The following is a 72,089-nucleotide window of genomic DNA, read 5'->3' on the forward strand; positions in this document are numbered from 1 at the left end:
AACACTATCCTGTACCAACGCGTACAATATGTTTGACACTATTTGTCACCAAAATACACGCATAAACATTCACACACCAAACACAACACCAACTGAATTCATCGTCGTGTGAAAAGGGGAAGAAGTTTCCACAACATGCACCGAAAGTTTTTTTCCTCACTACATTTCAATGCGCTTGCCGAAGCAAGCACGGAGTGAAGGGAAAAATCTAACACCACACGTTAATGGCATGAAAAGGCACATCAACTCTACATAAATCACAACACTGGTCATCATATTGCACTGCACAAAGCAATCGCGCATACTTGCAAACTTCCGCGCATCATTACGAACAGATATAAAATTTTCTAAGTCCCACAACACGTCCGCCCTGGACTTAGCGCACAGCAAACTGAGCTCGTCACAATGTGGGATGAACGCTAGAGTAAGGACGCAGGATGAACAATATAGGTCAGAAGAAGATGGAAACAATTCTAGCTTCAACAAACTCTGTCGGCTCACAGCGATCGTACACACACAACGCCCACGCCCTGGCCACGTCCACAAGTATCTTCGTAGAAAGCCGAAACAAACCCTCTATGCTTACTGCACGCTTAGGCAAAACAACGCTTTACCGATTGCTACCCCGAATGCAGCGCACGTGGTATTCTAATGCGGATCGCAGGTATAATTTCCGAATCCTTTTTTACTTCGAGAAGATCCCAGGTATAATTCCCGAACCCTCTTTCGCTTCGCGATTTGTGGACGCGTCCAGGACAGGACCCAATTTTTTTGAAATTTTGTAAGACTTCGGCTTTTTTGGACGTCTCATGAGCCGTCATGTGTACGCAACCACACACACAATCAAAGGTTTCATGCTTTTTTCCGGGTTTCACCGTCGTTTTCCATGTTCTTCTTGATCTTTTACCGTAATTCTCTCAAATTTGAGGTCTCTTTGTCGGTAGGGTATCGATGGGGCGGCCCGCTGGTGCATGTGATAAACGGCGCCGGTCCACACGGCAGGACCGGGTTCAAATTCCATCCGGACCGTCTCCCCGTAGCATGGACTGACTATCCTGCTACGTAGTAAAATAGGTCTTCATACGGCCAGGCCGTTCTCACCGAGCAAAACAAAACTTCCTAACTTAACCTAACTATAAATATATTAATGAATTATTTTATGTAGATGATATATAACAGACTGAATTCTAATAAAATTGATTAATTCAAACTTTTTAATTTTTTTCGGCATTGGTGGCTGCTGACGCTGCGGAGCTGTGGGTTTTGGAATTATAAGCTATGGTGATTGCTAGCATTTCGGGTTTAGATGTTTATATCAGGCGAACAACAAAAGCATTAGGAAAACTAGTGCAATTTGTATCAAAAATGTTAGAGCCCACGCAGCTTAATAACTCCGACGAGGTTTATGTTGATATTCAATTATGGGATTAAATTGAAGCTTGAAATGGAACAGGTAATGAGGGGAAAAACCAGGACACACACGAGCATGTTTTAATTATTTATTATTATTTCCGTATTCTTTTTCTTTTAAATAATTGTTAAAGGCTTCCAGCATTGCAAGCCTTGCCCCCATTTGCTACTCTTGTGGCAGTTTGTCCAACGGCTCTGCAAAACTAGAAGCGAACAAGTAATTGCTACTTTGCTTGTTCAGGTGTTGTAGTTTCTCCTTCTCCGTTCGCAATATTTGCAAAGCAATGTTGGAAAGATCGCTTTGCTTCGACAGTTTTGACTTGTCTTGCCGGTTTGCTGTTATCGAGTTTGGAGTGGACGTATTTGCAAAACCGGACACTGAAGCTGGTGGCACATCTTCGTTGTCCGACAAATCAAGGTATTCTGTCAAAACAATAGTAAATGTAATATTACTACTCAGACGATACACAAATATTTAAAATAAGAAAAAAATCTCACCTTCCGTCATCTCTATGGATGGCATGTTTCCTACCATGTTCCTCGAAGTAAAGACATCCGAAAGAAAAGATAATTGATGGAAATGTTTCCATTTACTAAGACTAGCAGCGGCTGAGCCGGTTGGTTGATTTAACCTTGCCAGCTCACGGTGGTACTGGCTGCGCAATATGGTCCACTTTTTTTTAATAGTGTTACCTAAAATTAAAAAAAAATTAGTACTTTAAGATGAGTAAATTTTAATAGCGATGCCATATAACTATACAATAACAATTTACGAAAGTGTATAAAACAGTCTTCTTCTTCTTGGCTTAACGACCTTACAGGTCACGCCGGCCATTTCTGGCTTACTAGACTTATTTTACCACGTAGCCGGATAGTCAGTCCTTGCTACGGGGGGACGGTCCGGATGGGATTTGAACCCGGTCCGGCCGTGTGGACTGGCGCCGTTTATCACATGCACCACCGAGCCGCCCCAAAGGTATAAAACAGTCATTTATTATTTTATTTTTGCTTTTTCCAGGTTTTTATCAACGGGCATATCTTTTAGAGCCCTTGCATTTTCATTCCGAATTTCGCATCAAACGATAGGTTCCATAGTCTATGAAACATCACAGGCAATATGGTGTTCACTACAAGCAATACATATGCCCGTTCCCACTATTGAAACATTACGAAATGTAGCTGCTGAATTCGAAACTAAATGCAATTTTCCACATTGTATCGGAACCATCGACGGAAAACATATTCGCATAAAGCGGCCTCCTAACACTGGTTCACAATACTTCAACTATAAACATTTTTTTCTGTCCACCTACAAGCAGTTGCAGATGCAAATTGTAAATTCATAACCATCGATGTTGGTTATTATGGCAGAAGGAACGATAGTGGAGTGTTCGCAAATACTCCGGTATATTACCACCTTGAGAACAACACTTTCAACACTCCTCCGCCAGAATCATTACCAGGAACAAATTGCAACAAGCCTTACGTTTTACTTGGGGATCAAGGATATCCGTTAAAACCCTATTTGATGAGGCCTTACAGCAGCAACATGGATGCTGCTAAAGAAAACTTTAATTACCGTTTGAGTAGTGCTAGAATGACGGTAGAACGAGCATTCGGGATTTTAGTAACGAAATGGAGATGCTTGAAAACCGAACTGCAAGTAAAACCGGAAAACATTGACATCGTAGTGAAAACGGCATGTTTATTGCACAATATCTGCATGGATACAAAAGACAGCAACGGGGTAAATTGTGCACCTACCGAAGCGAACACATCGTTTGTAAATCAAACAAATTCAAGAAGCAATAATCGGTCCAGCCAACCAGCTTACAAAATTAGGGATAATTTTAAGAACTATATGTATAACGGTGAAGTTGAACTGTAAAAGTTTTAGTAAATTTAACTATAATATGTAAATAAACAACTCGTGTACTCACCATTCACTCCAAACGCATCGCTGATGTGGTCCCATGCTTCTTTCTCCATCCTACGGTTGTGGTAATTGGGGTCTTGCACATTCCATAGGAGAGGAATGTTCTCGACCATGTCGATCAGCTGTTCCTCGTCAATTTGAGTATTTTCCATTGTGGCTGAAACAATCAATGGTACTCATCGCGAAGCAATCTTTCCACCAGTGGAATAACATAGCGACCAATAACTTGACTGTCATGGCGGATTGCTATCGCAACGCATAACCTTTTTCAACCTACCGTTTTACGTAGGAACAATAGTCATGGCAACCGTACAAATCGTAAGGAAAACCTCGAGCAGTAGATAAAAAAATGACGAATTTGTATCGGGAAAGACATATTTTTTCCACTGCGATCGAAATAATTATCTACTGCTTCGACCCAGTAGATAAACAGTGGAAAGCTCATTTCACGTGGAGATTCGAGAGCTGAATTGGTTTTAAGAGAATTATTTATGTCCCATGCTATTGGAAGCATGGAAACTTGTGTGTTTTTTTTTAAATGGATCATCCTATCCATTGAATTTGCGTATAAAAACAGGAGCGGTTCCCAGTACAGTCCAGTTACAACTCAACAGTTAGAGAAGAAGGTTAAGAGAAAAGAGAAAAAAGAGGTTAAGAGAAGAAGTTTTAGTATTATAACTATGAAGGGGCTTAAAGAAGGAAAAGAGTAAGTAAAAGCTTATATGCAATTGTTTTACCATGTGAAATTAATGTTTATTGCATTTCAGGAAAGTTCGGTATTCTAAGTGCCAACAAGAAAAACTTGTGGATATAATGGAGAAAAATCCAGAACTGGCTAAGGGCGCGGGCTCCAACCCATCATCTTTTTGGAAAAATGTGGCCATGGAGCTAAATTCAATGGGGCCAGCTGTGAAGGAAGGAGCAGCGTGGAAAAGGGTATGTAACAGATCATCCAATCATTTTGTAATTTTTATTTTATCCTTAATTTTTTAACTTTATTTATAGACATGGATTGAAAAAAAATCTTTTGTAAAAAAGAAACTAAGTCAGAACAAGAGGGAGATCAATAAAACAGGAGGGGGCAAGCCGGCGCTAAGCGAATTAAACGCACTAGAAGAACGCATAGCCGCGATTACTAACATGCGAGCGTTCAATGCTAGGATTGAAGGAAGCCAATGCGTCGGTTTAGTCCAGCCCCTTGAAGACGATCGCGTAGTACTCACCGCCGGATCATCCAACCACATCCACACCACCGAATCGAGCAACGACGAGAACAAGGAAAACCCAGGACCAACGGACCACGACCACGCTACTGAATCGCACCACGACGAGAACAAAGAAATACCAGGACCATCCGCCGACAGCCACACCACCGAATCGCACCACGACAAGGAAAAACCAGGACAAACGCACAACGACCATAATACCGAACAACCAGGACCATCGGACCAAGGGAAGAAGACTAAGAAAACAGCGCAGGTCAAATTAGAAGATTTTCAGACCATAATTTTAAAACAAAATGACGAAACAATTAGACATTTGACCGACATTTCGAATAATTTGAAAATTTTAACTGAGGGTACTATTGGCATTTATAACGAAATGCTAAATTTTATGAAAAATAAAAAATAATAAATAATTTTCATTTTTTGTATTTGTATTTTTTAAGTAGCGGAATAAACATGAATAAATCACAGATTCCTATTCACAGAAGTTAAAAATTTGATTAAAACAGTTCATTTATCTCGTCAGTTACATCATTCATAATGAGCAGATTGTGCAGCATGCAGCATACATTTATAATTCGTACGCATTTGTTTGGTGCATAATGCAGCTGCCGTTCACCATTTATGCATCGAAATCGACCTTTAAGCATGCCGAAAGTTCTTTCGATTATGGCACGAGCTTTTGCATGCTGTTCATTAAATAGTGCTTCAGGACTTCCGGCTTGAGGATTTCTGTGCGGCTTTATCAACCACGGTTTCGTAGGATAAGCTGAGTCACCTAAAATATTATTAAAACAGCCATTAATATGTGACCTAACACATTATATGTAAATATACAAAACCCAAGAGTTTAGAGCTTCGGTCTCCGCTTCTCCATTTTTCTTCAAAGTATGCAGAAATTGGGCTGGAATTATAAATTAAAGAATCGTGATCGGAGCCGCTGAACCTGGCGTCTACAAACCGGATCATTTGCCTGTGGTCACATATCTAGATAATAAATTTACTACATTAAAACATGAGATTAAATAACGTCAGTTTCAATATCTACCATCAAAGCGTTTAGACTGTAAAACCCTTTTCTATTGTAGTATTGAATTGGGTTGTCGTGAGGCGCAACAATTCTAATATGCGTTCCATCAACGCACATCACTACACCAGGCACTGGTAATTTAGCGTAAAAATATCTCCTGGCGTCTGCCTTCTCGTCATTGGTCAGATCTATTTTTACGGCATAGGCTAGTTTACGCTCTAGGACTTCCAAGGTTTGATCCAACGTTTCAGAAAACGTGGATTGTCCAATTGGCATAATGAAATCGTTGCCAACTCCCTGTTGATAGGATCCTTGAGCCAAAAACCGTGATGTGATCGCCAGTTTTTCTTTTGCCGATAAGCCACGGTTATGTTTGGGGGCAATTAATGGTTCTATTTTATTGAGAATTTCATTGAATAGCGTCTTCGGAATGCGAAAATTTTGAATAAATCTGAAAAAGCAACATGTTAGCAGGAGGAGCAGGAGTTTCGTATCATTTTAGCTCCAAGATACATAACGTCAATGGCTGTTGAACTAACAAGCAGGAGCGGCTTGCTTTTACTTACGCTTTATCTGATAATTCAAGCGGATCTAACTGTTTCCGCATTTGCCTACGGTGTGCTGCCAGATTTCTCTCACCATTATCACTATGATTCATGAAAAATAGAGGATTTAACATGATTAAAATTATTTACGGAACTCGCGAAACTTTTTCGTTAGAAAATTCTCTAACCGTGCAAATAGACCTGGAGCGATATTTCTCAGTGAGATATTTCGCAAAGTAGCTCAATTTAGCAAACAAAGGAAAATCGCTGGGCGAGACATTTCTTTGGCTACTGTGATGATATAATTCTATGTGTTTCTATGGCAACGACGTTTAGATGCTGTTTTTTATATATGAACTTTTCATCGCATTTCATCGCATCGCAACGAGAGATCTCTCACTGAGAAATATCGCTGCAGGTCTATTTGCACGGTAAGAGGTAAACACACGGAATGACAAAGAAATTTAGCGCCTACTAGCATCATAAAAATTAAACAAACTCTAAATTTCATAGCCAATTGGTAGATGGTGAAGCTACTCGATGCATATACAGATATCGGTTGCTTTAATTTTATCGACCCAAAAGTGAAAAGCGTTCGCGATGCCATTTCGAGTAGATAAAGTTATTGGTCGATATAATAAAACCATTGGAATTGATTCCACTGTTTTTAACGACTGCTTTGCCGATACCAGCCTTTACCAGGCCTGCTTTCTTCTTCGTACTTCCAGCACAAATGCAAAGTGTCTGAAAAGATATGTTCTTCCATCAAAGTAACCGTTTCTTATCGAAGATTACAAGCGAAAGATTCGAGGCATCCACCAAAGTTGGTTAATCTTTTCAGGCAAAAAAGATTGCCCAGCTCTGCTCGAATACACCAATACATACAAAAAAGATTCGCAGAATGTGAAAAATCGAGCAGGAATCGTATCGTGTAGACGCGCCTAATGAAAGACATGCTGGTTAGTTTGTTTAGTACATGTAAATTAATTACTGAGTTGATGTTTTTCTTAAACTGTTTTAGATGATTCATCGGAATCAGATGATATCCAGGAACGACAACAGATCGAAGAAGTTTTGTTTAACGGTGATGGTAATACTAATCTCATAATGGTTAGCAATATTGATAAAGATCATGTGAACACCGATTGCGATAGTGGTGATGACATCACAGCAGGTGGGGAGGGTGCTTATAATTTTTTGGACAAATTGTCGCTAAACGAAGCTATAAGATATTGCGCAATTATTGGTAACATGCCGCGATCGTCGTTGAACATGCTTCTGGCGATCTTAAGGAAGAAATTGAACCTAGACCTTCCAAACGATGCGCGGACTTTCTTAAAAAAACCACACTCGAATCGGATTAGAAGTACAACACATCTCGGGTGGAGACTTTTTGTATCAAGGGGTTGAGCACGGCCGATCGAACTATTGGTCGCGTAACACGTAACCGGAGGAAGGAATGGTTTGATGATGAGTGCAGGCGAGCACTGTCCGAGAAGAACGCAGCGCGTACTCGCATGCTCCAGCGCGAGACCAGGCAGAACGTGGAAGACTACAGACGACTGAGAAGGCAGCAGACCCGACTCTTCCAGGACAAGAAGCGCAGCTTCGAAGAGTCGGATGAGCAACTTATGCAGCAGCTATCCCAGTCGGGGGAAACTCGTAAGTTCTACAGGATGCTGAATGCGGCACGAGGCGGTTTTACTCCCATAACCGCTATGTGCCGCAACGAGGAGGGAGATATCCTGTCGGACGAGTGAGAGGTGATCGAAAGGTGGAAGTGCTACTTCGACAGGCACCTGAACGGAGCAGATGCAGGGGAGACCTCTGCAGGAAGCAGAGGAGAGCAGTATTGCGACAGCCAGCAGGATGACGAAGTGCCCCCGCCATCCTTGGACGAAGTCATCAGTGCCATCAAACAGCTGAAACGTAACAAGTCAGCTGGCAGCGATGGGCTGGTGGCAGAGTTGTTCAAGATGGGCCCGGAGAGGCTTGCCGCACTTATGCATCGGCTGATCGTAAGGATTTGGGACCAGGAAGAACTACCGGACGAGTGGAAGCTGGGTGTCATACACCCAGTGTACAAAAAGGGCGACAGACTGGACTGTGCTAACTTCCGAGCCATCACAGTCCTGAATGCTGCCTACAAGATCCTGTCCCGAATACTCTTCTGCAGACTTGCGCCCCTTGCCACAGATTTCGTCGGAAGCTACCAAGCTGGATTTGTTGGAGGCAAATCGACCACCGACCAAATCTTTACTCTACGGCAGACCCTCCAGAAATGCCGAGAGCATCAGATCCCCACGCACCACCTGCTCATTGACTTTAAGGCGGCCTACGATACCATAGATCGGACCGAACTATGGAACACCATGCAGCAGTACGGATTCCCTGGGAAGCTGGTACGGCTGTTGAAGGCCACGATGGATGGGGTGCAGTGCAAGGTGAGAGTATCGAACATTCTGTCGGAATCGTTCGAATCTCACCGGGGTCTGAGGCAAGGGGACGGACTCTCCTGTTTGCTGTTTAACATCGCTCTGGAAGGTGTCATGAGAAGCGCGGGCTTCGACATCCGGGGCACGATTTTCACCCGTTCTCTCCAATTTCTCGGCTTCGCGGATGACATCGACATCATTGGACGGACATCTGCGGCGGTGTGCGACGCGTACACCCGACTGAAACGCGAGGCCGACAGAATTGGATTGAGGATCAATGCGACGAAGACAAAGTACCTGCTTGCCGGAGGCTCTGACCGTGATAGAGCCCGACTCGGGAGCAGAGTATCAGTTGACGGCGACGATCTCGAGGTGGTAGAGGAGTTCTGCTACCTTGGTACGATCGTAACTTCGGACAACAACATGAGCAGCGAAATCCGAAGGCGCATTGTTCAGGGAAATCGTGCCTACTACGGGCTCCACAAACTCCTGCGATCCAGAAGGCTCCAGCAACACACGAAATGCACGATATATCGCACACTGATACGTCCGGTAGTCCTCTACGGGTACGAGTCCTGGACTCTGCTAACGGAGGATGCCAATGCACTCGCTATTTTCGAACGGCGGGTGCTAAGGACTATCTTTGGCGGTGTGTGCGAGCAGGGCGTGTGGAGAAGGAGAATGAACCACGAGCTAGCTGAGCTGTTTGGCGGTGCAGATATCCTGACGGTGGTCAAAGCCGGAAGGACACGATGGCTGGAGCACGTGATGAGGATGCCGGACTCATGCCCCACCAGGAAGGTGCTCGTCAGCGATCCGTTCGGCACGAGGCGGAGAGGAGCACAGCGAGCTCGTTGGCTGGATCAGGTGGAGTCAAACCTGTCGGAGATCGGATGCAGCCGTGGATGGAGCACTGGACCGAGTTTCCTGGAAACGGATTGGCGACCAGGCCATGTCTACGCGACGTGCTCGACCATGAGCAGGCCAGAAAAGAAGAAGAAGGGTTGAGACGGTCCTACGTAGGTATTTTCGGAGAGTTTTTAATATACAGTTATTTATAATTAATATGACAACATATGACATTTATGATTCTTGGATTTACTTTTAGTTTTTACAGAAATGTCGTTCCCGAAGTAGACATTTTTTTCTCAACAAGTGTCGATCGCCGGGTTTCCACTGTTAAGAACTTCCTCGCGGCAGCTGTGGCCGATTTTAATAAAAGTGGAAGAATTGCCAGACGCACCGGTAATGCTTGTCGTCGTGTTTTGCAGACTTACAAAACCGGAGCTTGTGGAGGAATTTTTAAGACCACTAGTGCTGGAGGTCAACGATCTCCAACAAAGAGGCATGCTGTTCGGAGACAAACAAGTGCGAATAAAGCTTCCCGGCATATTTGCTGATGCTCCAGCGCGGTCATTCGCTAAAGGTTAGGCGTAGAAGATACTAATTGATTTTAATAAAAAACTTACATATATTTTATTTTATTTCAGCAATCATCAGCTGCACTGGAAGGCATGGATGCTTAAAGTGTACCTGAGTTGGGGTACGCTTCGAATCAGAAAACAAAATAATCTTTGATTCCGTGCATGCCGAATTGCGTACGGACGCTGGCTTCCGAAACAAAGTAGACAAGGACCATCATAAAGAATAGCGGACACCTATTGAAGACATAGCTAATTTTGATACGATACGCGGTGTCCCTCTTGGCGAGTGTCTCCATCTAATTGAGTATGGGGTGACCAAGCTTGTTGTGAATGGTTGCGGCCACAGAGAGGAAATAGAAAATGTAGATCCTATTTATACGGGATAGATCACAAATTAGTTTGTATTTCTCTGCTAACCCGCTTAAAAGAGACCGAAAGCGCATCCTTCGGTCCTATTTATCAGGTTTTCCTTCATCGCCAACCGCTGCTATAATGATGGTTGATCGTACCGAAATTTGTACCACGAATCAGTCAATTTCGTGCAAACAACAGGATTTTCAACAGGAGATCGAGCATGATTTTTGCTCGATTTTATTTGAGAGATTTGAAATTTGATGAAACATGCTGCTAATGGCGAGCAAAAAGCTCAAATTTAAATTTAAAGCTCAAATTCAAATTTAAAAGCACAAAAAGCACAAAAAAAAGAGAAAGGAGAAAAAAATTGATTTATTCGTTATATCCTTCGGTCTTGCTTGCTCTTGCTTATGCTAGGACCGGCCTCGGTTGGTTCGATAGCATTGGTTATGTACTTGTTTGGTGGTGTTGTAAACAAACGGTGTTTACACCGACCGCTGCTGTCACTGTCGGACATTATGTCGAACTTCGTATTTACGAAGTTGTCGGAAGAAAGCTTCGCGATCGGGAGAACTGAGTACCGCGGTGAGTGAAGGACCAGGACGAGAAAAATGTAGATAAAAGGGCCAAACAACGCGTGAGCGGCTCTTATTACCGCTAGAAAACGTGAACCAATAAAACAAACTAATTTTTTGGTTCGCTCCAGTAAAATAGCGTTCCTAATTAATTCTAAACTTTTATGCGTTTTCTATAGTGGTATTGAATTATTGTATTTGCTTTGGGGCTTTGGGTGGTGTTTCGCTTTTCTCTTTTTGTCTAGCTGCACATAGCATTGCATCTAGTTTTGCATCGCATTCGTTCCGGTTGTCGCGGTACTGTTGCATCCGGACTTATTAGCCGTTTATCAGTGCGAGTCGGTTTCAGCTAATGTTTTCTTTTTCTTAGGGCGGCGGCTTTTGGTGTATCAGCACACCTTCGCCACACGTTGGTGATTACTATTGGATGTACCGGTAGTAGTGTATTTTTAAGGAAAGTATAGTTTGTTTACTGTAGAACGTTGTAATGATGTGCAAAGCAGCAAGTGAAAGTGATAATCGTCATGAATCGTCATCACTTCGGATAGTGCATCAAGCCGTGCCAGGTGTGTATTTCTTTGCTGTGAATATAGTAAAGTGGGTTTGGGATTTGAACCTCAAATGAGGAGTAGTTCTTATGTACTAACTATTTACCGCGGTGTTGGAAGTGTCCGCAATCGGATAGTGCAATGGATTTAGCGCCAAAATACGTAGCTTAAGGCTAAGGTTTTTTTTTTACGTTTAGTGTGTTGATCGCGACGCCGGTCTGTGACGTCATTGGCTGTTGTGTTGTGGGTGGTCATGATGTTTAAATGGCATCTTTTAATAGTGTTTTCTTTTTTCATTATGTTTCTGTTTCAGAACGAATAAACAAAAAAAAATTCAAACAACGAAGCTGCCCAGCAGGCCATCGCAAAGCTGAAGCGAAGTAAGTAAAGTGTACTGCAGCGTTTTATTTTATATTTTATTTACATTTCTTTATTCTAAACCGTTTTTTTTTGCAGCGCCGTGTTTGACCATCCAAAGCAATAAAACTAAGGCTACGACGGTACTGGCTGCATCGTCCAGCGGCAGCAATAATAATATCACGCAGCCCGTTGCATTAGCTGCTGGTAAGTATAGATCACTTGTTGCATCTATAAAGTTTACATGTCCTTATGTAATGGTTTGTATTTTTCAGCAAGCGTCTATGCTGCCGGCTCGAATGCAACGGAGCAATATGTTATGTTCCCGCTGGACGTAGATATTATCGAAGAGGACGCATCGGAGAACGGTAAGCAAAAAGCAAAGCTTGTCACCAAGAACTTTTTTTTAATAGTTTGTTTATACATTTTTTTAGCTTACGAAAACCCCATAACATCGCCACCGACACCGACGCCGATGGCCCGACCGACGCCGATGGCCCGACCGACGCCGATGGCCCGACCGACGCCGATGGCCCGATCGACGCCGATGGCCCGACCAACAGCAACGATCGGAATGTCGAGGTCAGTCCGCTCGACACCGACGGCCGGAACGTTGGTCCGTTCGACACCGACGGTCCAACCAACACCGACGGCCGGAACGTCGACGTCGGTCCGAGCGACACCTACGGAAATCTCCGAATTGTCCGACCAGCTGCGCAAAACTCAATCGGAGCTGCAGAAAGTAACGGAAGCGTCGAAGGAGATGCAAGCCCAGCTAAGTATGTTAGTTAGCAGCTCTGCTCGGCAAAGGCAAGCATTAGAAGAATGCTTGGCAGCAAACCGGCCGCGGGCAGGGCTTCTCCCTCGGTCGGACTTTGAGTTAGTACCGCTGAAGGATGAAGAAGAGCTAGCTACTCTAGAATTGGCATTAGGGACAGATCCAGAGTATAAGGGAAAAGTAGAGGAATATTTGCTGCGGCAAATATATCGCGCGGATGTTGATAATCGCTTGCATCAGGCAATCGATTTGATTTTCGCCAAACCTTTTTTTGCCCAAATTAATTGGACTGGTGTCAGTAGAACCGAGGTACGCAAAGTACCGTTAAACAAAAATAAAAACGTTTTAGAGTTATTTAGAACCGTAGGAGGCAACGAATCGCTTTTGCCGACAGCGAAATATGTGGCAGATTTTTTAAAGCGAACGATAAAGCACGCCAAAGAGCGCGTGCATATACCGGCAACAAGGGTGACTTCCAGTCATAAGAAAGCTAGATTTACCTAGCTCGCCCTTGTTGCTGGTATTTCGCTTAAAAAATTTGCCACATATTTTGCTGCACACGAAACACGTTCCGTGCTTTCTACCGTTTTAGATAGCTCGAAGACAGTTTTGCATTTGTTCAACTGTGCTTATCGTTCCAGAGTGCTGCTGACACCAGCCATTTGATTTGTGGTGAAAGAAGATTTATATGAAGTAATAAATTGACTGTTTCATTCTAGAATTCATTTCTGACGAAGATACTGAAGTGTATCCAGTCAATACAGATAGTGACGAAGAAAATGTGGAAGATGCGGCAAATGATACTATGACCGGGAAAAAGGACCACAATTGCGATAAACACATTAACATCAGAGGTTGCTTGATATACCTTGTCATATCTTGAAATTTGCCACGTGACACAGTTAACGAATTGTTGGAAATATTAAGAAGCAATACCAACATGGACCATCCGAAATATTGTTGAACCTTGCTAAAATTTTGTACCTCTATAAGCCAGCAATATGAGCAATATGTTATGTTGCCGCTGGACGTAGATATTATCGAAGAGGACGCATCGGAGAACGGTAAGCAAAAAGCAAAGCTTGTCACCAAGAATTTTATTTTAATAGTTTGTTTATACATTTTTTTAGCTTACGAAAACCCCACAACATCGCCACCGACACCGACGCCGATGGCCCGAGCGACGCCGATGGCCCGACCAACAGCAACGATCGGAATGTCGAGGTCGGTCCGCTCGACACCGACGGCCGGAACGTTGGTCCGCTCGACACCGATGGCCGGAACGTTGGTCCGTTCGACACCGACGGTCCAACCAACACCGACGACCGGAACATCGACGTCGGTCCGAGCGACACCAACGGAAATCTCTGAATTGTCCGACCAGCTGCGCAAAACCCAATCGGAGCTGCAGAAAGTAACGGAAGCGTCGAAGGAGATGCAAGCCCAGCTAAGTATGTTAGTTAGCAGCTCTGCTCGGCAAAGGCAAGCATTAGAAGAATGCTTGGCAGCAAACCGGCCGCGGGCAGGGCTTCTCCCTCGGTCGGACTTTGAGTTAGTACCGCTGAAGGATGAAGAAGAGCTAGCTACTCTAGAATTGGCATTATGGACAGATCCAGAGTATAAGGGAAAAGTAGAGGAATATTTGCTGCGGCAAATATATCGCGCGGATGTTGATAATCGCTTGCATCAGGCAATCGATTTGATTTTATCCAAACCTTTTTTTGCCCAAATCAATTGGACTGGTGTCAGTAGGACCGAGGTACGCAAAGTACCGTTAATATATAAATACATATAAGTTATGTAATTCGTGGTCGATTACTAACAAAAAAATAATTTTTATTTTATTTTTCTTTTTAATTTATTTGGGAGACACCTTTGCCTGCGACTGTTGCCTAAAGACTAAAGCTTGGTTCCTATCTGGCCCTAATTTATAATAGATTTCCTACGCACTCAGCGTTTTACCACTCAGCCAATCACGGTCCCTCGATGTCGTCATCCGTAGATCTCGCCATCGACTTCCTGGTGGTTCCTTCGTTCATTCCTGAGGGCTGTCTTCCGGTTGTGGGGTTGTGCTATCACTTGCTACGATGGCGACCCCACGCTGTACCGTTGAACGTTGCTACCGTGGTGGCGACCTCACGATCGTTGATACCATGGTGGCGACCCTTCGTTGTAGATCAGGCTGGTAACACGAGTATCCTGTGTCTGCCTGACTTCCGAGGTGGAGCGAATGAGTCGACCGTTGGAATGTGTGACCAACGTCGGTGTTGCATCATCATGTTAGAACATGTCTGGCTGTGGTATCTGCGTAACGCCTCCCCCCTAAGATTCGTCATTCGTCCTCGATTGACCGATGTGCATTGCGAATCTCGGAAGTTGTACTGTCTTTTTCTTCGGGGTGATTTTGGCTGGAGTGTTGGATGTCATCTCGATTGGTCGTTCTTCGATTCTTATGATCTGCGGTAATACCCTTGTTGGATTTTTCCTTTTTAGTATGAATATTTTGTATGCAAAGCATATTCCCAACAGAAGGATGATTGTGCCGATGATGATTGCGTATTCATCGTGATGTAGGTACTTGCTCATCTCTTGCAGTTTTGTTATCTTCCGCATGTTATCGATTTCGATACGATCGAACTCGTTGTTCGTTATGGGTTGCTTAATCGTGTGCATCGCTTTTCCATACATGGGTGCTAGGTATTCTCCGACATATGATCGTTGTGGCTTCTTCGTAAACGTGACGTTTTTAATCGTTATTGAACAGTCTTCTAACTCGATGATTGTTGGTTCGCTTACTGTTCGATTTTGTCCACAAGAATCAGTTATGAGAACGTTGTCGTTAGTGTCAACCAAGATTATGCCCCTGATTACTTCTTTAAAACGGACAGTTTTCTCTCGTCGTGTAGTTCGACATTTGGGAGTACGGTGCGTCAGCATGTTGAAAATGCATTCATCTGTGATCGGTAGGTTGTTGTCACAAATATTACAAGCTGATGTTTGTGCATAGATGTCATCGCCGAATTTCGTCACCAGGTTGAAAGGGATGTCCACTGTTGAGCCGTTCATGTTAACTGCTTCCAGGTTGATAAGGTCGTAGACATTTTCTGTTAACTTGGGAACTTTTATCAGGATGATGATGTTGTTGCCGTCTAGTGAAACGCTGCTTTTTACGTATTGAAATATCTCATCTAAATAGCTGATTTCTACTTTTTGTTTCCTGAGTTGTTCAAAAATGAATATTTTTTCCTCGCTAGAGATAATGTTTTTGTTTAAAAGGTTGTTCTTGGCGAAAGCGATTTGTTCTTCTATATCCTCGATTATCTCAATTATTTGATCAGTTACGAATATGAGGTTAATGATTTCAAGATCGTTCTTATTTTCCTGCATTGCTTCCTGTATTTCATTGCTTTGATTTTTAATTTTGTTGATTGCGATTGATGCATTGTTTATCCTATCTTGTAGAATTGTATTAATTTTGATTTGTCTTTCTTGATTATCAATTATATTATTATTTGTGCTTTCTATTGCCTTTATGCTTTGTTCAATCATTGTAAGATCCTCACTATCTGGATTTCCTGCAATGAATTTAATTGCTGTTCCTAACATATTGATAAGTGCTCGCTTTTGTCTTTTGCTTGTTAGGGCGTTCAACTTTTCCTTGGCTTTTCCTATTTTTGCCATAAGAGTGTCCATAATATGATCTGTTACTTCAAATGATTTAGAGCATTTTTCTATGTTACCGATTTCTTTGTCAATCTGCTTCATGTTGATGTGGTGTATTATTCTGTTGTATCCTACTTGAATCCTTGCCGTTCCAATTTTGAAAGCTATTATTCCATTATTGCCTGTTACTTCCTTATACGTGTTGGCTTTTACTTGGGTGATCACGTACAGTCTGTAATTGGAATTTAGAACGTTTTAGTGTTTAATTCGATCTTTGTGAATTTTAACATTATTTGTATCTTCAAATGTCAATCTATTGTTTTTGTTGACGGTTATTGTTTTGAATGGATGCTTGTCCTTAGTTTGTCTTTGAGCTATTTTTACATATTTTGTTTCGCCAGGTATGAGAGTAATAGGTGTTTCATTATTTTTGTTTCGTTCCTCATATTTATGTTTTCTCTTATTTAGCTCTATTCGGACTGCTGATTGAAGTTGTTTGCTCTTTTCTAAGATTTCTTCTGTGTCAGTAGTGTTAGTGGTATTAAAGATTAAATCTCTAGGTTTCTTTTTAGTTGATTCATGAAATGTATTGTTATAGATATCAATTGCAATGTTAATATGATCGATTAGGGTTAAGTTAGTGAATTTTGATTTGGTGGTTCGAAAGATTTCTATGAGTGTTGAGTGAAAGCGTTCGACAATGCCATTAGTGTTTGAGCTACTTGCGAAATGCATTTCAATCCCTAATTCATTTAGGAATCCCGTGATATCAATGGATCTAAAGGTGGGTTCTTGGTCGCAAATGATCATTGATGGTCTACCGAATTGTCGAATATGTTCCGAAATTGCGATTTTTACGTCAACGATAGTTCTTGTTGCAAGGGGTATCGCATTGGCAAATTTTGAAAATGAATCGACAATTGTTAGCCATTTTTGTCCTTTTAGAAAGAAAACGTCCATGTGGATGCGATCAAATGGTTTCTGTCCAAAGGTACTCTTATGGATCAACTTGGGTGGTTTCCTGTTGTACTTGGCTCTTTTGCAGGTGTCGCATGCATTACAGAAAATTTTAACTTTGCGATCTATCTGTGGGAAAAAATATTTCTGCAAAATTTGGATCTTATTTTCTTTAGGTCCTCTGTGGCCAAAATTGTGTGTTTCTCTCACAATCTCGTCTTGTTCAACCTCCATTCGAACATCTTCCAACAATGTTTCTGAAAAGAAGACTTTAAATATTCGATTAGATGAAAAATATTTTTTAAATGTTTCCTGTATCAGCTGGATCAGCGAAATAGGTGCTTTGAGGCAATTAATTCCTCTTGGATTTAATTTCTGTTTGAAGATTTCGACGATGTTGCTTTCGTTGTATTGACTTCTTACTACCGTGTGCCTGTGGAATTTTGGAAATATTTGTTCGTATGCGGCCATTTCCATATCTGCAATACTGAAAATAATTTGATTTCTAAACATATTAATTGGTTTCTCAGTGTGTCGTATGAAATAGTCGTCGCTTGTGTCGGCGGAATGTACCGTCGTACCATCGCTTTCAGGTGTATTATCTTCATCTGAATGTGAGTTTACATTTATTTCTTCCGGTCTAATTCTTGATAGAGCGTCTGCCACTATGTTTTGTTTACCAGGCTTATAAATTATTTCGTAGTCAAATTCTTCAAGAGCTAGCCTCCATCTAATTATTTTGTTATTTGCATTTGATAGGCTATAAGTAAGGGGTTGATGATCGGTATACAGTTTGAATTTTCTACCGTAAAGGTAAGGTCTGAAGTGTTTAACCGCCCATACTATTGCTAAAAGTTCTTTTTCTATAGTTGAATATCTTTCTTCTGTTTTGTTTAAAGTTCTCGAGGCGTATGCCACTGGTCGATCTTTACTTATTGGTCCTTGTGAAAGTACTGCTCCGATTGCAAAATCGCTAGCGTCTGTTGTCAAAATGAAATCTTTTGTGAAATCTGGATATATTAAAATGGGGTCCAATGTTAAAATCTTTTTACATTTTTCGAAACATTCTTTGACTTCCGGTGATATAATGATTTCTGTATCTTTTCTTAACAAATTTGTCAAAGGTTTAACCAATTTAGCAAAATCTTTTATAAATCTTCTATAGTATCCTAGGATACCTAAAAATTGTCTTAAATCTTTTTCTGTTCGAGGTACCGGCCATGTGCTTATCGCGTCTATTTTATCACGATTGGGCTTTACTCCCTCTTTTGTAACGGTGTGTCCTAAAAATTGTACTTCTTTCCTAAGAAATTCGCATTTGTTAAGTTGTATTTTAAGGTTGGCTTCTTTTAGTTTTTCGAAAATTTTTCCCAAATCTATTGTGTGTTGTTGAAGTGATGGTGAAAAAATTATCACATCATCCATGTATACGAAACAACATTTTCCGATTTGATCCCTAAGGATACAATCCATTACTCGTTGGAAGGTTGCCGGGGCGTTTTTTAATCCGAACGGCATCCTGGTGAACTCATATTTTCCGCAGCTCACTGAAAAAGCCGTTTTTTCAACATCTTCCTCGTCGAGTTGAATCTGATGGAATCCTGATGCTAAATCAATAGTAGAAAAATAGCATGCCCTACCTAGTTTGTCTAGGATGTCTGTTATTTCTGGAATTGGGTATTTATCATTAATTGTCTTTTCGTTAAGTTTCCTATAGTCAATTACCAAACGAAATTTCTTTTCGCCCGATGCGTCGACTTTCTTCGGAACAACCCAAACAGGTGAGGTGTAAGGTGATATTGATTCTCTGATGATGCCGTCATTTAACATTTTTCTCACTTGCTTCTGGACTTCCTCTTCGAAAATTTGTGGGTATCTGTATGATTTGGTATGGATTGGGATATTGTCTGCTGTTCGAATTTTGTGTTTAATTTTATGCGTGAAAGACAGTTTTGTATCTTCAGCATATAGGATATTTTTATATTTTCTTATTATTTTTGACAGTGCTTCCTTCTCTTCCGAATTCATATGGTCACTTCTTAGGTTTATATTGGGAAAACATTTCTGTTCATTATTCTGCTGTTCAAAAATATCGCATTCTTTTATTGTATTTTCAATTATTTCACTATTGTTTATCAGGCAGGATGGTGAATCCGATTCCTTTCTGATTGCAATAACAGAAGATCCGTTTCTAGCTCGGTACAACCCTGGGAGAATCGTAAAGTGTTTAAGTTTCCGTTCCTCTTCTACTAGGAAGTCCCTATCGCCTGTTGTTTTTATTTTTATGAATTGGTATTTTTCGTCATTGAAGTTGATTATCTGATTACTTGGAAATTTCTTTTTAAGAGAGAATGTTTTTCGTCCAATTTTAAGTGAATTTTCTTTTATATTTAATTTTGCATTTAAGTCTCGAAGTGTTTCATATCCTATGAGTCCATCAAAGAAGTTGTGAAATTTATATACGAAAAATTTTACGTTTTTCTTTATCGCAAAAATGTCAAAAGATGCAGATTTCGTTATATTGTGTGTACCATTTATGTTTGTAACCGTGTTATTTTCGTTTTTGCAATTTTCTATTTTTACATGCTGTGGTGCAATATAATTTTTATTGGCACCAGTATCAATTAGGAATTTTAAAGTTCCTTTGGTTGTAACCAGTTCTAAAAATGGTAAAAAATTGTTGTTTATTATTTTCTTTTTTTTCCTATTTGATCCATCTGAAAATTTATTTCTTCAGATAGAAGGTATTCATTTTCGTCCGAGTCAATTTCGAGATATTGGTTATTGTTCGGTGGTTCGTCATCCAAATCGTCTTCTATATCGGATCTAACCTCATTGCTGTTTATTTGTCCCTTTGATCGGTGTGTTTTCATCGACACATCTTCGCTTATCGGATTGGTTTTGAATTTTCCTGAGTCTGGTTTAGAATCCTTATTTGGTTTGTATTCCTTGCTTGTTTTATATTCTGGTTTCTTATGTAAGCCAGATGTAGAAGGCTGATTTAAGATTTTCTTCGTATCCAACGGTTTGAAATTTTGCTTTTCCAACCGTTGACGGTAAGCCGCGTTTGAGTACTGCATTGCGTACGTATACGCTTCCTCTAACGATTCGGGCTTGTGGCTTCTGACAATCATAGATAGATTATCACTAAGTCCGTCCACGTACCTTGTAGTAGAAATAAGTTCCACTAACGCGTTGATTTGTTTTGTGGCACCCTTCAACTCTTCGGTTGCGTTTGCCGTGCTCTTTATAGCAGTGTCGATCTCCTTTATTTTTCCATAATATTCTGAGATTGACTTTTTTCCCATCGTTATGTAGAATAACGACTGGATATGGGATGCAAGGTCCCGTTTATCCCCATAGGAATGGAGTAGAACGTCCTTGATTTCCTCCCATTTTTTTGGATTTCCGGCTGCGATCAAGATCTCTCGCGCCTCTCCAATTATTTTGCTTTTAATAGTTCGTACCAGTTGCGGATACATTGGTTCATTTTCGAACCCTTCGAATAGTTTCAGGGAGTCTTCCACCTCCTGAATCCATGCTAATGTTTCTCTCTTTTTCCCACTGAAAGTTGAGAGATGTTTTATTGGGTCTGGTGTTTTGTAGTAGGTAAATGGATCTACTACTGGTCTTGCTGATAATCTCGCAATCTCGTCTCTGAGTGCGTTCTGATTTTGCGTCAGCTGCGCGATGTGAGCGACTAGCTCTTCATCGGCCATGATTCCTCTATTCTCTAGGAATAGGTCTTGTCTGTTAGATCGCTTCGTTTTGAGAAGATTTTCCGATCTTCGACTTGTGTGGTTGCGTGCACCTGGTTACACCTCTTCTTGAACTCTTATTCACAGAATCAAGAAGCAAAAGGGGTATCCTTTAGGTTTATTTTACGCGTTGTTTTGTCCAATACACTTGCCTAAATTTCCCTCGCGTTCTTATGCACAGAATCGATGGAAATGTTACAACAAGTTACGTTGTATTGTCCGGTTTTGTCTCGTTTGTAGTTTACACGATTCCCTCACTTACACTCTTATGCGCAGAAGTAAGAAAGTTGAATTCACTTTTCACCACTTAACGATGTATTTTTACCTTTAGATAAGGGTTTTTACTTACAGGATGATCGCCTTGAAGTGATTCATACCCGGAGTCTTAGGTTGCGTCTATTGCTTCGGTGGGGGTTGTCGGTTTTCTTCGTTGGACGTTGCGGGTACTCCCGGTGTTTTGTCAGCAAGCGGGGGGGTCCTCAAATCTCGTACAGGTTGACGGATGCGTGTATAGCGGGAACCACTTTATTACTTTTCTTAATCGGTAATGTCCACTTTTGTTCACTCACTAACTTTTTCACTCCAACTTTTATTCCGGACGACTGCGCCAGTTATGTAATTCGTGGTCGATTACTAACAAAAAAATAATTTTTATTTTATTTTTCTTTTTAATTTATTTGGGAGACACCTTTGCCTGCGACTGTTGCCTAAAGACTAAAGCTTGGTTCCTATCTGGCCCTAATTTATAATAGATTTCCTACGCACTCAGCGTTTTACCACTCAGCCAATCACGGTCCCTCGATGTCGTCATCCGTAGATCTCGCCATCGACTTCCTGGTGGTTCCTTCGTTCATTCCTGAGGGCTGTCTTCCGGTTGTGGGGTTGTGCTATCACTTGCTACGATGGCGACCCCACGCTGTACCGTTGAACGTTGCTACCGTGGTGGCGACCTCACGATCGTTGATACCATGGTGGCGACCCTTCGTTGTAGATCAGGCTGGTAACACGAGTATCCTGTGTCTGCCTGACTTCCGAGGTGGAGCGAATGAGTCGACCGTTGGAATGTGTGACCAACGTCGGTGTTGCATCATCATGTTAGAACATGTCTGGCTGTGGTATCTGCGTAACGTATATATGGATATTCCGCCAGGGGGAAGCAATGGACACGAGTCAAAGGATTTATCTTTTTTTTGTCTTTTTTTATTTTTCGCCAGTCTTAACCGCTTACGCTACTATGCAGTGCAGGTAACGCCAGCAGATACGTTAGGTGGTCTCGTCTAGTCATCCCTGACGTGACGGCGTGGCAGTCGAGGAAACATGGAGTCGTGGATTTTCACCTGACCCAGGTCCTATCAGAGCACGAAGTGTTTGACCATCCAAAGCAATAAAACTAAGGCTACGACGGTACTGGCTGCATCGTCCAGCGGCAGCAATAATAATATCACGCAGCCCGTTGCATTAGCTGCTGGTAAGTATAGATCACTTGTTGCATCTATAAAGTTTACATGTCCTTATATGTGGTTTGTATTTTTCAGCAAGCGTCTATGCTGCCGGCTCGAATGCAACGGAGCAATATGTTATGTTGCCGCTGTACGTAGATATTATCGAAGAGGACGCATCGGAGAACGGTAAGCAAAAAGCAAAGCTTGTCACCAAGAACTTTTTTTTAATAGTTTGCTTATACATTTTTTTAGCTTACGAAAACCCCACAACATCGCCACCGACACCGACGCCGATGGCCCGACCGACGCCGATGGCCCGACCGACGCCGATGGCCCGATCGACGCCGATGGCCCGACCAACAGCAACGATCGGAATGTCGAGGTCAGTCCGCTCGACACCGACGGCCGGAACGTTGGTCCGTTCGACACCGACGGTCCAACCAACACCGACGGCCGGAACGTCGACGTCGGTCCAAGCGACACCTACGGAAATCTCCGAATTGTCCGACCAGCTGCGCAAAACTCAATCGGAGCTGCAGAAAGTAACGGAAGCGTCGAAGGAGATGCAAGCCCAGCTAAGTATGTTAGTTAGCAGCTCTGCTCGGCAAAGGCAAGCATTAGAAGAATGCTTGGCAGCAAACCGGCCGCGGGCAGGGCTTCTCCCTCGGTCGGACTTTGAGTTAGTACCGCTGAAGGATGAAGAAGAGCTAGCTACTCTAGAATTGGCATTAGGGACAGATCCAGAGTATAAGGGAAAAGTAGAGGAATATTTGCTGCGGCAAATATATCGCGCGGATGTTGATAATCGCTTGCATCAGGCAATCGATTTGATTTTCTCCAAACCTTTTTTTGCCCAAATCAATTGGACTGGTGTCAGTAGGACCGAGGTACGCAAAGTACCGTTAATATATAAATACATATATATGGATATTCCGCCAGGGGGAAGCAATGGACACGAGTCAAAGGATTTATCTTTTTTTTGTCTTTTTTTATTTTTCGCCAGTCTTAACCGCTTACGCTACTATGCAGTGCAGGTAACGCCAGCAGATACGTTAGGTGGTCTCGTCTAGTCATCCCTGACGTGACGGCATGGCAGTCGAGGAAACATGGAGTCGTGGATTTTCACCTGACCCAGGTCCTATCAGAGCACGAAGTGTTTGACCATCCAAAGCAATAAAACTAAGGCTACGACGATACTGGCTGCATCGTCCAGCGGCAGCAATAATAATATCACGCAGCCCGTTGCATTAGCTGCTGGTAAGTATAGATCACTTGTTGCATCTATAAAGTTTACATGTCCTTATATGTGGTTTGTATTTTTCAGCAAGCGTCTATGCTGCCGGCTCGAATGCAACGTAACAATATGTTGTGTTGCCGCTGGACGTAGATATTATCGAAGAGGACGCATCGGAGAACGGTAAGCAAAAAGAAAGCTTGTCACCAAGAACTTTTTTTAATAGTTTGTTTATACATTTTTTTAGCTTACGAAAACCCCACAACATCGCCACCGACACCGACGCCGATGGCCCGACCGACGCCGATGGCCCGACCAACAGCAACGATCGGAATGTCGAGGTCGATCCTCTCGACACCGACGGCCGGAACGTTGGTCCGTTCGACACCGACGGTCCAACCAACACCGACGGCCGGAACGTCGACGTCGGTCCGAGCGACACCAACGGTGCAACCAACACCGACGGCCAGAACGTCGACGTCGGTCCGAGCGACACCTACGGAAATCTCCGAATTGTCCGACCAGCTGCGCAAAACTCAATCGGAGCTGCAGAAAGTAACGGAAGCGTCGAAGGAGATGCAAGCCCAGCTAAGTATGTTAGTTAGCAGCTCTGCTCGGCAAAGGCAAGTATTAGAAGAATGCTTGGCAGCAAACCGGCCGCGGGCAGGGCTTCTCCCTCGGTCGGACTTTGAGTTAGTACCGCTGAAGGATGAAGAAGAGCTAGCTACTCTAGAATTGGCATTAGGGACAGATCCAGAGTATAAGGGAAAAGTAGAGGAATATTTGCTGCGGCAAATATATCCGCGCGGATGTTGATAATCGCTTGCATCAGGCAATCGATTTGATTTTATCCAAACCTTTTTTTGCCCAAATCAATTGGACTGGTGTCAGTAGGACCGAGGTACGCAAAGTACCGTTAATGTATAAATACATATATATGGATATTCCGCCAGGGGGAAGCAATGGACACGAGTCAAAGGATTTATCTTTTTTTTGTCTTTTTTTTATTTTTCGCCAGTCTTAACCGCTTACGCTACTATGCAGTGCAGGTAACGCCAGCAGATACGTTAGGTGGTCTCGTCTAGTCATCCCTGACGTGACGGCGTGGCAGTCGAGGAAACATGGAGTCGTGGATTTTCACCTGACCCAGGTCCTATCAGAGCACGAAGTGTTTGACCATCCAAAGCAATAAAACTAAGGCTACGACGGTACTGGCTGCATCGTCCAGCGGCAGCAATAATAATATCACGCAGCCCGTTGCATTAGCTGCTGGTAAGTATAGATCACTTGTTGCATCTATAAAGTTTACATGTCCTTATATGTGGTTTGTATTTTTCAGCAAGCGTCTATGCTGCCGGCTCGAATGCAACGGAGCAATATGTTATGTTGCCGCTGGACGTAGATATTATCGAAGAGGACGCATCGGAGAACGGTAAGCAAAAAGCAAAGCTTGTCACCAAGAACTTTTTTTTAATAGTTTGCTTATACATTTTTTTAGCTTACGAAAACCCCACAACATCGCCACCGACACCGACGCCGATGGCCCGACCGACGCCGATGGCCCGATCGACGCCGATGGCCCGATCGACGCCGATGGCCCGACCAACAGCAACGATCGGAATGTCGAGGTCGATCCTCTCGACACCGACGGCCGGAACGTCGACGTCGGTCCGAGCGACACCAACGGTGCAACCAACACCGACGGCCAGAACGTCGACGTCGGTCCGAGCGACACCTACGGAAATCTCCGAATTGTCCGACCAGCTGCGCAAAACTCAATCGGAGCTGCAGAAAGTAACGGAAGCGTCGAAGGAGATGCAAGCCCAGCTAAGTATGTTAGTTAGCAGCTCTGCTCGGCAAAGGCAAGCATTAGAAGAATGCTTGGCAGCAAACCGGCCGCGGGCAGGGCTTCTCCCTCGGTCGGACTTTGAGTTAGTACCGCTGAAGGATGAAGAAGAGCTAGCTACTCTAGAATTGGCATTAGGGACAGATCCAGAGTATAAGGGAAAAGTAGAGGAATATTTGCTGCGGCAAATATATCGCGCGGATGTTGATAATCGCTTGCATCAGGCAATCGATTTGATTTTCTCCAAACCTTTTTTTGCCCAAATCAATTGGACTGGTGTCAGTAGGACCGAGGTACGCAAAGTACCGTTAATATATAAATACATATATATGGATATTCCGCCAGGGGGAAGCAATGGACACGAGTCAAAGGATTTATCTTTTTTTTGTCTTTTTTTTATTTTTCGCCAGTCTTAACCGCTTACGCTACTATGCAGTGCAGGTAACGCCAGCAGATACGTTAGGTGGTCTCGTCTAGTCATCCCTGACGTGATGGCGTGGCAGTCGAGGAAACATGGAGTCGTGGATTTTCACCTGACCCAGGTCCTATCAGAGCACGAAGTGTTTGACCATCCAAAGCAATAAAACTAAGGCTACGACGGTACTGGCTGCATCGTCCAGCGGCAGCAATAATAATATCACGCAGCCCGTTGCATTAGCTGCTGGTAAGTATAGATCACTTGTTGCATCTATAAAGTTTACATGTCCTTATATGTGGTTTGTATTTTTCAGCAAGCGTCTATGCTGCCGGCTCGAATGCAACGGAGCAATATGTTATGTTGCCGCTGGACGTAGATATTATCGAAGAGGACGCATCGGAGAACGGTAAGCAAAAAGCAAAGCTTGTCACCAAGAACTTTTTTTTAATAGTTTGTTTATACATTTTTTTAGCTTACGAAAACCCCACAACATCGCCACCGACACCGACGCCGATGGCCCGACCGACGCCGATGGCCCGATCGACGCCGATGGCCCGACCGACGCCGATGGCCCGACCAACAGCAACGATCGGAATGTCGAGGTCGATCCTCTCGACACCGACGGCCGGAACGTTGGTCCGTTCGACACCGACGGTCCAACCAACACCGACGGCCGGAACGTCGACGTCGGTCCGAGCGACACCAACGGTGCAACCAACACCGACGGCCAGAACGTCGACGTCGGTCCGAGCGACACCTACGGAAATCTCCGAATTGTCCGACCAGCTGCGCAAAACTCAATCGGAGCTGCAGAAAGTAACGGAAGCGTCGAAGGAGATGCAAGCCCAGCTAAGTATGTTAGTTAGCAGCTCTGCTCGGCAAAGGCAAGCATTATTAGAATGCTTGGCAGCAAACCGGCCGCGGGCAGGGCTTCTCCCTCGGTCGGACTTTGAGTTAGTACCGCTGAAGGATGAAGAAGAGCTAGCTACTCTAGAATTGGCATTAGGGACAGATCCAGAGTATAAGGGAAAAGTAGAGGAATATTTGCTGCGGCAAATATATCGCGCGGATGTTGATAATCGCTTGCATCAGGCAATCGATTTGATTTTCTCCAAACCTTTTTTTGCCCAAATCAATTGGACTGGTGTCAGTAGGACCGAGGTACGCAAAGTACCGTTAATATATAAATACATATATATGGATATTCCGCCAGGGGGAAGCAATGGACACGAGTCAAAGGATTTATCTTTTTTTGTCTTTTTTTTATTTTTCGCCAGTCTTAACCGCTTACGCTACTATGCAGTGCAGGTAACGCCAGCAGATACGTTAGGCTTTCTACACATGAATCCGCGGACGCCGCGGTCCGCGGAAAACACGTATAACTTGTGTTATTAATTATGTTATACCTACCTTCAACACTGAATAATAAACCGATGCCTTTGACAGATTGTTTATTGTATTTAAACAGTGTGTTGATAAACATTGCATGTTGTGTCCGGATAAACCTTGCATTTGTTGTGATTTAATAAAACAATTATGAATCGCGAAAAAACTGCAGCCGTTCTGCAATTTACTCAAGCAATGACGAATTTCCTTCGTCTACATATGGTTTCCCTTCGCCAACCACCTGCTAGGGAATGGATGCGCCCCATGCTGCTCGAAAGAGATGACCACGCTGGACGACTAATGGACACAATTTTGGAAGAAGAGCTGGATAGCACCATAATTAATTTTTTGAGGCTATCCAGAAATGATTTCAACTATCTGCTTCGTGCTGTTGAATCGAAAATTCAAAAAGTAGATACAAATATGCGCAAGAGCTTATCAGCTAAGGAAAAGCTCATTGTGACTTTGCGGTATTTGGCAACGGGCGATCAATATAAATCGCTTGAATATTCATTCCGGGCAAGTCCTATTTTTTATTTTTTAATAAAACACTTGCATCTTATTTTAATTAATCATGTTATTTAACAGATTTCAGCACAAGCTATCAGCAGCTTTATTCCCGAAGTGTGCGACTGTCTCGTTGAAACGTTGCGAGATTACGTAAAGGTAAAAACATAAATGTATTTTATGTATCATTTTAGTCACTTTCTGAAAAGGATCACGCCCGCTGGTTATAGAAAACTAACCGAGAGTGTCGTCGCTGCTACTATTATTTCGGAGGAACGATTGAGGCACAGAAAAAACCAACTACAGTGGCTCCGGTAGAGATTGCAATCCGCAACTGAGCCTTAGTTTAGCACCTACGATTTACACCCAGTGTTGCGAGTACGAAGCTGTGCAGTGAAATAAGCACACAGAAGATATTTCTATCCTTTTATCTGTCATCGTAAACAAGCAGGTCTTATCTGACCGATTCTTGGTACAAGAATGAGATTTGGAGGATTTGGTACTAGATCCGTTGATCGATCACACGACGCCTTTGATAGCCAACAAACCAGGACAGATTACGCATAAAATTTTCTCTCACGCACGATCCGATGTGATATATCGATATCATGACGAGCCAAGATGCGGCCATCGGATTAAGTGCATATTGAATGTGCTATTTTTGAAAACATAAACTGCATTCGAACGCTTGAACTTTGTGGTTTCAACGATAGTTGAACTTCAATAACCACGCTATAAAAGGTTGCGCATCTCTTTTTTCAGGTTAGTCTCTGCATCGCCATGAGACTACCTAGTAACGGTGTTGTTCCGTCCGGAATTTGTCCTACGATGTTGTGTTTTTTAAGGTAAACTGATATCTACTAAATCTTTCGGTGGCTCTGAAAAGAGCCGATGGTTTTGCTTACGGTGCGTAAACCACTTGGTTTTTTGTATGGTCCTTTGCGAAGGCAATCTTCGCCTGCTGCAGGAGCCCAGCGCCATCGTTCCATCTCAGTTTGGGTCTACCACGACTCATCTGTCCATGTGAACGACTTAAAAGGATTTAACGGGCTGAGTCATCCGGTGTCATTGGATGGTTCCGCACCCGCATGTATGAAGATGAGCAAACCCATCTCCTTGGCGCAAACCCTTGATGGTATTAGGCCAGGGCCAGGGCAATCACGCCACTTCTGTCCTTTCATGGACGGTAACCCCAGCGTTGCTCGAACCGGTCCTGATTCTCTTCTTGGACCATTCGAATCATGCGCGCCAAACATCGCTCCTGACGTTCGGGAGACCATCCTCGCATCAGGTTTCGCACACTATCCAACGGATCTTCCGGCATACTCATCCGCTCAATCAACGATTGCGTGGCCGTACTAACGACAAGCAAAGAGTTCATCACCTCCTCAGTGTAGGCAATGTTGACTTCTTCACGTCGTCGCTTTCTGGCCCGCACAGTCTCATTGGGCGGAGTAGTTGCTCGGGGAGGCGTTGGATAGCGCGTTGGCGAAATGATCCGAGATGGTCCTGGACGCGGCGACGTGATCCGAGATGGCCCGGGAAGCGGTGAACCGATTCGAGATGGTCCTGGGAGTGGCGATGATACGCGGGACGGTTCTGGCTGCTGGCTGGATGGTAGCGGAGATGAAACAAATGCTTCATCCAACACCTCGATTTCCAAATACGATTGCTGAATTAAAAATAATAAATATGAAATAATTAAGTTACATGTGAACATCACGAGGAACCAATTTGAAATATTCTTTTTCTCATTATTTTCATAGCTATCATAGACGATTCATAGACGATTGGATGAAAATCGTACAGGGCTTTGAGGATAAATGGAACTTTCCTCATACGCTCGGGGCTATGGACGGCAAGCACGTAGGAATCAAATCACCCCCCAACAGTGGAACCAACTACTACAACTACAGGAAATTTTTCAGCGTCGTACTGTTGGGAGTAGTAGATTCCAACAGTAATTTCATATTTGCAGATGTTGGTTCCAGGGGAAGAATCTCTGATGGAGGTGTATTTAAAAATACATTACTCTATCACAAGCTAGAGACAAATGAGTGTAACCTTCCATGTCCAGCACCGTTAAGCCCATCGTCAAACATCTTGGTTCCCTATATGTTTTTAGGTGATAAAGCATTTCCTCTAACACAATATTGCCTTCGCCCTTTTGGTGGTTTAACCGAAAGGAAATCGACCGAGCGAAACTTCAACGAGCGACATTCTAAAGCTAGACGCTGCGTGGAAATGGCTTTCGGAATCCTGAGTGGACGTTTCCGGGTTTTAAAAAAACCGATTGAGCTCGAAGAAGGAAATGCAAAAAAAGTTATAATGGCTGCAATATATTTACATAACTTCATTCGTAGAGATGCAAATGTGCGAAGCCAAGATGCTAGACGATTCAACACTACTCACGACGAAGTGAATTTACGTAACCTAAACTCGAATCGAAATCGCTCCGGGAACGAAATGCTACATATTCGGATGCACATTGCTGACTTCCTCCTAAATCATTGAAATATCCCTGCTAATTTAAAATTAAACTACTGTGACATTATGAATTGAAAAAAAACTGTATTGAGAGCAAATATTGTGTATCTTTATTATTTAATTATCGCAACCTACCGACGAAATGCATTCAGATTGCATAAAAATGATTTCATAAACTAGAACTAGAACTTTAATAGAATGTCGATTTTACTTACGGTATCGATGGTTGTTCCACACGCTGTGCTAGAATCCAGGAAGCTCATAGCACGGTAAGCAAACCAGGTCGGGCGATAAATTTCAGCGGCACCTGAAAATATCAAATAAACATGACAACATTAACATGCACTACGAAATATCTTTTAATACATACCGGAACCAGTGATAAGGCTCTTATTGTGCGCCGATCTGCACTTCCTGTAAATCGACTGAAGAGACGTCCACTTCTCTTTCAGCCGATTTATAGGATGCCCCGTTTGCTCCGAAATTTCTGCCCAATCGTCCTGTCGCCGGTTTAAATTTTTATACCGCTCATCCTGGCGGTTCCATAAGGCGGAGTGGCGGAACATGAGGTCGATGAAAACCAAAGTTTCCTCCTCACTCATGTTAACCGTCTGAAAACAAATGAACAAAATAAATTTTTCCACAATTTTCAGACCACCGTGAAGAACACACAAGCACCATTTCATGATGCTGATGTTGAACAAAGTACGGGCTCCATTTATTACTCCAGTACAGGCTTTCCATCTCGAGGAACAAGCTAACTAATCATCCGGAGCGAGTACAGTTCTTTACATCATAGCAAGAACATGGCACAACTTACCTTTCGCTTGACTTTCGGCTCCGATCTGGAATCTAAATAAAAGCAAATATGAACACAAACTTTATTATCTAGCAATTATTGTATATTTACCCATTTTATTCAAGTAGTACACACAATTTGTTCAAATAGTACAGACAAAATTGATATTTCACACTAGCGAGCAAGATGTAACCACCACGACGAACCACCAGCGTGCAAGATGTAAACAATAATAAAATGTCATCAACCGCGGTACCGCGGAAACACAGTTTTGTTGAACATCAACAAATCTGCGGAACAGCAGGCGCCGCGGTAGGTTTGACAGCCCACCGCGGAATTTGACAGCCGAACGGACCCAACTGGTATACAAGTTATACGTGTTTTCCGCGGACCGCGGCGTCCGCGGATCCATGTGTAGAAAGCCTTAGGTGGTCTCGTCTAGTCATCCCTGACGTGACGGCGTGGCAGTCGAGGAAACATGGAGTCGTGGATTTTCACCTGACCCAGGTCCTATCAGAGCACGAAGTGTTTGACCATCCAAAGCAATAAAACTAAGGCTACGACGGTACTGGCTGCATCGTCCAGCGGCAGCAATAATAATATCACGCAGCCCGTTGCATTAGCTGCTGGTAAGTATAGATCACTTGTTGCATCTATAAAGTTTACATGTCCTTATATGTGGTTTGTATTTTTCAGCAAGCGTCTATGCTGCCGGCTCGAATGCAACGGAGCAATATGTTATGTTGCCGCTGGACGTAGATATTATCGAAGAGGACGCATCGGAGAACGGTAAGCAAAAAGCAAAGCTTGTCACCAAGAACTTTTTTTTAATAGTTTGCTTATACATTTTTTTAGCTTACGAAAACCCCACAACATCGCCACCGACACCGACGCCGATGGCCCGACCGACGCCGATGGCCCGATCGACGCCGATGGCCCGATCGACGCCGATGGCCCGACCAACAGCAACGATCGGAATGTCGAGGTCGATCCTCTCGACACCGACGGCCGGAACGTCGACGTCGGTCCGAGCGACACCAACGGTGCAACCAACACCGACGGCCAGAACGTCGACGTCGGTCCGAGCGACACCTACGGAAATCTCCGAATTGTCCGACCAGCTGCGCAAAACTCAATCGGAGCTGCAGAAAGTAACGCAAGCGTCGAAGGAGATGCAAGCCCAGCTAAGTATGTTAGTTAGCAGCTCTGCTCGGCAAAGGCAAGCATTAGAAGAATGCTTGGCAGCAAACCGGCCGCGGGCAGGGCTTCTCCCTCGGTCGGACTTTGAGTTAGTACCGCTGAAGGATGAAGAAGAGCTAGCTACTCTAGAATTGGCATTAGGGACAGATCCAGAGTATAAGGGAAAAGTAGAGGAATATTTGCTGCGGCAAATATATCGCGCGGATGTTGATAATCGCTTGCATCAGGCAATCGATTTGATTTTCTCCAAACCTTTTTTTGCCCAAATCAATTGGACTGGTGTCAGTAGGACCGAGGTACGCAAAGTACCGTTAATATATAAATACATATATATGGATATTCCGCCAGGGGGAAGCAATGGACACGAGTCAAAGGATTTATCTTTTTTTTGTCTTTTTTTTATTTTTCGCCAGTCTTAACCGCTTACGCTACTATGCAGTGCAGGTAACGCCAGCAGATACGTTAGGTGGTCTCGTCTAGTCATCCCTGACGTGACGGCGTGGCAGTCGAGGAAACATGGAGTCGTGGATTTTCACCTGACCCAGGTCCTATCAGAGCACGAAGTGTTTGACCATCCAAAGCAATAAAACTAAGGCTACGACGGTACTGGCTGCATCGTCCAGCGGCAGCAATAATAATATCACGCAGCCCGTTGCATTAGCTGCTGGTAAGTATAGATCACTTGTTGCATCTATAAAGTTTACATGTCCTTATATGTGGTTTGTATTTTTCAGCAAGCGTCTATGCTGCCGGCTCGAATGCAACGGAGCAATATGTTATGTTGCCGCTGGACGTAGATATTATCGAAGAGGACGCATCGGAGAACGGTAAGCAAAAAGCAAAGCTTGTCACCAAGAACTTTTTTTTAATAGTTTGCTTATACATTTTTTTAGCTTACGAAAACCCCACAACATCGCCACCGACACCGACGCCGATGGCCCGACCGACGCCGATGGCCCGATCGACGCCGATGGCCCGACCAACAGCAACGATCGGAATGTCGAGGTCGGTCCTCTCGACACCGACGGTCCAACCAACACCGACGGCCGGAACGTCGACGTCGGTCCGAGCGACACCAACGGTGCAACCAACACCGACGGCCAGAACGTCGACGTCGGTCCGAGCGACACCTACGGAAATCTCCGAATTGTCCGACCAGCTGCGCAAAACTCAATCGGAGCTGCAGAAAGTAACGGAAGCGTCGAAGGAGATGCAAGCCCAGCTAAGTATGTTAGTTAGCAGCTCTGCTCGGCAAAGGCAAGTATTAGAAGAATGCTTGGCAGCAAACCGGCCGCGGGCAGGGCTTCTCCCTCGGTCGGACTTTGAGTTAGTACCGCTGAAGGATGAAGAAGAGCTAGCTACTCTAGAATTGGCATTAGGGACAGATCCAGAGTATAAGGGAAAAGTAGAGGAATATTTGCTGCGGCAAATATATCGCGCGGATGTTGATAATCGCTTGCATCAGGCAATCGATTTGATTTTCTCCAAACCTTTTTTTGCCCAAATCAATTGGACTGGTGTCAGTAGGACCGAGGTACGCAAAGTACCGTTAATATATAAATACATATATATGGATATTCCGCCAGGGGGAAGCAATGGACACGAGTCAAAGGATTTATCTTTTTTTTGTCTTTTTTTATTTTTCGCCAGTCTTAACCGCTTACGCTACTATGCAGTGCAGGTAACGCCAGCAGATACGTTAGGTGGTCTCGTCTAGTCATCCCTGACGTGACGGCGTGGCAGTCGAGGAAACATGGAGTCGTGGATTTTCACCTGACCCAGGTCCTATCAGAGCACGAAGTGTTTGACCATCCAAAGCAATAAAACTAAGGCTACGACGGTACTGGCTGCATCGTCCAGCGGCAGCAATAATAATATCACGCAGCCCGTTGCATTAGCTGCTGGTAAGTATAGATCACTTGTTGCATCTATAAAGTTTACATGTCCTTATATGTGGTTTGTATTTTTCAGCAAGCGTCTATGCTGCCGGCTCGAATGCAACGGAGCAATATGTTGTGTTGCCGCTGGACGTAGATATTATCGAAGAGGACGCATCGGAGAACGGTAAGCAAAAAGCAAAGCTTGTCACCAAGAACTTTTTTTTAATAGTTTGTTTATACATTTTTTTAGCTTACGAAAACCCCACAACATCGCCACCGACGCCGATGGCCCGATCGACGCCGATGGCCCGACCGACGCCGATAGCCCGACCAACAGCAACGATCGGAATGTCGAGGTCGATCCTCTCGACACCGACGGCCGGAACGTTGGTCCGTTCGACACCGACGGTCCAACCAACACCGACGGCCGGAACGTCGACGTCGGTCCGAGCGACACCAACGGTGCAACCAACACCGACGGCCAGAACGTCGACGTCGGTCCGAGCGACACCTACGGAAATCTCCGAATTGTCCGACCAGCTGCGCAAAACTCAATCGGAGCTGCAGAAAGTAACGGAAGCGTCGAAGGAGATGCAAGCCCAGCTAAGTATGTTAGTTAGCAGCTCTGCTCGGCAAAGGCAAGTATTAGAAGAATGCTTGGCAGCAAACCGGCCGCGGGCAGGGCTTCTCCCTCGGTCGGACTTTGAGTTAGTACCGCTGAAGGATGAAGAAGAGCTAGCTACTCTAGAATTGGCATTAGGGACAGATCCAGAGTATAAGGGAAAAGTAGAGGAATATTTGTTGCGGCAAATATATCGCGCGGATGTTGATAATCGCTTGCATCAGGCAATCGATTTGATTTTATCCAAACCTTTTTTTGCCCAAATCAATTGGACTGGTGTCAGTAGGACCGAGGTACGCAAAGTACCGTTAATATATAAATACATATATATGGATATTCCGCCAGGGGGAAGCAATGGACACGAGTCAAAGGATTTATCTTTTTTTTGTCTTTTTTTTTATTTTTCGCCAGTCTTAACCGCTTACGCTACTATGCAGTGCAGGTAACGCCAGCAGATACGTTAGGTGGTCTCGTCTAGTCATCCCTGACGTGATGGCGTGGCAGTCGAGGAAACATGGAGTCGTGGATTTTCACCTGACCCAGGTCCTATCAGAGCACGAAGTGTTTGACCATCCAAAGCAATAAAACTAAGGCTACGACGGTACTGGCTGCATCGTCCAGCGGCAGCAATAATAATATCACGCAGCCCGTTGCATTAGCTGCTGGTAAGTATAGATCACTTGTTGCATCTATAAAGTTTACATGTCCTTGTAATGTAATGGTTTGTATTTTTCAGCAAGCGTCTATGCTGCCGGCTCGAATGCAACGGAGCAATATGTTATGTTCCCGCTGGACGTAGATATTATCGAAGAGGACGCATCGGAGAACGGTAAGCAAAAAGCAAAGCTTGTCACCAAGAACTTTTTTTTAATAGTTTGTTTATACATTTTTTTAGCTTACGAAAACCCCATAACATCGCCACCGACACCGACGCCGATGGCCCGACCGACGCCGATGGCCCGACCGACGCCGATGGCCCGACCGACGCCGATGGCCCGATCGACGCCGATGGCCCGACCAACAGCAACGATCGGAATGTCGAGGTCAGTCCGCTCGACACCGACGGCCGGAACGTTGGTCCGTTCGACACCGACGGTCCAACCAACACCGACGGCCGGAACGTCGACGTCGGTCCGAGCGACACCTACGGAAATCTCCGAATTGTCCGACCAGCTGCGCAAAACTCAATCGGAGCTGCAGAAAGTAACGGAAGCGTCGAAGGAGATGCAAGCCCAGCTAAGTATGTTAGTTAGCAGCTCTGCTCGGCAAAGGCAAGCATTAGAAGAATGCTTGGCAGCAAACCGGCCGCGGGCAGGGCTTCTCCCTCGGTCGGACTTTGAGTTAGTACCGCTGAAGGATGAAGAAGAGCTAGCTACTCTAGAATTGGCATTAGGGACAGATCCAGAGTATAAGGGAAAAGTAGAGGAATATTTGCTGCGGCAAATATATCGCGCGGATGTTGATAATCGCTTGCATCAGGCAATCGATTTGATTTTCGCCAAACCTTTTTTTGCCCAAATTAATTGGACTGGTGTCAGTAGAACCGAGGTACGCAAAGTACCGTTAAACAAAAATAAAAACGTTTTAGAGTTATTTAGAACCGTAGGAGGCAACGAATCGCTTTTGCCGACAGCGAAATATGTGGCAGATTTTTTAAAGCGAACGATAAAGCACGCCAAAGAGCGCGTGCATATACCGGCAACAAGGGTGACTTCCAGTCATAAGAAAGCTAGATTTACCTAGCTCGCCCTTGTTGCTGGTATTTCGCTTAAAAAATTTGCCACATATTTTGCTGCACACGAAACACGTTCCGTGCTTTCTACCGTTTTAGATAGCTCGAAGACAGTTTTGCATTTGTTCAACTGTGCTTATCGTTCCAGAGTGCTGCTGACACCAGCCATTTGATTTGTGGTGAAAGAAGATTTATATGAAGTAATAAATTGACTGTTTCATTCTAGAATTCATTTCTGACGAAGATACTGAAGTGTATCCAGTCAATACAGATAGTGACGAAGAAAATGTGGAAGATGCGGCAAATGATACTATGACCGGGAAAAAGGACCACAATTGCGATAAACACATTAACATCAGAGGTTGCTTGATATACCTTGTCATATCTTGAAATTTGCCACGTGACACAGTTAACGAATTGTTGGAAATATTAAGAAGCAATACCAACATGGACCATCCGAAATATTGTTGAACCTTGCTAAAATTTTGTACCTCTATAAGCCAGCAATATGAGCAATATGTTATGTTGCCGCTGGACGTAGATATTATCGAAGAGGACGCATCGGAGAACGGTAAGCAAAAAGCAAAGCTTGTCACCAAGAATTTTATTTTAATAGTTTGTTTATACATTTTTTTAGCTTACGAAAACCCCACAACATCGCCACCGACACCGACGCCGATGGCCCGAGCGACGCCGATGGCCCGACCAACAGCAACGATCGGAATGTCGAGGTCGGTCCGCTCGACACCGACGGCCGGAACGTTGGTCCGCTCGACACCGATGGCCGGAACGTTGGTCCGTTCGACACCGACGGTCCAACCAACACCGACGACCGGAACATCGACGTCGGTCCGAGCGACACCAACGGAAATCTCTGAATTGTCCGACCAGCTGCGCAAAACCCAATCGGAGCTGCAGAAAGTAACGGAAGCGTCGAAGGAGATGCAAGCCCAGCTAAGTATGTTAGTTAGCAGCTCTGCTCGGCAAAGGCAAGCATTAGAAGAATGCTTGGCAGCAAACCGGCCGCGGGCAGGGATTCTCCCTCGGTCGGACTTTGAGTTAGTACCGCTGAAGGATGAAGAAGAGCTAGCTACTCTAGAATTGGCATTATGGACAGATCCAGAGTATAAGGGAAAAGTAGAGGAATATTTGCTGCGGCAAATATATCGCGCGGATGTTGATAATCGCTTGCATCAGGCAATCGATTTGATTTTATCCAAACCTTTTTTTGCCCAAATCAATTGGACTGGTGTCAGTAGGACCGAGGTACGCAAAGTACCGTTAATATATAAATACATATATATGGATATTCCGCCAGGGGGAAGCAATGGACACGAGTCAAAGGATTTATCTTTTTTTTGTCTTTTTTTATTTTTCGCCAGTCTTAACCGCTTACGCTACTATGCAGTGCAGGTAACGCCAGCAGATACGTTAGATGGTCTCGTCTAGTCATCCCTGACGTGACGGCGTGGCAGTCGAGGAAACATGGAGTCGTGGATTTTCACCTGACCCAGGTCCTATCAGAGCACGATTTTTTCCGTGAATACCTGTGCGTCATGGGGTTCACTTCGTCCTCTGACTGCCTGCGCTGTGCTGGTGTTCCAGAGTCGGTAGAGCATGTACTCCTCGAGTGCCCTCGGTTCGCGGACATCCGACAGCGGCTGCTTGGCGAGCACAGCTCCGATCCTGTTATGCCGGACAACCTTTTGTCCCGACTTCCTGTCGGACCGACGGAGCATGCGCGGACGGTGAGGGCCCGCTATGATCGACGCAACGAAGTTTGTCGATTGCAGACTGTCCGTCGACAAAAGAAGAGACGACAAGGGCGATCACCGACACCACCACCTTCGCCGGACACGGAAGGGCGAAGATCTCAGGCTCGAGAACGCATGCGTCCCTGGTGGGAGAGACGTAGGTCAGATACAAATCCGCGTAGTCTGAGGGATGTTGGGGGTGACAGGGATGGCCCTGCGGAAAATCATGTCATGGAAGGCGTCCTCTCTGCTGATGAGGAAGCGGTTATCTCAGAGGCCAACACATCTGGCCACTAGATAAAAAAAAACTCAAGATCGTAGGTACCTCGACAGGTTAACACGTTGACTGCCAAGCCGTTTTGAACAAAATTCTCAGTCAGGACGCACGAAGCGTTTCCGAGAAGAGGTCATATACTGTTATTTGTTAGTACAATGTGCCTCGCTCACTTCGTGTGTCATACTCGATGGTTATTTTGGTATGCATGCATGTAGGTAAACATGGTAAGGTTATTAATTAGTAGTGATTTAAAATCGTCCGAGCTCAGTCGCTTCTTGCTTCGTCGGCAATTCAATACTTTTGTAAAATTTTCACCGTTTTCAACTGAGCATAGATAAATCACCTTATAGTGAACCGATTAACAGCGATGACGAGATTGGTGGAAATGATATTCCTAACTTCGATTCAGATAATAGTGACGAGGAAGAAGTCATACAACCAAGCAAGAGAAAGCGTTTTGTACTTGATTCATTCATTCATGTACTTGATTCATGAGTTCATGATTCATGATTCATGAAAATGAAGGCGCTCTTGAAGATATTTTTGGTGAATAGTAATAAAGAATGAAATTCTTTGAAAATTAAATCTCGTTTTTTTTACAACAGTGACTGCAAATACACGTACACAACCAACAAACACAACAACCAGATGGTTGTGCACGTTCGTAGTATTCGTACTCGCCGTATACGGCACGTCGAGCCGATTTGTTGTCACCCAAAAAGCGGGTGACGCGGCCTGGTGAGAAGTATCGCCGTCACCCACTTTTTGGGTGACACGGCAGTCAACGTGTTAAGCAGGAGCAGGATTTCTCAAAAATTGTAATTGAGAGTCGGATAGGAAAGCCAACAAGTTTGTTTGCTGAAGAAGTAGTATATGCTCCAAAATTAACCAAAAGAAAAATATAAAAGAATTCACGTAAACGCGACGCATTGGACGTAAAAGCGACCAATACAAGCGGAGAAAGGCATTAAACCAAAATAAGGTATCAGTACACACCCTAGTAGGAAGAACGCTATAGGTAGAGGCGATAGGATGTGTTCAAAACAAATTTTATTGTAATTAACCTTCTTGTTTTTTTGAAGAAAAATAAAAAACATCCTGTTTTCAAAAAAAAGCCGCTTACGCTACTCGTAAGCGCGCTATCCCTCTCTCTTTGTCCCTCGCTCTCCCTGACTCTCTCATGTACCTGACAGTAGCCACTCTCTCCTGGCTTTGGCTATTGGCTCTCCTGGACAATATATTTAAAATTGTTTCTTTATACAGATCTTCTACCCCATGCACAGATCAGTTTACGGTTCAATTGTCTGTTGATGGTCTACCGTTGCATAAAAGTGGCCCATTTTGATACAGATAGAAAAACTGGAAAATGCTCCAATTATTATGGTTGCTGATTTTTCGGGCAAAGGTTAACCAAAAAATGTTCAGGAATACTTACGTCCGAACTTTATGTTTGAGGTGTTCAAAGCCACACAATAACCGTCCAATTTAAAATCCGAGCCTTTATAGCGGATTCACCAGCAACAGCATTTATAAAAGGTAAGAAGTATATAATTTGTGCCTTCATTAGGAATCATTGCTAATTCTAAGCATTTCTAAACATTTTGCAGGAACAAAGTCGTGCAATGCAGTGCACGGTTGCTAACGATGTACTTGCGTTACTGAATACCGTCCCGTCAATATGCGCCTCACTAAGAACCGATGCTGGATTCCGCACAAAGAAATGCAAAGACCATCATCAGCCATGGGAAACACCTCTAAAGAATCTCTATGCATTTGATTTACTAGAAGATGTTCCGACAAATGACCGTTTTCATTTGTGCGATCTCGAGGTAACACGAAAATGGTTGTTTGGGATATGGTTCGGATATTTTACATCCTATCCTCGAATATCTTTTTCCCAGAAGGAAATGTTAAACGATTTTCGTAATTCATTGCGGCTTCCTACGGAAATCAACAGGAAATCGCTAGACGTAGTTTACATGCGCAAATGGAAAGGAATGCGATAATGATCATTTTTTCATTACGACTGCGTGTTGGTTATGGAGGAAATATTTAGCTCAAGGGCATTTAGTCATTTTTTGCTTTATTTTTGCTCCATAACCATATTTTTTTACAAAATTTCATCGCTATCATTGGAATCGTGCTGCGTTATTCTTAGATGCGTATGTGCATGATTTTTGGAAAAAATTATGACCGAGAACATTTGACGAACAACGTTCACAACCTTCAACATCTGGCTTGCGATGTTCCTCGATTAGGCCCACTAGATACCTTTTTAACGAATTGTTTTGTTTATGAGTATGAGGAACTGGATCATATGAAGAAGCTTACTGAACCGGTGGATGACACTATTCCACATTGCTACATACCGCATCATGTTGTCAAGGAGTCAAGTACCACTACCAAGGTTAGGGTAGTGTTTGATGCGTCATGTAAAACCTCATCAAGATACTTTTTAAAGGATACCTTGTTAGTTGGTCCGATTTTACAAGAAGATCTCTTCTCAATCATCTTGCGATTCCGCACGCACGTCATTGCAATAGCCGTCGATTTTGTGAAAATGTATCGTCAAATACTCCATCACGCCGATGATAAAAATCTCTTACGAATACGATATAGAAAGGCTACCACATACCCGATCTCTACATATGAACTGGCCACACTGACTAACGGTACAGCCTCAGCACCTTTTCTAGCAACTAGAACACTACAGCAAGTGGCACATGATCATCTGCAGCAGTTCCAAGAGGCGGTTGATGCCATGCTACATGATTTCTATGCCGATGATCTTTTGTCAGGAGGAAGCTACGTCACAGAACTAGTGAAAAAGCGAACACAAATCAATTCAATGCTTGATACAGTAGGAATGGTGCTACGAAAATGAACATCGAATTACCCTGAAGCATTAGCAGGCGTTCCTGCAGAAAATATGGGCATCCAATCCGTTTGCCGGCTAAAAGACCATTCTACCTCAACATTGGGTTTGGTTTGGGAGCCAAGGAACGATTCCTTTCGGTTCCAGGTAGACTTATCACCTTCTGCCTCATCGTTTACCAAGCGCCAAGCGTTATCGTACATCGCGAAGATCTTTAATCCACTCGGATTGCTAGGGCCCACGATAATCATTTCAAAAATGTTTATGCAACGTCTCTGAACCCTAAAAAAGGATGCGACGGCAAGGGATTGGGATAGCACTTTGCAAGCACAGTTTCTAGAAGAGTGGAAGCAATACCACTTCGGATTATTTCGATTGCTAGAAGATAGAGTACCTCGATTCATCTGTGATGATCCTTGTGATCTTTAGGTACTCACGCCAGGACATTTTCTCGTCGGTAGTAATTTGCAATCTGTTCCCGACGTCGACTATAGTAGCATTGCGTTTAATCGATTCAACGATTATCAATAAGTACAAAGAAATATTTGGTGCATTTGACAGCGTTGACAAAGGGAGTATACACAACAACTACAGGCGCGATCTTCATTTAGTAGTAGATCATCAGTAGAACTCAAGGAGAATCAGTTAGTCCTCGTTAGGGAAAATAATGTTCATCTCACCGGGTGGCCGAAGGGGCGCACCGTAAAGCTCCATCCCCGTAAAGACTTCGTAATTCGTGTAGCTACCTTCCGAACGGTATCCGATAAGTATATCGTAGCCGGTAGCGCGATTAGCATTATTACCTGATCTACTACAAACGGATGTCAGTTAATTTAAAGAATTTCTTTCTTTTGATGGCCGGAATGTTGGAGTTACTTGGGTACTAGGTAGAAATAAATTTAGGCAACGAACTAAATAATGAATTTTTGGACTAGATGGACTAGTTGTAATGCATTTCAAGTGAACAGTTGAATACACGCTAGCAAGCCGACCACACGCGTTCTTCTCTAAAATTACGATATCACAACCGGTAAATATTCTACAGTAGATGTGAACTGATGTCAAATGTTCATTAAAGAAAAAACTGGCGTATAACAATAACGAGCACTCGTCGAGAGCCGTGCAATATAAAAAAACTTGAATTAAATAGAACCCGTGTGTTAGAGTTAACGGAAATGAGTCTATCTGGTGGGGCGTTGATATCAACATTTGGAACCATATCATCAAAGCAACATTGTTGCGAACAAAGCTAGCCGCGCGATGTTTTAAGTAAGATTCAGCCTAAACTCAAACTAAATAAAGAACTTGATCATACGTTTTAAAGGACGAGGTTTAGAAGAGAAGCGGGCGATATAAACACAGTGCATAGGCCACGTGAAAAGGATAGGTCAGGACGAATAGGAAGGAGAAAAAAGGGTTCTTTCCAAAAGACGAAGCGAAACGCGGCAGGTCGGAAGAAGATACAAATCTTTGATTGTTACAAATAAATCCAAAGAGTATTTCAAAAAGCCGCGTAAATTTTGTGGTAGTCGCCACAAACATTTTTCACAAACACAAGAAACACAGAATGAAAATTTACAATTATCCTCTAACTCGAAACATAGTGCTGTCCCAAACTAGGTTGTAGAAGATGAATCTGTATCCATTAGCCATCACGATACAATTGAAGTAGGATAAAGCTTTTTGGAACCTTTGAGCCAGACCTCCCCGGTTGCAATCCGGGCAACAAAATGCGGACGATCAGACTGTTGAACAATCACTGACAATGCATGACTCGAACCAGGGACGATTAAAAAGAAGAGGTTGTGGTGGTTTTTTTCAGTGTAATCGAGTAGCCATCGGTTAGAGCAATCGGAGTTACACCAAATACCGAATAATGAAACCAGTCTTAGTTTACTCTCAGAACGATTAACATCACTTTCTATCCCTCCCACATTGGTGACCCTGACGTGATCTCCGGATTGTTCTAGGTTCCCTTAATTCGTAAAGTTTTTAGCGAACATGTCTATAGAAAACGTTTCCGAAGCAGAAGGGTCCGTTGCTACCGGAATGCTGGAAGACGGATCCATCGTTGTAGTTTTCTCAAGCTGTGGCTCAGTTTATGCTGTCCAATGTTAATAAGGTTGAAACAACATTTTATCACATTGTCGCTAAACTCGACCAATCTGTGCTTTGCAATATAGCTGATTATGTAAAAGAGCTTTCCGCGACAGGAAAGTACAACGCCATTAAGCAACGCCTCAGCTAGATTCGAGCTTACGGAACAAACTAAAATGGATGAACTACTTGGTCAGTGGCGTTTTGTCGGAGATTAATGGAGTAGTGATGGGAAAAGTAACGAAAATTAAGTAACGGACCGGTACCTGGTTGTTCGCATGTACCGGTATCGAGGGCCTGGTTACTTTGTATCTGGTTGTCGATAGTGTTTTATGGTTGTATGGCCTTGGGGGGGGGGGGGGGTTGATGCAAGTTGCAACGCAAAAATTGTCAAACAAACTACTACTCCATACATCCTAGCTTTTTCTCATTCTTACTGTCTCGTTCATTCCGATGCACACCAACAGGTACGTAGGATTTCTCCCATGCATTTTACCAGGTACCGGTACGTGATAGGACCTCTTTGTTACTCCCATGCGTTTTACCAGGTGCCGGTACATGATAGGACCTCTTTATTGCTCTCATGCATTTTACCAGGTACAAGTACCTGATAGGACGTCTTTGTTACTCTCATGCATTTTACCAGGTACAAGTACCTGGTTACTTTGGAACTGGTCGTCGCCGTAAGTACCTGGTAGCTTTTGGAACTGGTTACTTTACGTGTAATTTTACCAGGTACAAGTACCTGGTTACTTTGGACCTGGTCGTCGCCCGTACAAAGTCAAAGCAGTTGGTCGCAATTCAGTCACTGGCGAGACGTCAACAGGAGCGGTTGTAAATCCGGTTAAGAGCCTCTTTAGTGTTCTAAGTGTTTGTGTGACGTGCATTGGTGTTGGTGCGATCGAAAATCACTTCTTAGTTTCTCTTTAATATAATACAGAAAAGGAGAGTATAATAGTGTTTGTTGCGTGATCAAACAGGAAAATGCTAGGGGTTCCAGCTAGTTCTGGTTTCCGCCCGCTCGTCGGGAGGGAGGAAAGGGACAGGACTCATCTTCTTTACATGGACAAAAATAATGAATACGGTGATAAGAGATACATGATCCTACGGTTTACGGAGGATAAACCGCTTCCAAAAAACCCGTGGATCTACAGTGAAACTATCAAACGTGCTAATGGGAAAGTTGAATGTGGCCATGCCTTGGACTCACATAGTTACATTCTCGAAACGCGACCCGGACAAACCTTTAGGGAATTACAAAAAGTGTCTGTGCGCTTAACCGGAGAAAATATTGCCATTGAACCTCACCCTGCACTCAACTCCGTAAAGTTTGTTTTTACGTGCAACTCAATTGCCGAAATGAGCACTGATGAAATTAAAACAAACTTAGCTGAGGAAAAAATAACAGACTATACAGATTCAAAAAGGTTGCAAATGGACGGACCATCGCAACAAATTCTTACGTGGTAACAATGCAGGCAGTTAGGGTACCAGAGTACATTTACATTGGAATGGAACGTGTTAAGACACGTATTTACTATCCCCGTTCAATGCGATGCAACAATTGCTTGAAGTTCGGTCACACTAAGAAATTTTGTAAAAATTCGCAAGCCTGCTCAAATTGTGGTTTGGATTCTCATGAATCATGCTCCGAAAAACCCTGTAGCTTAAATTGCAAAACCCGCACAATGGCTTTGATCTGAAGTGCCCATACTACCAAAAGGAATCAGAAATAATTAAGATTAAAATTGACAACAACTGTACACTGTGTACTCCACTGAAAACTAATGATGTCCTCTCAAAGAAATTTGCCCTTTGGTGGAACAAAGTAGTTGCCATAGCCATAAAAAATAGACGAAAATGTCTACAACAACTTTCGAAAGATCGAAGAACTGGTAGTGATATTATTACTACTAATAAGTTCATAGATAAATTCAAGGAAGCCTACCGAATTGTGAAAAACTTGATCAAACAAGCCAAAGAGGACTCTTGGGAAAAAATCACCAATGAAATTAACCCTTCTATTTCTTCTAGTGAGTTATGGAAAAGAGTGAAACAGCTAGGAGGATCTAAACCAACATTTCCAGTTCTGAATCCTCTAAGTCCTGTAACCGACCCTATTGAAACAGCCGAAACATTTGCGAAATATTTGCATTCTATATCTTCAAATAGCAGCAACCCTGACAGTTTTTCTAAATATAAGATTGATTTCGAATCCAAAAAACCTTCCTTTGTCACATCCTCCAACATCGATTACAATAAACCTTTTTCAATTAAGGAGCCTCATGTCCTCCAGAAATGTAGAGGCAAATCTGCAGGACCTGACGGAATTGGATATCCTTTACTACAACACCTTCCCTTATGTGCACTTCACTATCTTTTACAGATCTACAATAATATATGGCAATCTGGTACGATTCCCAACCACTGGAGCTTTACAATTTAAAATTGTATTATTTTTCATGAAAAGCTTAACATAATTAAACTTATGTAATTTCATTGTTGTTTTAAATCCTAATTCAATCAACATTCACCCGAATCGAATATGGTCTAACCTGTTTCAGACGTGCTAGAAAAATGCCTTGTTTTGACATTCGTCGAGCAGCTGATCGAAACTAACATTAGAAAAATTTCTAATCAGAAATACGCAGGCTTATTTTGATGAGCTGTTTGTATGGAAAACAAGCCGCCAAACGTCAAAGTCCATATAAAAAAACTAGTGGAAGGTATCATAGACCCAACTATTGGAACTTACCAATTCCAATCCTATACATTAGAAAATGGAGTACCGCAGGGAGCAATTCTATTGCTCACCCTTTTCTTAATCAGTATCCAATCCCTATTTCAGTGCTTTCCTCCCAGTATCACTCCTCTTGTGTATGCAGATGATATTGTCCTTAAAACCTCAGCCTCTTCAACCACTAAATCTATTAGCCAACTACAAATGGGTATAAACAAACTAAAGAAATGGTGTAGAAAGACAGGGTTCGAAGTTTCGCCAGAAAAATGTAGCATCCTGCACATTAGCAAGGTTAAAAATAAAGCATGCAAAACAAACCCCATTACTTACAAAAACACAAAAATATCAAAAACGAGACAAGCTAAAATCCTAGGAATCACCTTTCGCTCCAACCTCTCTTTTTATCCTCATTTTAAAAACATTAACACGTTGAGCGCTACGCGTATTTTGCCGTTCCTGTGCCGGCGGTTCGTCATAAGTCGACCGCGAGCGAGCAGCGCACACGGTATGGCGAAACAATACAATGCAAAACTGATAAGCGAGTACAGAGCCAGACCATGCACTCAGTAAACATTTCTTCTGATGTGGATCACTAAAAAAGTAACGACATACTGTAATAGCTGCCCCAAAAAACCTCACATGTGTTTGAATTGTTTTAATAAAATTCATTAGAAAATCAATTTAAACTGCGTGTATGTTCCATTTTAGATCATACAGGAAAATAAAAAAAGGCATTACAATACAGGCCGACGATGTTCTTATGAAGAATATGCACTGTCGGTGCCTGAAAAAATACTCTCCTATCAAAACGGCTCTGGCGGTCCGAGCGGACCTCCGCCGGCACAGGGGAAAGTTCACTGGCGGTCCCTAGGGACCGCCATAGCGCTGAACGTGTTAAAAGAACAGTTAAATCTAATATCAACCTCTTCAAAATCTTACGATGCGGTCGGTTTCGGCCGTCCCGCTCTATACTCCACCGTCTACTGAGCTGTTTGTTTTTGCCTAAAATGCTTTATGGTACCGAAATCCTCTCACTGGAAGCAGAAAGATTTAATACATGGTTTATCACCCCATACGCTGTTTCAATAGATAACACAACTGAAGCTTTCCCTGTGAGCAATTTGAGAGAGAATCCCATACAAAATTTTGGCCTTGTTCTCGCTTTGTTCTGGCTTTAGAGGTACAACCAAAACAAGGCGAAATGAACTACACGATCGTGACGTCACTAGTGTTTTGATTTGATTTCTCTTCGAAATGGTACAGTGGTGTTCAAAAAAAAGTAGTAAGACGACGAAATATTTTTTTCACAGCATTTTATTCTCACTTTTTTATAACATTCTATACAGTAAATTCATTTTTCTAACCATAAACTCTTTATAACACTCCAATTAACTGCTAGTGTGCTCCAAGGTGTCCTCAATCAGCGATTTTTCGTTGCATCGAAAACACGGCGAGATGATAGTACTCCTTAATTCCGCTCGAAATGTGGTGTTGAACTGCAATTAAAATAATTATTAGCAAGTAGCTGACATAACACTGCTAAATTCAACACATTTACCTACCTTTTATAAAGAATTGAAGCAAATATATTGCATTTTATCGATGGCTTCTCGGCACGCGTCTTTCGCTGCAAAACGATAACACAAACTGAACACGATCTACGGCGTCGCTACCTGTGTGCTTGCGTATGTGCACTTCTCCGCTCGTTATCGCTTAACCCCTCCGCTAAGCCATCCGCAACGGACCCACAAACTCGTGCGCGCCGCGCTTGTCGAATATAGAGTGTGGGCACAGTGCGGGAAGACAGAGGTAGAGCGTCGCAGGAGACGGTTCATTTCAACAGCGAAGGACTAGAAGAAGGAGCACGAGCATTTTTCAACTGAAGGAGAGACAGAGTCGACATGCTAAAATCGAGTGAATTTGAGTAGCTTTGCCCACAGGGTTGTATTGAAAAATGTCAGATTTGGCAAGGTTTTTCTATACCCATATGATGCAAATGCACATGTACAGCTTACTCTTCTATGATGTAAACAACAGAACTGTTTATAATACAATGTTGAGTTTTTGAATTGATTTTTTTATACTGAACATTTAAGAACCCAAGCTTTGCGGGAAATCGATCTTGAATCGTAAATGAAAACATGCGTGAATGTAAAAGATCGGATAACTTTGAACTGTGAAACGAAGAATTGTCCGGGCAACAACTAAATTAAATTGCGTAGAACGAATACAGGTAACTAATCGTTGTTAGCGGAAGTGTGAGATATGTTTTTATAAAGATATTGTGTTTTGTAGCTATGTCGGAAGAAGAACTTGTTCATCCAAACAATGAGGTACAGGAACAGCCACCAATTCAGAAACGAAAAACAACGAGTTCCGAGCACAGGAAAAGGATTGTGGCAGCATACAAACTAGGATCGACTGTTCCTAGCATTTGCGCAGCATTTATCATAAATCGGTTTACAGTTTACACAATTTTGCGGAAAATGTGTTGGCGAAATGCGTTGAAGCATCGAAACGTGGTGGCAACAAACCCAAAGAGTTAACCGAGGCAATGGTTAGCAACATCAAGAGCCATCCAGGGCTTCCACTATTCTTTCAAAAGAGTGCATAGGCAGCCAACGAGACGGAACGATGCGGTTAATATTGTGGCGAGAAAACAATATGCCCTGCAGTTCATGGTACTTCCTCGGCAAATAAGTGAGAACAACATCATTTATATTGACGATGTAGGCATGAATGTCTCCATGCGTGCCACTATGGGGCGTTCTGCAGTCGGAAAGCCCGCTGTGGTTGTGGTACCCCAGCTTCAAAGCCGGAACATTTCAATCGTGTGTGCCATGACGAGGCAGGGCATCTTAAACTATTCGGCAAAAACAACAGCAATAAAACGTGTTTTCTTCAAAAAGTTTATAATGGATTTAAAAGACATTATGGAAGAAAAAGGAATTCAGGAATCAATCTGTATAATGGACAATGTGGCATTCCACAAATGCAATGAAGTGAAGGATTGCATAATGGAACACAACAATAGCCGTCTTCTAACAGGTTGGCTGATAAGTCCCCGGTCTGACACATAGATGGCGCCGCTAGTATTAAATGCATATTATTTTTATATAGTACCATCCAAAGTCTGTAGAGTAATGAGGTCTCGTAATAGAGGGGTTTTGGCAGCTTTTGGAATAACAATGAAAAATAAAAATGACAGATAGGTGTCCGAAGCTCCTACACGATGTTGTGTAGTTGTATGTGTACGGTTGTTTTGGAGGCTGCTTCAGCTGCTCGTGTAAACATGATTTTGTTTCAAGACATCCTACGGTTAATTGTTGTAGATTTTATTTTAAAACGAAATCTTTTAATAGTGTAATTATCGTGTAATACAATGCGCAATGGAAATTTATGGAATAGTGCATATATTCCCCACATTTTAACGTTGCAACGACTGTCGCCAAAACTACGAGCGCTGAAATTTTCTCATTAAACAATTCACCAATACATAGCCAAGGACGTCTAACTGTCAAAATGAAAATCCAAGATGGCAATGTCAACAAAGCCTAATCCGCGACCTCATTACTCTACAGACTTTGAGTACCATCCTTCAAATGATTCGTGTCAAAATTTGACGTCTGTATGTCAATTAGTTTGTGAGACAGCAGTGTGACCAGATTGTTTTCCTCGTTATCGGTAGGAAAGCAAAAAATTTATCGGTAGTTGTCGGCATGATCCAAATTCTGTTCGCCTCATGTTCTTTTCGGCTAATACGTGTGAGCGGGGGGGGGGGGGGGGGGTTGTTCGCAGGGTAAATGGAAATGTTGAAATGTTGTGAATTTTGTCGTTCTCAGCGACACAAAAAGAGCCAAACCTCGGAAGAAACATTCAGTGTTTCATTGTCTGTAGACAATTTATTCATGACATTAATGACTTCTTCACCCATATTAAGAAAATTCTGTGATTTTCGGTAGGATTCTTCAAACATCGGTAGTTTCAGGGTGCTTGTCTGTGAATCGGTAAACTAATCAAAAATCGGTAGGAATACAGATAAATCGGTAGTTCTGGTCACACTGTGAGACAGAGCGTCTTTTGTCAAGCAACTTTTGTTATCAAAGTTGTTGTCAACTTGTCAAAGTTGTCAAGCACCGTGCCACAAGTCATTGAGAACGATGGCAAAAATTCATGAATTGGGCTTCGAATTGCTTCCCCACCCACCGTATTCTCCAGATCTGGCCCCCAGCGACTTTTTCTTGTTCGCAAACCTCAAAAGGATGTTCGCAAGGAAAAAATTTGGCTGCAATGAAGAGGTGGTCGCCGAAACTGAGGCCTATTTTGAGGCAAAACCGAAGGAGTACTACCAAAATGGTATCAAAAAATTGGAAGGTCGTTATAATCGTTGTATCGCTCTTGAAGGGAACTATGTTGAATATTAAAAACGAATTTTGACAAAAAAATGTGTTTTTCTATGTTAGACCGGGGACTTATCAGCCAACCTGTTATATATCCCGCCTTACTCACCATTTCTCAATCCGATAGAGAACATGTTCAGTAAGTGGAAGAATATGGTAAAACGCGCAAATCCTGTAAATGAAAACGATCTTATGTTGGCTATAGAGAATGGAGCTTCCCTCATCACGCAACAAGATTGCGAAGGATATGTGCGTAACATGTGGACTTACATGAATAGATGTTTGAGCGAGGAAGTAATTTTAGATTAAGTAAGTAGATTAAGTTTTGTTATGTTAAATGTTATATTAGTTCCTGAATTACCTGTGTTCCTGAATTACAAGTTCCTGAGTTATCTGTTAGCGATATTGAAATAACTGTGAACTAAACGACTGTGAATTTATCTATATTTTTGTTAGTATGTATGTTTGTTTGTATACTCGTATGTATAAAAATGAACTATTTTTGATACAAAATATACTGTTTTTCATGAATTTTTAATGCTACCAAAGAGAGCTTTGTTTTTTTTTCTACATTTCTTTTTGCACGTTTATGTTTCACAATTGCACATAGAAATATATACATGCTAAACAATTTACTCATATATCGTTTAATTATTCTTGCATAGAAAGTGAATTAAAAGTGGATGTGGAATTATGTCAAATTAAACCAAAAAGAAGATAACGTCTATTCGAAAAACGATATCGTCCACAGTAAGACGATAACGTCCGGAAAATTGGGTAGTTTACTAAACACGAAAGGTAATTTTTAACAGCATATTAACACAACATGCAAGCAGGATGTTGCAAAACAATTGATCTATTACCTTTGTACTTATTTATTTTTTATTCATTTGAACATTTACATTCGAATAACAAAGACGCGTTAAACTTTAGGCTACTCTTGATTATTCAGGCTAATATTAGGTTTTGATTGGTCCGGGAGCGATCGTGACTATTGTCAACTTTGCTCATTTTTATTCTTTTTGGATTGAAGAAAGGGAAACCTATAATAAGCTACACAAAATCTATCGTTCCTGATTGTATTGAAACTTCCAAATTGCTAGTAGATCCAACAATCAAGTAATTGTTATTAGAGGCTTCTGCAATTTTTCTTGTTGGAATCAGTTTTTAAAGCAATGCAACGATCAAGCAATTAATTTTTGAATTTTTAAATGTGGTTTGATTCATGCATCAGGATCGATGGTAAAATAGGTACAAACTTGTACGACTCTGTTCATTTTTTTCGGTTGAAAATTCAAACGCGAGTAAGCTGTACATGTGCATTTGCATCATAGAAATAGAGAAACCTTGCCAAATCTGACCTTTTTTCAATAAAAAACTTCAGTTGTGTTATCTATTGAAACAGCGTAGCTACAACGATGCAATGTGTTTTAAAATCTGAAAATGTTGTTTATTTCGAATTCCGTGTTGTTTATGTCATTCTAAAGCTTGTACTATGGGGTGATAAACCCTGTAAGTGCCTAGCGCCTAGTGGCTCTCCTATTCCCAACATACTCAAACTTCCTAGAATAACTGATCGTCTTTGGAATCATAGGAAACATTTACTGGACCATACATAAACTTTCTCGTACCAATTCCAAACAAATATTCCAACTCTTCAGCGAACACTTACACAAAAATTATCAAAATCATTTCAAAATATATGCAGATGGATCAGTTCACAACCAATCTGCTGGCTATGGAATCCATTCTGCTAATGTCAACTGTGCCATAACACTCCCTGATAATTCTTCAATTTTTTCAGCTGAAGCAATAGCACTGGGACAAGCTGTAGAAGAGGACACAATGGACAATTCCCTGAGTGTTTTTTCTGATAGCGCATCAACATGTCAAAGATGACAGAAGCGAAAGATCGATCAACCGATGATCGATCTTGCTAAATCGATATTCGGAAAACATCGCGAACCGAAGATAGGGTTAAAGGGTCAACGGACAGCGCTCGGGCGGCAGGGACTAAAACGAATCAGGGCGCGCGAAACCAAATGACCAAATAAGGAGCCAAATTTAGCACTTAACTAGGAACGATGCGGGAGAAAGTTCCGCACGTGAAGCGGTAGTGATTTAGAGACCAAAGCGAGGAGAACATACTTGTAAAAAGTTTGCATAAGTCTAGGACAAAATATAGTGACTTTTCAACTAAACAATTGTTTTTCCCTCGGTTTGAAGAACGCTGCAACAAAGCTTTTTACAAGTATTGGTTTAAAACAACCTAACGAGAACTAAAATGCCGAAGCCAAAATTCGATTGCGTCGGTTGTACCCGTGAGAATACGGTAGCCGATATGGTGCGATGCGAGCATTGTTTTAAGTGGTGGCATTTTGATTGTGCTGGTGTTTCGGAGGACGTGAAGTGGGTGTGCGAACTGTGTGCTAGCGGTGAGAAGGACGAGGCAGCTGAGGTGAAAAGCCTTGATCCAAGTGGAAAACCGAGCAGGGCTCCTCGGGGGAAGACCCGATCGCAAGAAGGCGATTTTCCAAGACCGAGCCACCAAATTCGGCGCACCCCTCCGCAAACGCTTGCGATCGGCGCTTTGCCTTCGAAAAAAAAAATACGAGGTCGTGGGCCAAAGGATTGAAGAGGCTAAGGAAAGCGTTGTGTGTGAACGGCAGGATAACGAAAATGTGCCAAAAGGTTTGGCGAAAGAACAGAACGAAGCGATGGCGTCCCACGTGGCAAGAGTGCGCGACCTAGAAGTGGCCGCAATACAAGCGGAACTCGATGCCAAAATAGCGGAATTGCGTTTAGGGTACGAGACGGCGCGTCGTCAAATCGAGGACGATAGTGCTAGTAGGAAGAACGATTCGAGCGTTAGTGGCACCTCCAAGGTGATGGATTGGTTGTCGAACCACCAGGAAGAAGACAAAATTCGTTCAGTGAAAAGTTCTATCGGTTCGAAGATTGTACTCAAGGAAACGTCATCCAAAGGAGTGAATCCATCAGCAGTGGAACGTGCAAGTGCAAGAAAAATCTGGAGTAGAAAGCTGCCCTCTTTCTCTGGCTCCGTAAAACAATGGCCAGTTACTATAACGAGTCGACGAAGGCCTGCGGTTACACGTCTGTTGAAAACATTATGCGACTCGAAGAGGCACTTACCGGACCAGCAAGGGAACCGGTGGAACCAAAATTCACCCTGCCAGAAGCCGCACCTATGGTGATGGACATATTAAAAAAGTTTTTCGGTCGCCCGGGTCTTCTAGTGAAAGAGCTAATCGAGCAAGCCCGCCGCGCTGAAGCCCCTAAGCCAGAACGGATTGATCACCTCATCACGTTCGGGTTAACAGTGAGAAAATTGTGCGATCATTTGACAGCCTGTGACATAACGGACCATTTGTCGAACCTGTTGGATGAGCTGGTGGAGAAGCTACCGGTTAACCGAGGGTTAGAATGGGTCGATTTCAAGCGCCGATTCTCTAATCCGACGCTGAAAGAGTTTGTGGAGTTTATGGAAGAACTCATAGACAAGTGCTGTGAGCTGAAGGCTTCAGCTAAGGTAAAGATAAGTCGTGCGCCAGTGAGAAATCATACCCTCGTGCACTCTTCCATCGCATCTGACCACGTGAATGAGTCTACTGCGAAACCATCGAGCGGGAAAGGTGAAACCATAGCCGCGATAAATCGTTTGAACATTAAGTGTTATGTGTGCGACGATCCGGAACATCGCGTAAGACAGTGTGAAGCATTCAAACGAATGGCGGTGACGGCTCGTCGTGATACCGTGCTTCGTTTGAAACTGTGTGAAAATTGTCTCGGCAGCCACGGACGGATCTCTTGTAAGTCAAAGTTTAACTGTGCGGTCGCGGGATGTGGCGCTAGGCATCATACGTTGCTGCACCAAGAGTCTGTTGTCGCATCCACTTCAAGCGGACATTGCAACACTCATGTGACGAGATTGTCACTAACACTTTTCCGAGTGGTTCCTGTTACCGTGCATCATGGTCAACGCAGTGTGGACATCTACGCATTCCTAGATGAAGGATCATCTCTGACGATGATCAAAGCAGCAATTGCGGATCAACTGGGAGTCAGCGGAATTCGAGAGCCCTTGGAGATTTGCTGGACTGGCAACGCCAAAAGAAAGCAGGAATCTTCGCAGCGTGTTCAGCTGGAGATATTGGCACGGGGTGAAGAGCGGCGCTATACTATAGCGGCCGCTCACTCTGTTAATCAGCTAAGTCTGCCAATCCAAACTTTAGATTCTCCACTGATCAAGAATTCGAAATCCTTCCAGGATCTACCAGCCATACCGTACCGGGACGCCGTTCCAAGCTTGCTAATTGGACTGCAGGACGTCGCCTTGCTGAAACCGTTAGAAGTACGTTCGAGTGACAATGGTGGACCGATTGCTGTACGGAGTTTGCTGGGTTGGTCAATCTACGGACCGTGTAACATTAGCACGCCAACACCCTTCTCGGTCAACCTTCACGAAAGGGCACCGGATACTACGAAAACGCAGCACGAGCAAGGTCAACAAGGGCGATTCACTACCGGGTTGCTGTGGGCCAAAGATGATGTATGTTTCCCAGATAGTCGCTCAATGGCCATAAGGCGCCTGCTGGCGTTAGAACGCAAGCTACAGAACGATGAGCACCTACAACGAGAAGTATATAATCAGGTCCAAATGTATTTGGAAAAAGGGTTTGCACACGAAGCTTCTAATCAAGAATTGTTAGAAGCCCCTGCAAACAAAGTGTGGTACCTACCCATAAATATTGTGAGCCACCCTCACAAACCTGATAAAAAGCGACTGGTGTCTCACGGAGTCTCGCTGAATTGCAAACTGCTGAAAGGACCCGATCTCCTGGTACAGCTTCCATCGGTATTGTGCAAATTCAGGCAAAGGCGCGTGGGATTTGGAGGTGACATAGAAAAAATGTTTCACCAGGTTCGAATACAAAAACAAGATACGCATTGCCAACGCTTCCAATTCAGATTCAACCCCAATGAGCCACCCAAAACGTACTTGATGGACGTAGCAACGTTTGGGGCTACCTGTTCACCGTGTTCGGCGCAATATGTAATGCATCTGAATGCCGACCAGCATAAAGAATCCTATCCCGAAGCTTCTGCTGCGATCAAGCTGAAGACTTATATGGATGACTATTTTGATAGTTGCAACATGGTGGAAGAAGCTAACATCCGGGCGAAACAGGTTCAGTTCATTCATAAGCAAGCAGGGTTCAACAAGCGCAACTGGCTCAGTAATGAAGAAAAAGCCATAGAAGGAATGGATGGGTTCGGTGGTAGTCAAATCAAATTTGACTAATGGATTTCTTTTAACAGTATTTTAGTGATAATCGAGTAGGCATCGGTTAGAGCAACCGGGTTACACCAAACACCGAATAAATGTAACCAGTCTTAGTTTACTCTCAGAACGAATTACATCACTTTCTATCGTTCCCACAGTTAAACGCCAATTGGAAACCATGTAGAAACGCAGCAAAATTTCGGAAAAGCGGTTGAAGTTCGACGAAGAACGTTTCGCTTTTGAAAAAATAATGCGCGAACAACAGACTGAGACAGTAGATTTGGCGATCGCAATGCTATAGTTCTTTTTATTTTCTTTCTGCAAAAAACCAAAGGTAAGAAGCAAATTTTTCTTCTAAAGATATACCATTCAAATTGCCTTCTTTGATGTGTGGTCTAATTGCATCTAATACAGGGTGCGATTGGGCGGCCCCCTGGTGCATGTGATAAACGGCGCCAGTCCACACGGCCGGACCGGGTTCAAATCCCATCCGGACCGTCCCCCCGTAGCAAGGACTGACTATCCGGCTACGTGGTAAAAATAATAAGTCTAGTAAGCCAGAAATGGCCGGCGTGACCTGTAAGGTCGTTAAAAGCCAAGAAGAGAGAGACAGGGTGCGATTAGTATAACGGAAAGGCCCGGGACAACGCCAGTTGAGGATTCCCTCAGAACTCAACACCTCAGGAACTCATGAGTTATTTTGAGGGATTTGCGTTTTGAGGAAAACCTGGTCGATCAACAAAAACCTCAAAAACTTGTTGAGACAACTTTTGAGGAATAGTTTTGACAGTTCCGATGCCTGCTGTTCAGAATGTAAGCAAAACAAAATTTTGTTTGCTGATTTTTTCAACGAAAGTACACTTTTCGTGTACTATTGTTAATGCAAACACCTAATGAATAACTAATATTCACATTAATTAGAATTTACCACCTTATTTGTTTGTTAATTTTTTTTGTTTTTTGCAACGCTAAATTGTTCATTTGTTGCACAGTGTGTGACACATTTTATGTATACGGTTCAATTTAAAAGCTAAAATGTTATGCGAAATACTATCCTTGAATCGCGTTCAGTTGATTGATAAAATGTTTATTTACGTCTGTCCTGTACGAACTGTCGTTCACTCGCTTAGGTGAATTTATCAATCATATAGAGCAGTGCTCCCCAACCTTTTTAGTACCGCGGACCACTTCTTGTTCGATATAATTATATCGCGGCCCACATGTGCCTTCTATGAACGGACTCGTAATGTATGTATGCCGCTCTTAAAGCGATTTTTTAAATACAACATTATCAAAAATTATAATTGTCCACAATCTGACATATCGAGAAGTGTAGAATGATTTCTTCACGTAAAAACGCTTGAAATGGTAAACAAAAAGTGTTAAAATAATCGGTCCAACGACCGAAAATTTATTCTGCGGACCACTTCTACTTAAGCCACGGACCACAAGTGGTCCGCGGACCATAGGTTGGGGACCACTGATATAGAGGAATGTGCCTAACAGTGCAAACATACTAGGTAGCAGCGATGTAGAAAAATAAATGAGAAAATGACAGAAGTGGGTTCGATCGGTTATTAATGTATGTGTAAGGATCATTTCTGCTGTGTCAACCCAATCTGCAAAAGACAGCCGAACGGGCTAACATTACCAATTTATACTATCCAGTGCAAGAGTTCACGCGAGTTTAACGCATTTTTACTGCCTTATAATCAGAAATTCTATCGGAAATGTCTTTTAAAATATTTATCCTAATTTTAAAAGCACTTTTTACTAACATTCAGGCGATATTTCAACAATTTATAAATTTAGCCCTCCACCGTGACCATTGCTGTTGTTGATGTTTTATGTTTTTTATGTTTTTATTATAAATACATATATCTGCCATTTAGGCTAAACAATGATCCTAATTATAAACTTAGAACTAATACAAAAATTAATACTTAAAATTAACAATAAAAATTAACAATACTAACGTAAACTCAAAGCGGAAGTGAAGGAAAAGGATAAAACAAGACACAAGGATAACATTAAGATACATGAGGGGTGTTTAAAACACGAGTACGACAGGATGTTGGTGCTTTTGGCAGAATATTGTTGTTGTTTGGCTGTCACACCGAAAAATACGCGTAAACAAAACCAGAAGTGTTAAAAATCACTGAAATGTATTTCAGTGTTTTTTCAAGCGGTTTTCGATTAATTGTGTTTTTCGCAAAGAACACATCATGGAAAAGTCTTTCACGAAGCGAATTCGATACAACTCTCTTCTGTATCGCAATTGTGATAATCTAGAATGTGATAATGCAATTGCAAATGAAAGTGCTCATAGTATGGAAAAAGTTTTAACATTTGTTTTCAATATTCTTTTAACAGAAGTGTGTTCGAATTGCAGGTACACAAGACAAATAAATCGTTGATAATAATGTATCTTATGATGATGAACTAGCCGATAATCATTTATCGCAGGATGCTTCAGGAAATGAAATAGCAGAAACAACGGAAAGCGATGAAAATGGAACCGACGATAATCATAATGATGACGACGATGTAGTCGATTGTCTCGTTGAAAGTTCAGACGAAGAGCAGGAATCGGAACAATGCAACGAAGTATTTTCGGTGAGAGATGCTTCACGTCGTTGGGCCATATCAAAAAACCAAACCTACGAATCAATCGAGGAAGTTATGGACATAATACGGAAAGTAAGTAACTGCAAGTTGCCGAAAGATGCCAGAACCCTGCTGAAGACCGACTGCAACCCTTTAACGGAAATAGTAACGGTACAGGGAGGACAATATTGGTATCATGGTGTTCAAAAATGTTTACTAAACGAATTAAGGTAATTGACTTTGCTTGGATTTTTTAAGCTCTATCTGTATTTGTACATATATTTGTACTATATTTTACTTTCTCAAACAGATGTTGCCAATTATAACGCTCGACACGGCTGTTTGTAGTGTACAACTGTTGGAAAAAGTATACACAGAAGAGTTGCGTTTCCGGATCGAATTGCTCCAAGTCGTGCCACCTGTTTGCCTAAAATATGCATTAAATACGAAAACATTATCGTTACAGTAGTGCGGTATTACAAAACAACTTCGCACCTTTTGCTGACATCTGCTGAACAGCAACAGAAGTGCTTTGGGTGGATTGTGAAGTTATATTAGGTGCAATCTGTTGAAATAATTGTTGGTGCAAAGCTACGTTTGTAACACGAGGTTGTGAATCTGAAAATATACAAAAACTCGTAATATGAAGTATATGTTCATACAAATCACACAGCAACCAGTGCAAAATATTAACACGATCAAAGCCGAAATATTGAAATGTTGTTGTGGGACTCCACTTAATGTTAACATGCATAACTTCATCCTTAATGCGTAGATGAACGTTATAATATTGCGAAACAAGTATTATTATATGATGACAAAAACAAAATGCCCCGTAGCATGGACTACGTGGTAAAATAAGTCTTGATACGGCCAGGCCGTTCTAACCGAGCAAAAGAAAAAAAAGGCTCACCATTATTTTGGGGAACCAATATATACTTCCCATCGATAATCTTTACTGTAACCTTCGATCGATCGAGCGCAAAAAATATGGATGAAAATGGATTCAATCGGTGTTTACATTACTGTTAAAACCATTCACGTATTCGTACATACTTTTCCATTTTGGGCTATACAGATGAACGATTCTTATAACGTAAATACAGATATGAACTAGTAGGACCGCGTAGCTCTACAGGCTGAAGAGCGAATTTTGTGATGCTGAGCGACCGAGTTCAACACCATTGTCGAAGGGCGAACACCGTAGGAAGAAACATTAAGAAAAAAGATTAGTCCGCAACTCAACAACAACAAAACAACATATACGTACTGCCGCGCCGAGAAGAGAAACAGATATACGAGAACGAATGAGCAAAGGAAAAGGAACAGAGTAGAGAGCGCACACACACAGGGAAATACAACGGCTCTTTTTTTCCTCTTTTTTTTAATATATAAATTAAGGTGACCAGGTCGCTGTCAAAAACCAGCCTAAACCATCGTTATTCGGGCGCCTTTCCGCTTCAAAGAGGGCTCCTTCTAGGCCCCATAAAGGCGCCTTTTCCCTTGACGTTTGCAGCCTGGGAATGCAATGGTTTGAAAAAAGTGAAAACATCAAACAATTTGGAATCAAAATTGAAATCGAAAACGATTGCATTTTGGAGGGTGTGGTGATTATTTGTTATGCATGTATCGCATACGAATCAGTTATGCTATCTTTTCAGTATAATCGACGTTAAAATCCAAGAAAGTTTTGTTATTGCACTGATACTTGGTCGTGTTAGAACGTGTAGCACAGCTCAGAAACGTGTTGTGTTTTTGTTCAAACACATTTGGTAAGTGAGAACATTGACTAACGTTTCATGCGTTTGTAAATGCAGTAGACGTAATCATTATTATCATTAAATTCGTTTGCACCTTCCTGCTCTATGCTGGAGTTAAACATGACTTATCAACAAGAGCGTCTTTCGTTGCCTGTAATCGATAATCGTTTTTCGTAAATGGGAAAGTCTAATTTATCATACAATTAACATATCTTTTAACTTGTCTGCTTTTTTTATGTATATGCTTCTTCTTTGAAACAACACAATTTAAATATCGGCAGCAACAAGTAGTAAATAGCATCCATTTGCTTCACAAATATAAATTAATCCCAATATCCAAGATATTTTAACAATACCGCCTGAGTTGACTGCATGATAGTGGAACGAATCATGAATACGTTAACGATACCTAAGACTGTAGCACACTTTCTCGTAAACCTTTGTCACGTTGCGCTGAAAGCGTTCTGCGGTTATGAATCTAAGTTCTGCGACATTGGGTATCGCTAACGTATTCATTTATCGTTCCATAGTCATGGGATCGACTCCCGCCGAATCTTTAAAGTGTCCCGCGGTCATGGGATAAATTACTGAACCCTGTAAAGCGCTTCAATCCTCTTTAATTACCAAAGGCGTGGTAGTTAGACCATAATCAAACGCGCGTTTTGAAACGCTAGGAAACTACTCAGTTTATGTGCATAATTTTTTCACGCTGCAATATTACTCTTTTATTAATTGAGCTTAATTTCATGTCATGTATCCTAACTAACGGCATTCATTTTATTATTATAGGACTCAAAATGACTGGTCGGTCTTGTTCAGCCGCATTTTTCTAAAATAATCGGGAAAATGTAAAAAAACGCGGCATTTATGTAACGTTTCATAAATTTACAATTAGCCCTGATATCCAAAAAGCCTGGATAAGGTTTTGTCGAAAAGGAGAAAACTGGGAAGCGAAAAATTTCAATACTTTATGTTCAGACCACTTCAAAAAGGGATATTTTCAAATGCAAAACTCACCAATAGTTAACATCAGCAATGTATATCGGCAACTCAATCCAAATGGTAATAATAAATTATGTTGCATTTGAAAATAATTTTAATTTCTTTTTCTCGTTCAGTAATTCCAACTATAGAAAAAAGTACCAGCACTATGAGTGTTGCTGCAAAAGAACAAGAAACGGTGAAACATATGACACAAAGAACAGAGGAACTGTACGAAGGGCAAGTACCGTACTGGGAACCGGTAGAATCGAATCAGAATGTTTCCGTAGAGATTTTACCGTCGAATCCTGAAATAGAAAGGCTAAGGTCTGAAAAAGAACTGTTAAAAAATGTTAATAGTAATTTAAGAAATAAGTTAAACGAATTAAATCAAGAAAATGCTTTATATAAAGCAGAGAATGTTGCTCTTAAAAGATAGCAGGAAAATAGAATAGAAAGTAATATTAACTTCAATGATTTAGTAACTAAGATTAAAACTGTTCTGAAAGGAAGTTTATCTGACAATCAGATTAAACTAATATTACAGCAAAAGCAACGTGTGCAATGGACAAACAACGAAATAAGTTCCGCATTGACGCTTCCCGTATAGCAAAATATGGGCATTTAAACTACTCGACGCGAAGCCACTGCTCGAATCGGAAAACCCTATGTGCCTCTCGCGCGCCCCTATTCAAAAACGTATCGCGACCTCTCGTTCTGTTTTCGATTTCTTGAGCTTTTACATGATTTTTAAGTAGGCGGGGCTGTAGCACCGCTCTACAATTATAGTGTAAGACGTGTAATAGTGTGTGTCATGTCGCATGCTTCGCTGCATGGCAAACACGACGACACACGAACAACACCGAAGAGGACGACAAAAACACGATCCTTCACTGCACACTGGATTAGGGTGCGCGTACGATGCGGCAAACAGCGCAAGAAGAAAAAACGATCCTTCACTGCACACAGGATTACAGTGTGCGCACGGCGAATGACGCAGCACAAAAGAAGCACAAAAGGAAGACGAAAACACTATCCTGTACCAACGCGTACAATATGTTTGACACTATTTGTCACCAAAATACACGCATAAACATTCACACACCAAACACAGCACCAACAGAATTCATAGTCGTGAAAAAAGGGGAAGAAGTTTCCACAACATGCACCGAAAGTTTTTTCCCTCACTACATTTCAATGCGCTTGCCGAAGCAAGCACGGAGTGTAGGGAAAAAACTAACACCACACGTTAATGGCATAAAAAGGCACATCAACTCTACATAAATCACAACACTGGTCAGCATATTGCACTGCACAAAGCAATCGCGCATACTTGCAAACTTCCGCGCATCATTCACGCACAAACAAATATAAAATTTGCTAAGTCCCACAACACGTCCACCCTGGACTTAGCGCACAGCAAACTGAGCTCGTCACAGTGTGGGATGAACGCTAGAGTAAGGACGCAGGATAACAATGTAGGTCAGAACGAGATGGAAACAATTCTAGCTTCAACAAATTCTGTCGGCTCACACACACAATCAAGGGTTTCATGCTTTTTTTCGGGTTTCGCCGTCGTTTTCCATGTTCTTCTTGATCTTTTACCGTAATTCTCTCAAATTTGAGGTCTCTTTGTCTGTCGGGGAGGAAGTCTAATGATGAAATTGCTGACCGGTGGCTGGCTTACTGCCCGGCGGACGTGCCACGGGTGCCGCAAACCAAGTTCCCCCAGACGGTGATGGTGTTTTCCTGCGTGTCATCGGAAGGGGACGTGATGCCGCCCCACTTTTTCGAGCAGGGGCTGAGGCTGAACGCGGACGGGTACATTTCCATGCTGGACACCGTCGTGAAGCCTTGGATCACGAAAGTGGCCAACGGCAGACCGTACGTGTTCCAGCAGGATTCCGCTCCGTGCCATACAGCCTCCAAAACGATAAAGTGGTTGGCGGCAAATTTTAATGACTTCACCGCGCCGAATGTGTGGCCTCCCAGCTCCCCGGATCTTAATCCAATGGATTATTTCGTGTGGGGCGCGGTGGAACGGGACACCAATAGAACCTCCAGCAACACCAAGGCGGAGCTGATGGTGAAAATCAGGTCCGTTTTCGCGGCTCTTACCCGCGAAACTGTCGCCAGGGCTTGTTCCCGGTTCCGGAGACGGGTGGAGGCCGTGATAGAAGCCGAGGGCGGATATTTTGAATAAAATCAATAAAATACATGGTAAGCTACTATTTCTAAAACAAAAAAAATTTCCCCGATGATTAATTTTGCCATAAAAAATGTTTTTCTTTCTCCGTAGGTGACTGTCAGAATTATCCCGAACACCCTGTAGACTAATCAGTAATTGTGTTTATGATTATGGATTTCAATACAGGGGTAAAATTATAAATGCAGATTTGCTTTTTGAAATGCTTTCTAAACGAAACGAGGCAGAAATGACTCAGTTGTTCAAACTAGCTGATCATGATTTATTAATGAGTCCTCAACAAAAGAAAATGTAAGAAGAGCAGCGGAACTATTATTTCCGTCTACTAACGTTAAGACGATAGTACCCTGATTAAAAATGCTACAAACTTAGCAGATTTCATAGAAAAGATAGATATTTAGTTCAGTGTTTCTAACACGTATACTCCTACAGCAAAACTCGACTATAAGAAATCATATATAGGCAACGAGGATCAACAAAATGCATTACTGAATATGTATGAACATACAAAATATATGGTTCCATGCGGCAAAACTAGGATGCAAGTGTTCCAAAAATCAATTCTGATGCATATAACTTCACTACAGATGCTCTTCAATGAAATGAAATTAAAGTATAAACAGAAAATAAAATTCATCTCCACTCATATGGTAAGGCTATAAATGACAAGTATTAAGATGGGGATATTAATTCAACTTCCCTTTTGTTCTATCACAGCTCAACCAAGATGTGTTAGAGAATTTCTTTTCACAACTTCGTCAAAAAGGAGGAGTTTATGATCAACCATCGCCATTAAGTTGCATATATCGTATCCGGCTTTTGATATTAGGTAAATCATCGACCATTTCGAACAACCACACAGACATACATAGGTCCTGGTACATAGAAACCCAACGATGAGTAATTTCATCACAAACCCAACAACAAACTATGATGCTATTTACAATATTCTGGAGCAAAATGAGGAAACTATTTCATCCCGCATTTTAACCCACGCTAGAGTTGGTGTAATACTCTACCGAGTATTCCTCGAAAAGGAAAACGCATTTTATATTCAGGATAAAAGTGAATATTTCAGTACTGTTGGTTCAGGTCATGCTGTCCTGACGGGTCAACCTCGCGTAGTCGAGTTGATCACGCAGCGACTGCATTTGGGCCTATAAAAGGACCCCTAGATCGTCCTTGGCATTTAGTAGAGAAAAGAATTTCGTGTGGAATAAATAATTGAAAAATAAAGCAGTAAAAGAGAATATGCGAGTATAGAGAATTAAACACAACGTAGGGATATATCACAGTGAACAAGTACCGTTAGTAGTACCGAAATCCAATTACCTGAGCAGGATGGCGACGGACTACAATACATAATGGGATACATAGCAAAAAAAATCATTAAAAATATTGATTCGAAATTAGGCGAATTCATTATACGTAGTTCACAAAACGAGTCAGAGTTGATGAAATCAATTGAACATGGGGCTGATCTCATCACAAGACAAGATTGTGATGGGTTCTATAGCAACATGCTTAGGTACGTGCGAAAATATTGTAATGGCGAGGAGATATAAGAATAATAATGTATTTGAGTATAGTAGTTTAGCAGTAGTTGAAGTTAGATAGATATTTTTATGTTTATTATGTGCCTATGAATTATGAATGCCATGAATTTAATTTGAATTTGATTTGGCGTCCGCAAATTTTGTGCCTTACCGTTTGAGGACGACAACGATCCAGCTATCTTCGCGGCTGGGCGGCAACGACGACGGCAAGCGACATTGGTGGCTCCAGAGAGGAACCTAGCATCCGTTGGGTTCCGCAGTAACAGACGGCGGATACGTACTGAGAATTAGGTGCATCGGCAATCGGCTGCGTGACCGGATCAGAACAGCGTGAACGAGAGCTAATGAACATTTTGTTCCTGCAAGTTAAAGCGTGACCAGCCCGGAATCCAGTTGGAAAATTCGGTTAGCAGCGAGAACCGGTAGCAACAGGAAGCGACACAAGTAATGCGTAAATGTCGCGAATGTTATGAAGTGTAATACCGCGACGTGGCGATCGTTGCATCCAAGATGACCCCGTGCCTACATGCTTAGCAATTGTCGCGTTTGCGAACGCGAACGCGATGAAGTTGATAGGAAAGGCAAGTTTTTAAAGCCCAGTGACGATGTTTCAAAACAATGGACAATCAAGAAAACTCGTGGCAGGATGCTGCTGACTCCTGTGATACAAATAACGGCAGTTGCTAACAGTACCGCAGATTTGTCCGTTTTGTTTTCTTGTGTGTTTGACGCTGGAAAATCTTGTTATAATTTTTCCCGGTAGCCAGAAGGAATTGTAACAAGATAAATAGGTGAACGAAGATGTGTTTGCCCACCGCGTCATACACCGGGCAAAATAGAATTGGGATCGGCAGCTTCGAGTAGCATAAAGGTAAAAATCTTCGAATACGGGTAATCAAACGTGTATGGCTTCTTTGTCATTTCATGACCGTCACCGTACCCTCAATATACAGGTATTCATAACCACGATTCATAACACAGCTTCCAAAAGGGATCGAACACTGTGCTGTGGACTATCTAATATTTTTTAACTCTAAAATTTTTTCTAATTAATTAATTTAATTAATTATTATTTAATTATTGATTAATTATTAATTAATTATTAATTAATTTATCTTGTTCAAGCAAGATCAACATACAAGTAATAAATTCATAAACAATGCAGCCATGCATTTGTCCACGATATGGTATTTTTGTTTTGAATTAACAGCGATTTTTTTGTTTTAAAAATTCACACACATTCACAATAATTATATACAACACGTATGTACCTTTAATAAATAAATAGCACTCGATTTTTTAATTTAATTTACAATATTTAATGACACTCTAACGATTTAATTTTTTAATTTGTATTTTGTTTGTAATTTGTAATTTTTTTAATTTGTAATTTGTATTACGCGACAATTGCTAAGCGTTTAGAGCCGCGGTGACCCGACAAAGAACGATTCGTGGAGAATAAGACGGAGGCGTGAAAACTATGCACACGTCCAGATGAAGCAGAACCGCATATGATGCAATGTGACAACTGTGAACACTGGTTCCATCTAGGGTGCGCCAAGCTTTCCTCGGTTTCGAAATCGACCCAACAATGAGTCTTCAAAGGAAAGCCCAAACAATGGCCGGTGTTCAAAAAAAACCCTGTAAGAGACCACGAAGGAAGGGAAATTTACTTGATTGAAAGTTTGACCGACCGGAGTTAACGCATCGGGAACTCTTAAAAGACGTTATGAAGGCGCGAGTTCATGGTCCAAGAGACATTGCGGACCTTTCAGACGCCATCGACAACCTAGTAACAGACGTCACCATATAAGATTGCTCCGCCTACTTGAACGATCAACTTTTACTGGAAAATGTAATCGATAAGCTTCCCATGTCATACTAGCTGAAATGGATTGAGTACAATACCAAACCAAGGAGAGAGCTCAACACGATCGACGACCTGAATGGTTGACACTGAAGGCCCGAACGATTCGCCGAGCTTCATAAACAACAGGAAAGGATCGAGTATTATCACACGGAAATGACAAAAAAAACTAACCCGCTTCGTCGTCTTGAAGCTACATCGACGAGAAGAACGACATGAACGGAGTGTACGGTGAATACAGACTGCCAAGTTGTCCATTTTTGCGCGAAAAGAATGTCAGGGAAAAATAGATGACAATACGAAAGGCTGGATTGTGTCACGGGTGTCTGCGATTTGCAAACAATCAAATAAAGGACTGTAGAATATGGAAGGGCTATGAAGTAAACGTCTGTGTAGCGAAACTTCATCCATTACTAAATGGAGCAATAGTAGAAAAACATGTTCACTATCACCAGGTGACGCCCTCAAAAAGGAAGATATACTACCAGATAATACCTCTAACGCTACGAAACGGGTCATTGAAGGTCAACTGGTATGGATTCCTGGATTCTGATTTATTGTCAAAACAGCACTTCGGCTCGGCTCGGTACGAGTTGGCTGTCAATAATGAAATGTCATCAAACGCGGTACCGCGGACCCAACCAGTCAAATCAACATGCTTTCTCGCTTTGGCAGGTTTGGTCATAAGACAGAACGAGAAGGTATGTTGATATGGCTACTTGGGGAAACGCAGCTTTGTTGAACTTCAACAAATCTGCGGAACTCCAGGCGCCGCGGTAGGTTTGACAGCCCGCCGAGGAATTTGACACCCGAGCGCACCTAACTGGAATACAAATTATAACTTTACAAGTTATAGTTATAACAGTACAAGTAATTATAATAACAGATAACTATCGTTGTAAGTGAAAGTGTGGGATATTATTTAGTAAAACTATTCCGATTGTAGCCATGTCGGAAGAAGCACTCCTCAAAACGATGAGGTAGAGGAACTGACACCAATCAGGAAACGAAAGAAAACGAGTTCTGAGCACAGGATAAGGATTGTGGCAGCATACGAACAAGGATCGACTGTTCCTAGCATTTGCGCAGCATTTATCATAAATCGGTTTACAGTTTACACAATTTTGCGGAAAATGCGTTGGACCGGCGAGGTTGAAGCATCGAAACGTGGTGGCAACAAGCCCAAAGAGTTAACCGAGGCAATGGTTAGCAACATCAAGAGCCATCCAGGGCTTCCCCTATTCTTTCAAAAGAGTGCATTGGCAGCCAACGAGACGGAACGAGGCGGCTAATATTGTGACGAGAAAATAGGAAGCCCGCTGTGGTTTTGGTACCCCAGCTTCGAAGCCGGAATATTTCAATCGTTTCTGACATGATGAGGCGGGACATCTTATACTATTTGGCAAAAACTACAGCAATAGCGCGTGTTTCCTTCAAAATGTTTATAACGGATTTAAAAGCCATTCTGGAAGAAAAAGAAACTCAAGAACCAATCATCATAATGGACAATGTGACATTCCACAAATGCAGTGAAGTTAAGGATTGCATAATGCAACACAATATTAGTCGACTTTACATATATATCCCGCCGTTCTCAATCCTATTGAGAACATGTTCAGTAAGTGAAAAAACATAGTGTTCGCGCGCTACTTGCAGAACGCTGTAATGCGAAACGTTTTTTGCCCCTGTTAACATTCGCTATCAACCTGTTTTGTCCCTGTCAACGCTGAATATCAGCTGTGGGGTGCAACACCAATGGCATCACCTTGGCGAACCTTTCTCAGCATGGAAATTTCATCTTGCAGTTCTCTGACAGACCAACACACATCCCAAATCGAGGTAATCATTACCTAATACATTTATTTCTTTTAAATTTAATTGTCAGCAAGCCCCGGGCCATCGATGAGCAGAACTCGTATCACTTTCCGGTTGTTACGGAAATTGATGTGCACTGTATCCTTCATCACCAGCATCGTAGGTCACCTTCTATACCTGCTGTACACCGCCGATCTACCAGCTCTTCCCAGTGGTGCACATATCTTTCTGTTTGCGGGCGACATAGCTATCGCGACGCAGGGCAGGTCACTTGCAGAGGTTAGGAAAAGCACCCAGCGCTCCGTTGACATCATCCAACAGTTTGCTTCCTGCTGGAAGATTAAAATAAACCACACGAAGACGCAGGCGATGGTCATCCCCTATCGTTGGAAGAAGTAACTCATCAGCCCACAAACTCATCAAATCACCATAGACAAAGTCCGGATACAATGGAGGTCGACGGTCCGGTACCTCGGTGTTACCATCGATAACCGGATGCTGTTCCATCATCACACAAAAGAAACATCTATCCGCTTCATCATCCTCCTGAAAAAGCTCTACCCGCTCATCAATAGACGCTCCACACTGGATCCACGCAACAAAGTAGCTGTCCACAAGCAGATCGTTCTACCCGCAGCTACATACGGCATCCCAGTCTGGCGTTCATGCGCAAAGACGAATCTCCAGAAAGTGCAAACTGGTCTGAATCGCTTCCTACGGCTGATATTGAACGCTCCTCGCTGGACACGGCTTGAGGAGCTCTACGACGCTGCAAACACGACACCGTTCGATGAATTGGCTGATAACATCATAAGCTGCCTGCAGAACTCTACATCCACCTCAAACCACCAACTGGTAAGAGATCTCGTATTTAGGAAGTAAGTAGTTTTTAAGTTTTTAGATTGTAAGTATTTTTTAAGTCGTTAACTAGTTTTTAAGATTACAACTAGCTTAAACCACTACCAAAAGCCATTGACATAACAATCATTACATTAAAAATGACCTGCTAATGGGCAAAAAGAAAGCTAGCGTTGAAATGCTTAAAGCTGTGTCTCACAAAACAATGTTATGGACATCTACTTAAAATTCCATATAACAGGTCGGCTGATAATTGTCTGGCCTGACACATAGAGAGCGCTTGTAAATTTGAATCCATAGTTTTTTTTTTTGTTTGTATTAACCTTGAAACGAGTTCTGTCAGAATTTGACAGCACTCGGACAATAACCTAGTGAGCTAGAGCATTTTGTGTGACGCAACATTTGTGTTTTGAGTAAACATGGACAAGAAGGAATTTCGCGTGTTGATTAAATATTGTTTGATGATAAGGCTTGATAAGGTCTTTCCGTCTCCAACCTCCGAGCGATTAAGACGTGTTCTAGAGCGCTCCTAGTTTACGAAACCGGCGAAATTGCAAAAACAGCAGAGCTATTGACCCCTAGACCATACATCGTAAGTGAGAAATTAGAACGCGTGCGAAGCGATACGTGCGTTGATGTACAGGTGTGCGTGTTGTCTCCGTGCGTAGTTGTCTCGCGCAGTGTTGTGTGTGGTGAGAGAGCGGTACAACGTGTAAGTACTCCCGCTCCTTACGCGGTGTACTATTTCTCTCGCTAAGTGTTGTCTGGTAGGTTATCCTTTGCATACCGTGTAATTCCTCTCCCTCTCATCTGTTATTTGTTGATCCGTTCGCACCGGCTCTACCATGGAGGTGGAGCCGAACGATGGTTCGGAATCGGGCTTCATTACAGTGAAGCGCAAAAGTACCGATCCTGGAGTGACGGCAAAAAAGGCCAGTTTTGTCTCCCGGTGCTTCGTTGTCGTCTCCCGCAGTGGACCCGAATACGAGATACAGGGCATATCATGCATCTTATAAAGGGGTACATGATGTTTTCTTCATGCCCAGGAACAAACCCCTGGATGTGAGATCGATCACTGCATCGATCTATAAAAAATATCCAGGGGTCCTGGATGTTCTTCGGCTGCGTCCGAACAAAATGCGGGTCTCCGCAAAAGACCGAGAACAAGCCAATGCGTTTGCGGCCGACCCGTCCTTTACGGAGGATTACCGTGTATACATACCTGGTGGATTGGTGGAAGTCATCGGTGTTGTCGATGACTTCGAATACCCCCTGGAGGACATCCTGAAGTACGGAGAGGGGCATTCTTGCACCAATCTACTTCTCGTGCCAAGATCCTCGAAGTTAAAAAGCTGTATGCTTCAAGCCTGGTCGACGGAAAGAAGGTTTTTCGTGAGACTTCCTCGCTCCGAATCACTTTCGTGGGACTTCGTGTGCCAATTCGTCGACCATTCGTGACAAAAGTTACGAACTGCATTAACTGTACCCAGATTGGGCATTCTGCTCCTTTTTGCACGAATGCAACGAAATGCAGTAAGTGTAAAGGAGCGCACTCCACATTGGAGTGCACGTCCGCAGGCGAAAAGTGTTTGCATTGCAAACAGCAATGGCACGAGGTAAACGTCTGCCCTGTCTACCGTAGAAGACAGGCGGAACACAAGCGGACTGTAATAAACAGTGCAAGGGGATCGTACGCCGATGTTTTGAAGACGACCCCAAGCGTGAATCCGTTCGACACGCTTTCTTTGTATGCGGATAACGAATCATTACCCAATCTGGCTCCTCTTGCAGGAGTAAAACGATCAAATTTTCCTAGGCTGCCAACAAAAAGGACCCAAAAAAGACACAGTCTTTACCCAAAAAGGCACCACGGCGTCACGTAGAAACAGCGCCACACCAACGCCCTCCTCGGGATAATCCCCCACGTGATGCTGGTTCCTCCTCCAAATCCCGCAGGAAGCCGAGTCCCAAAAACCTGGCGTTCCCAAGTGAGCCCAGATCCTTCTCCCAGATCCCTAGCCTGACAGAGATTCTACAATCTCTGATCGAGTCCCTCCACCTTCCGCAGCCACTTGCGGGTATGATTCCCTTGGCGTTTCCTTTCCTAAGAGGAATGGTCAAACAATGGCTGGAACAATGGAATTGTCTTAGTATGATGGTCCGTTTGGACGACTAAAAAGTCCAATGGCTACCATACTACAATGGAACTGCAGAAGTTTTATTGGAAAAATAGACTCATTTAAAGTTATTTTAAGGCAACATAATTGCAATGTATTTGCCTTAAGCGAAACTTGGCTCTCACCAGAGAAAACTATAACCTTCCCGGGATATAATATTATACGTCAAGATCGATTCGACCAAGCCAGTGATAGGCGTGGTGGGGGAGTATTAATCGGTATTCTAAGTAGTCACAGCTTCAACCGAATACCCCTCCCTACACCC

The 72,089-nt window shown here is 42.7% G+C and overlaps 4 protein-coding genes and 1 long non-coding RNA gene across 7 annotated transcripts; 1 reads left to right on the forward strand and 4 right to left on the reverse strand.

The window, feature by feature from the left end:
* Window positions 1–499: 499 nt before the first annotated feature.
* Window positions 500–3,618, reverse strand: LOC125769686 (uncharacterized). Its single transcript, XM_049438495.1, has 3 exons — window positions 3,351–3,618; window positions 1,909–2,103; window positions 500–1,833 (listed from the first exon to the last, which is right to left on the reverse strand). Exons 1-3 carry the CDS (start codon window positions 3,496–3,498, stop codon window positions 1,577–1,579), a joined length of 600 nt encoding a protein of 199 aa, XP_049294452.1. The 5' UTR covers window positions 3,499–3,618; the 3' UTR covers window positions 500–1,576.
* A 1,929-nt stretch (window positions 3,619–5,547) lies between these two features.
* LOC125769688 (putative nuclease HARBI1) lies at window positions 5,548–6,334 on the reverse strand. The gene is made up of 2 exons (XM_049438498.1): window positions 6,169–6,334; window positions 5,548–6,053 (listed from the first exon to the last, which is right to left on the reverse strand). Exons 1-2 carry the CDS (start codon window positions 6,279–6,281, stop codon window positions 5,594–5,596), a joined length of 573 nt encoding a protein of 190 aa, XP_049294455.1. The 5' UTR covers window positions 6,282–6,334; the 3' UTR covers window positions 5,548–5,593.
* A 24,164-nt stretch (window positions 6,335–30,498) lies between these two features.
* LOC125769470 (uncharacterized) lies at window positions 30,499–31,537 on the reverse strand. Its single transcript, XM_049438203.1, has 4 exons — window positions 31,227–31,537; window positions 31,137–31,168; window positions 30,687–30,927; window positions 30,499–30,623 (listed from the first exon to the last, which is right to left on the reverse strand). Exons 1-4 carry the CDS (start codon window positions 31,228–31,230, stop codon window positions 30,499–30,501), a joined length of 402 nt encoding a protein of 133 aa, XP_049294160.1. The 5' UTR covers window positions 31,231–31,537.
* A 615-nt stretch (window positions 31,538–32,152) lies between these two features.
* On the reverse strand, window positions 32,153–43,849 carry LOC125769731 (uncharacterized). The gene is made up of 3 exons (XR_007419098.1): window positions 37,772–43,849; window positions 35,962–36,321; window positions 32,153–32,207 (listed from the first exon to the last, which is right to left on the reverse strand). It is a non-coding gene; the product is annotated as an uncharacterized LOC125769731 (long non-coding RNA).
* Window positions 32,446–36,334, forward strand: LOC125769714 (uncharacterized). 3 transcript variants are annotated; one of them, XR_007419086.1, is made up of 2 exons: window positions 32,446–32,469; window positions 36,231–36,334. XR_007419086.1 is itself a non-coding variant. In XM_049438523.1 (2 exons), the coding sequence occupies exons 1-2, from the start codon at window positions 34,481–34,483 to the stop codon at window positions 36,238–36,240; spliced, it is 498 nt and encodes a 165-aa protein (XP_049294480.1). In that variant the 3' UTR covers window positions 36,241–36,334. The 3 variants fall into 3 exon arrangements, 1 of the variants encoding a protein (XP_049294480.1); XR_007419087.1 differs by lacking the exon at window positions 32,446–32,469 and adding an exon at window positions 33,684–33,707; XM_049438523.1 differs by lacking the exon at window positions 32,446–32,469 and adding an exon at window positions 34,481–34,968.
* Window positions 43,850–72,089: the final 28,240 nt, after the last annotated feature.

Source organism: Anopheles funestus, chromosome 3RL, assembly GCF_943734845.2.
Source record: "Anopheles funestus chromosome 3RL, idAnoFuneDA-416_04, whole genome shotgun sequence".
Taxonomy (NCBI): domain Eukaryota; kingdom Metazoa; phylum Arthropoda; class Insecta; order Diptera; family Culicidae; genus Anopheles; species Anopheles funestus.

Excerpts from the sequence above, each read along its gene's own strand:
- LOC125769686 (XM_049438495.1), bottom strand. The coding sequence starts at position 3,498 with ATGGAAAATACTCAAATTGACGAGGAACAGCTGATCGACATGGTCGAG. Across the intron at positions 2,104-3,350 it reads CGATGCGTTTGGAGTGAATG|GTAACACTATTAAAAAAAAG; the intron begins GTGAGTACACGA and ends TTTTAATTTTAG. Across the intron at positions 1,834-1,908 it reads ATCCATAGAGATGACGGAAG|AATACCTTGATTTGTCGGAC; the intron begins GTGAGATTTTTT and ends TTGTTTTGACAG.
- LOC125769688 (XM_049438498.1), bottom strand. The coding sequence starts at position 6,281 with ATGTTAAATCCTCTATTTTTCATGAATCATAGTGATAATGGTGAGAGA. Across the intron at positions 6,054-6,168 it reads CTTGAATTATCAGATAAAGC|ATTTATTCAAAATTTTCGCA; the intron begins GTAAGTAAAAGC and ends TTGCTTTTTCAG.
- LOC125769470 (XM_049438203.1), bottom strand. Across the intron at positions 30,928-31,136 it reads AGCCGAAAGTCAAGCGAAAG|ACGGTTAACATGAGTGAGGA; the intron begins GTAAGTTGTGCC and ends ATTTGTTTTCAG. Across the intron at positions 30,624-30,686 it reads GAGCCTTATCACTGGTTCCG|GTGCCGCTGAAATTTATCGC; the intron begins GTATGTATTAAA and ends TGATATTTTCAG.
- LOC125769714 (XM_049438523.1), top strand. The coding sequence starts at position 34,481 with ATGGCCCGATCGACGCCGATGGCCCGACCGACGCCGATAGCCCGACCA.